The 50897-nt window shown below is 42.9% G+C and overlaps 2 protein-coding genes and 1 non-coding gene across 3 annotated transcripts; all 3 read left to right on the top strand.

The window, feature by feature from the left end:
• The first annotated feature begins 4265 nt into the window (after positions 1-4265).
• Positions 4266-26625, top strand: AMMECR1L (AMMECR1 like). The gene is made up of 8 exons (XM_045777702.2): positions 4266-4554; positions 6108-6217; positions 14714-15158; positions 18441-18551; positions 18862-18976; positions 19614-19704; positions 21250-21346; positions 23038-26625. Exons 3-8 carry the CDS (start codon positions 14752-14754, stop codon positions 23147-23149), a joined length of 933 nt encoding a protein of 310 aa, XP_045633658.1. The 5' UTR covers positions 4266-4554; positions 6108-6217; positions 14714-14751; the 3' UTR covers positions 23150-26625.
• A 5199-nt stretch (positions 26626-31824) lies between these two features.
• POLR2D (RNA polymerase II subunit D) lies at positions 31825-42735 on the top strand. Its single transcript, XM_045777718.2, has 4 exons — positions 31825-31966; positions 35936-36116; positions 40822-40917; positions 42092-42735. The coding sequence occupies exons 1-4, from the start codon at positions 31894-31896 to the stop codon at positions 42168-42170; spliced, it is 429 nt and encodes a 142-aa protein (XP_045633674.1). The 5' UTR covers positions 31825-31893; the 3' UTR covers positions 42171-42735.
• An 824-nt stretch (positions 42736-43559) lies between these two features.
• LOC123779519 (U4 spliceosomal RNA) lies at positions 43560-43704 on the top strand. Its single transcript, XR_006776208.1, has one exon. It is a non-coding gene; the product is annotated as a U4 spliceosomal RNA (small nuclear RNA).
• Positions 43705-50897: the final 7193 nt, after the last annotated feature.

The following is a 50897-nucleotide window of genomic DNA, read 5'->3' on the forward strand; positions in this document are numbered from 1 at the left end:
TAAATCAAAATATCGGTTAAGTTCTGAAGGGGGAGTAGTACCTGGGTGAAGGCACAAGGGAGCCTTCTGGGCTGCTTGAAATTTCTACATCTTAATTTGGCTGGTGGTTACATGGATGTATACTAATGTAAGAGTCAGCCAACCTTTGCCCTTAAGATTTGTGCATTCTAGGGGCGCCTGGGTGGCACAGTCGTTGGGCATCTGCCTTCGGCACAGGGCGTGATCCCGGCGATCTGGGATCGAGCCCCACATCAGGCTCCTCTGCTGGGACCCTGCTTCTTCCTCTCCCACTCCCCCTGCTTGTGTTCCCTCTCTCGCTGGCTGTCTCTCTCTGTCAAATAAATAAATAAAATCTTTAAAAAAAAAAGATTTGTGCATTCTAGGGGCACCCAGGGTGACTCAGTTGGTTAAGCGTCTGCCTTCAGCTCAGGTCATGATCCCAGTGTCCTGGGATCGTGCCACGTTGGACTCCCTGCTCAGCAGGGGGCCTGCTTCTCCCTCTCCTCTCTGCTCATGCTCTCTCTCACTATCTCTGTCTCTCTTTCCCAAATAAATAAAATCTTAAAAAAAAAGATTTCTTCATTCTACATGTGTATGTTATATCTCAGTAAAAAAGTAATACAAAATTCTCAGTACAGACTAGATACTAGGAGTATTTACAGAATAAACAGATGTGTGACTTGAGTTTTCCCACTTGGTTTCATTTATTCCACCAGTAACAGCTAGAAGTTTAGAAACTTCTTGATGTTTAACTGTGTACCCAAGTGACATAAACAAAGTTTTAAAATACATCTTCTCGGAGTAATATGGTTTGACTCTACCACAAACAAAACACTGTTGGTCTTGTCAGTTTGTCAAGAAATATTGTCAGAAATATTTCATACTGTCAGAAACATATATTTCGGAACCACTCAACCCATGTAGACATTGGTATACACAGGTAAAGATTGATTGATTGATTGATTGATATGAGAGAGAGCTCATGCACACAAGCAGGGGAAGGGGCAGAGGGAGAGAATCTTTAAGCAGAATCCCCACTGAACATGGAGCCCGAAACAGACACAGGGCTCGATCCCATGACCCATGAGATCAAGACCTGAGCTGAAATCAAGAGTCGGATGCTCAATCGACTGAGTCACCCCTGTGCCCCAGTAAACATTTATTTTAATCAGATTAGTATTTATCATCCCTTTTAAGTACCGAACTGGACTTATCCTGTGGAGGATACACAAGAGGCAGGCACCATCTCTAAAGATTACAGTCTCTCTGTGCCTGCTTTTTGTGGAGACCAGAGCACAGATTCAGATTCTGCATTTCCTACTAAGACAGGAACCATGTCAGTCTGGAAAGTGGAACTGGGTCACCCATCAATATCTCTTGTGAAAACTTATTTCATGACTACAGGTTGACCAATGCCTTAGTGCATCAGTGCACTGCTCATCCAAGGTGCCAATCCAAAAGAATGTCTGTTGTGCAGGTCAATTTCACATTTATCACAACATCCTAATACTAATAAGGTTCACAGTTATTGAGCATCTTTGACATGCTAATCCTATAATAGCTTCATATGTGTGAACATATTTAAATTTCATAACCCTGAGTTATTATGCTCTAGCTTGCTCTAGGCTCACAGGTATTCTGTGTCAGGGCTGGAATTTGAACACAGCCTGATTTCAGAGTGCGCTCTCTTAAACATTACCATATACAATTTTTAAATTGAGATGTAATCGACATATGACACTGTGTAAGTTTAAGGTGTACAATCTGTTGATTTGATACACTTATATACTGCAACATGATTACTACTATAGAGTTATCTAACACCTCTATCATGTCACATAATTACCATTTCTTTTTGTGGTGGGAACAATTAAGATCTAGTCTCTTACGTTCCCATATATTCTTAACCATTCAAGGCAAGAAATGATGGGAAGCTGTGCATCTGGCAGCAGATGATTTGAGCTATTTTGATAGGAGTAGTGCAGTTGTATCACAGCAGATTGGGATGACAGCTCAGGGTCATGCAGAGGGCTTGAGCTACGGTTCCCTTTCCCAATTATATTACATTCCTGCTGCTTGCTGGCTTCTTCACATATTCGGGTTACAAATAATGAGTGCATGCCTCCTATATACCAGGTTTCTCTATTTTGTGTTGGAAATGAGAAAATAAATAAGACACAGCCTCTTGTTTCTGGCATATATTGCCCTCCGTTTCTTCCTCCTGTTTATAATTTCATTCTGGAAATCTTTGCATCAATTCTAACTGTTGCTTACTGATGGGAGGTGACCTCAAACTGACTTTTTAAAAGTCCTGACTCTGCCTTTTGGCATCAGTTGACAATGGCCACAGCATCTGGATCCTGCTTCTCAGTAAAATGCCTTTTTTGACAGCTCAATTCAAGGTTTGTTTTTGTTTTAATTTGGGAGTGTTTCAAGTCTAACTTAGTTCCATCATTTACTTCCTGACAGTTTGATAACCAGGGAGCAGTAACTCCCTTATCTATGGGCTGTTTAATGACGATATAGTACCGCCCTGGGAGCAATAGACTAAGGCCCTTTCCAGATGCCATATTTTAAGACTTTCAGCTGGAAAAAACTTCACTATGTGAAATTTATTCTGATTATTTTAAGTCAGGATTTTGTCTTCTTATTTAGAAACAACAACAAAAATTGACGTCTGGCTTGCTGCCTCTTGTATTTCTGGCTGTAGGCCATATGATCATCTAATTTGCAGTTTTTCAGGCAGACAGAGGTTAGAAACAGGCAAATGTGGCCTCAACAGCAGATTAGTATGTCAAGACTGTGACAGGAATTGTGAAGACTGCTACGGAGATTGTTTTTTTAAAAAAGTTACCTCCTGTTCTACAAAGCATAGCTGTCTGTTCCTTTTACTGTTGTCCTTCACCACGTTCTCTTGGGGAGCTTAGGTCCAAGAGACACCAATCAGATACTCAGTTTCCTCAGTTTTAGTTGTCTACAGGTAATTATGCTAAAAGTCTGAAGTAGTAGATCTTATTATGCTTGAGTACATTATGCATTCTAGAGCAGAAGGTTTTTGCTGGAAAGCTTCACTGTCAGATATGATTTGCATTTTTTACTAGATACTTTTCTTTGCTCCTTGAGGACAAACATGTTAAGGATTCCTTTGTGCATAAACAGAATAGCAAAACACAAAACAGTCTATCTGTGGGCCTGAGTCTGTGTTCTAAACAAGACCAGCATTGCTTTAAAAGAGGGCATGCCTTTGCTGCAGCGTCTATACAGTTTGTGTTCGGAATGGTGAGGGGTGTGGGAGCAGGGCAGAAACAAACTTAGTGCAACGCCATCTGTAATTAAAAACAAAAATGCCAAGTCCTCAAATCAAATTAAATAGCAAGTATTGGAAATTAAAGTTATTCACACCTAAAATTCTTTTAAAAAGTTTTATACTGGTCTTTTTGAGACCCTTGCCCTCCTAGTGCTGAGGAAGGTGTGTAGTGGGCCTCCTGTCCTGTGGGTAATTGCACTGAAGTTATCTCTAGCTTGGGAATACAGGGGTTCAAGACAGAGATGGACTCCTGATACCAAAGCCTGGGTGCTGGTTGCCCTTCTCGGTACATGAGGAGGCTGGCACCGAGCCTGGAACACCTCCCGGGGGCATGGGCGGGCATGGCCATGACCAGTGGGTCGGCTTGATTTACGCGGCTCTGAGTAGCCCCTTACTGGCTGCTTTCAAAGGCTGCGGCCGGGTCCCATGAGGCAATGCGAGGCTTGGGCGCTTGGGGAGAAGGGCCGTGGGCAACTGAATGTCGGGTGCTAAGGCGGGCGAGGGCCGGGCGGCAGGGCAGGGCACCCCAGCAGGACCACGGCGCGAACAATGCTGCCCGCCCGGGCCCGCAAGAAATCTCCCGGCGCGCTCCGCGTTCGTTCGCAGAGGCCGGGCGGCCCGGCGTGCACTGCGCCGTCCGACAGTGCAGGTGGCTGAGCCGGCGGAACGTGGCGCCCAGATATGAGGCGTGCCGGCCGGCGCCTCCGGATCTACTCCGCGCCTCCCCTTTTATTCCAACTGCCTGGGACTCGGCCACACGAATGGAAAGCAGCCCTCTAAATTCAACCCCGTAGAGTCGGCGCCAGCCAATAAAGTGCGCAGGCTTAGGCCACGTGACAGTAGCGGGGCGGTGCTCTGGCGGCTCCGGGATCTCTATGGTTTTCGCGGCTCGCTAGAGGGCGTGTGGTCCACTGGAGGACTCCCTACATTCTTCCTCCATTACCTCACTGCCTCCGGTGGCTGCTGGGATACTGGAGGACTCGGGTCCCGGCTCGACTCAGTCCTCCAGCTGCCCGGGGAATACCTCTAGCAGTTCTTCCCTGCCGCCACCGCCGCCCCGCCGCTTCCTCCTCCGCCCGCCCGCCGGCCTTCTTCGCCCCGCCCCGTCCGCGCCGCGCGTCCGGCCCGCCTGCGGGCCCGCTTCTCTCGGGAGCCCCCACCCAGGCGCATGGCTCCATGAAGCAGGAGGAGAAGGCAGAGCGCGAGAGGTCCCGTCCACCCCAGCTGCGTCTGGGCCAGGAGAAAAGGTGGGAAACTCGGGCTGCGCCGCGCCCTCCTCCTCCTCCTTCCCCGCCGGGTCCGGCCTCCCTTGGGCTGCTGTCGCCGTGTCCGCCGGGCCTCCTCACCCCAGGGCGAGCGGAGGGGGTCCGGGACGGGGTCTCTGGGGTCAGCGGCAAGGGTCCCGGAGCAGCGTGGGGGAGGGGCTGCCGGGTGGCGGGGGGAAGAAGGCGGGCGGGGCCTGCGGGCCGCGTGTCCCCGCCGAGGGCTGGGGGGTCGGGAGGCATTGCTGGGGGGGGGCGGTAGGCGGACGCCCCTGCCCTGGGCCGCGAGGTGAGGTCAGGCGAGGCCAGGCGAGGCTCCAGCTCCTTTCTGCACTCCCTCCAGGAAACAGTCTCGGGTCTATGTAAAGTTTGGTGGTCTCCGGCGCCGCCTGGCGGCCCCCACCCACTGTCCCGCCGCCCCCTCCCCCGCTTGGCGTCTGGATTCCACCCCCGCGGCTCGGCCCTCGCTGCCCTACCCGTCGCTCTGGCGTCTCCCCAACTCCCCCCAGCGCCCTGTACTCTCCTTCCCCACCCCCTTTTTTCTTACCTTTCACCTTTCTCTGTGCCTGCTTTGCCCCTCCCTGCTCCGGCCTCTCCTTCCCCACTCTATCTCGTCCTTTTCTTGCCTAACTCTTTTCACGCGCACGCTTTTTCTCCTCTTCCTCTTCTCTTTTTTCCCAGCCCCACCCTCACTCTCAGCTTCCTTATCCACCCATAACCCCATTTCCATTACCTCTCCACCTTAAACTCTTTGGGTTTTATGCCTCTCTCTCCTTCCCAGGCTGTGGGTTTTGCCCTTCATTCCTTGTCCTCCTCCCTTCCCTGTCCTGATCTGAACTCCTCACTTTGCCACACTCCCTACCCTTATCCCTCTGGGCCTATCCTCTTTCACTGCCCTCTCCTTGGATAGTGTGGGTGGGGCTTGGAGTCCCCTGTTTACATCTTTGGGAATAGCTTAATTCTCTACTACTGGGGGGTGGGGAGAGTTGTTGAAGAGATTATGAAGAAATTTATGCAAAACTAATAGTAAGGATGGATGACTCTTACCAACAATTATCATCTCTACCTGGGGTGACAAGATGGCCTGTCCTCAGGACCCTGGCATGCTGTCCAGTAATTCTTCAACACCATGTTTACAGAGCATTTGGGAATATGCTTGTATTTTGAAATCAGTGGAGAGCCTTGAAATGGTATATCTTGGCCTGAGAGCAAGTTTTGATCTAAATTAGTGGTGGAGGAAGTTTTAATGTGTGTCTCATGTTCAGGTTCAATAAAACCTTTGATCCTCAGTGTCCTCCCTTCTTGGTGATGACGCCAAGGATGAGGTGATTCAGTGCATGGGACTGCCATTGCTACCTTATATTTAGATTTTGAAATGTTTTGAAGTAGGGAGAGCCTGTTCCTAGCTGTTGTTTTCTTTGTTTGTTTGTTTGTTTTTCTAGAAATTGCTCAATGGAGTTGTAATTTTTCAAAAACCATATCTCACCTCTGGACTGCCTTGATTTTGTTCATTCACTGCACCTGCATTTCTGTCTTAGGTACAGGAAGAAGGAATGGAATTGGAAGAAAGAAAGTTCATTTCAGAGACAAAATAACTCCCCTCCTCTCTTATAGCTGTTCCCCTGGCAATACAAACTATCTGCTTTCAGTGAGTATTACCTTGGACATATTTAGAATGTTTAGAATTTGTTGCTGTTATTGTTTTTAGCCCTGTGCTAGGACACTAGGATATAGGTTTACTTTTTCACTTGTATTTTTCTGCTTCCTTGAGAAGGTTGTAATATTGATGAAGTCCCTTCTACTTGCTTTCTTAAAGTAATTTAGATACATAAAGCCAAGTTTATTTTCCATATTCGGTTAGAGTGACCTAGATAGTGATGTAGTATTACACTTACCCTTTATGTTTTTAGTACAGAGGGTCTGGCTCCCGCCCTTTCCCAAATTACTCATTTTAAAGACAACCAAAGATCAAAACTCTGAGGTTAATGCAGTTCCTGATCAAGGTCAATTATTGGGTCTCTTCCTTATGGTTATAATCTTCAGAGATTTTTGGGACATTTTGCCCTAAATCTGCTATGGTGATACTATTTTCTGGAAGAATTTTTATTACAGCTGTGTCCCCTTGACTTTATTAATTGTGGTATGCTAACACTTGTAAGATAGTGTTTTTCACAATGCTTCACATCTTATTGGAACCTCACAATCCCTCTGTGAAGGAGACGGGACAAATATTTTCATTTTACAAATGAAAGAACTAAGACCCAGAAAGATCTGGCACTTTGCCATAGATCACATAGAAAAGGGAGGGGAATCTAAAAACAAAACTTTTGACTCTTGTGTTTTTCTTAAAGCTAAGTTGAAATGAGAATATATAGTTCTGTGCATTTTCGTAAATCTGTAAATTTCTAAAGCAGTTATATAGGTAGATCTGTATTTTGCGGGGATCACTTCTCAGCCTAAGATCGAGTGTATTTTGCAGGGAAATTTCTCAAACAGCGAGTGTTTGGATATGTGTATGTGTGTATATTCAGGTTTTAAAAACATAAAAGTGATTATTTGAAATGATTACCAGAATGTTTGTGGGTTTTTTATCTATTTCTTGGAATAGTTACATAAGTAGGCCAGAATTACAGTTCAGGTGCCATTTCCCTACTCATAAAACATAATTATTAAATTGAATTTCAGTTCAACTCTCTGTCACGAAGGAAACAACAACCCATTCCCTTCTGTATAAAGCTTGATTTGAACAGGCATCTGGACACTACGTAATAACAAGATAAAAGCAGAGATTCCTTTTTTCTTTGCATCTTTCCTGCCTCCCAGATCTATCTGTTAGAAGGTCATGCTCCCTGATAAGTTGTTTTGAAGCTTATCTTCAAAAGGTGAATCTAGATTTTGTTTTTTCATCTCCAGGTTTTTCTAGATATTTAAATCTGGTTATTGTTTGAAATTTAACTACTTTGACACAGAGATTCCATTAGTACTCAATATATATCAAGATTTCTACAATAATAGCATATTTAGCAAGTTTCATCTCTTTTTAGTGTATGTCTGTAAGCTTAAGAGAGGACTGCAGTAGAATAGAAGTGTGGACAACTCAGACAGCCCAAGATTCATTCTTTATATTTTCTGGCATCTCACAGTGAACAGAACAGTGGGTGATTTATTAGAAGCCATTGTTCTGCAAAGAGGAAAAGCATCAAGGTCATTAGAGTAATAATTTCATGTTAATAATATCTTTCAGACTATAAGGTAGTTCTTAATAGAATTTTATTATGAGGGCATTTATTTCTCTAGAAATTGTAAGAATTTTAAGCTATGTTATTTTTATAATGTACCCTACCATAGTGGTAGTATTAGTAATAGCAGAGACTTTAATAAATAGTAGTTATGTGCCAAAGAATGCTAGATGCTTTTCACATCTTACTTATTGAATGGTCACAAATAATCCTCTGTGGTATTGGGAGCCTAAGTCCACAAAGATGTGACAACCTGCCTGAGTTTGCGTAGCTGGTATATGATAAGCCAGAGTTCGAATTTGAGCCCAGACTATAGTCCCAGAGCTTAAGCTATGTTCTCTGATATGGGAGCTCCTCTGTGAAGATGTCAGTGAACTTGAGGAGTGTGAAAGGGACCCTCAGCAAGGGAGGAAGGCTGTCCTGTCCAGTTAGCCAGATCCATCAGGGTGTCTTCACATCTCCCCTCAATACTGGTCTCTACACCCTTTGTAAACATCAGCAGTTCATGAGATACCATTTGTATTAACTCCTGAAATAATAAATTACTTTCCAGGCAAATAATATTCCAATGGGTAGCTCTGAAAGCCCCCCATCATTCAAAAAAAGAAGAAAAAAAAAACCTTCTCAAGTACAGTTTAGAAGCTGGGTATGGCCTGTCAAAGGAAAGCCTTGAGCCAATCTAAAGTTAAATACCACCAGGGCTAAATCCACGACTGACCAGTGACTAGTGTGTTTTAGCAAAGAAAGCAGCTTACAAGCATAAATCAAACCAAGAAGTTAATTTAAGGGATATTGTATCTAATTTTTAGATTGAATTGGCCACACTGGCTATCCATTTAGCTATGAATTAAACCATTCCTTGGTTTGTGCTGAATAGAGTTGACATTGTCAATAAGAACACATACTTGTAATTCAGTTGCCTTCAGCTTCCAACACACTCCACAGTCAGCACCTTACAGTCGAACCAAAGATCAGAAGATTAGTTTATGCCATAAGCATTCTTTTTATAAAAGTGAAATTACTAGATCTGTAGATCAGATTGTTGGTATGTATACTATATGCAGGGCACTGTGTTAGGTGTTGTGAAAGAAAAGACGAATGCCACCCAGCCTCTAAGACGAAAGGTAAAGCATTCAGCGCTGTCTGGGATTGAGATGGCATGGTACGCCACCCTGCGCAGAGCAGCACAGCACTGCTCAGCTTCCCCACAGAGGGAGGAGGAGTTGCCATCTTTTGGTGTAGACCCTAATGAAGGTCAAGACCCCTTGACTGTTGTGTGTCAGGTAAAGGGTGTGGTGACTTTTTCAACAGTAAACATGCTTTACGATACATGACACATGTTAGGTTAGGAGGTCCTGAAGGAAGAGGTAGAGCTGTGATTCCTGTTACTTCTCCAGCTTTTGTGGAAGTACAGGTATTGTCTCCATCTGGTGGAAATCCAGTTTTAACTTGTTCATTCTCATTGATTGGTCTAAAGTAGATAGGCAGTAGGAAAATGAGAGCCATGCTGCTGGCTTTTAAAGTGGCCCTCAAGAGGTACCTGGGTGGCTCAGTGGGTTAAGTGTCTGACTCTTGATTTTGGCTTAGGTCTTGATCTCGGAGTCCTGGGATGGAGCCCCACATCAGGCTCCGTGCTGAGCATGGAGTCAGCTTGTCCCTCTCCCTCTGTTCCTCTCCCTGCGTGTGTGTGTGCTCGCTTTCTCTCAAATAAATAAAATCATTTAAAAAAACGGCCCCTGGGGCACCTGGGTGGCTCAGTTGGTTAAGCACCTGCCTTCTGCCCAGGTCATGATCCTGGGGTCCTGGGATTGAACCCTGCATTGGGCTCCCTGCTTAGTAGGTAGCCTGCTTTTCCCTCTCCCTGCCGCTCCCCCTGCTTGTGTGCTCTCTCTCTGTCAAATAAATAAAATCTTAAAAAAAAAAAAAATGATCCTTGAGTTTAGCTTTGAAAGAGTTAACCAGCTGAAGGCTTGGAAGGGTCTCAGTGTGATACATGTGTTTATAAAAGTGGTTGATGAGTTCAGCGCTGTCTCTGGAATTGAGGTGACATGGTAAGCCACTGGAGCCTAGAGCAGCAGAGTGCTGCTTAGCTTCCCCACAGAGGAAGGAGGAGTTTTTATACCCGATTCCAATTATTTCAGATGAATGGAGTTCATAGTATCCATTCAGGAACTCCTATATCAAAGTACCATTATTGGTAGTTTTCATGAGGTTTGGGGGAAAGGTGAGAACAAATGCACACACAATTTTAGAAAAGGTGGAGTATGTCATTAGGAGTATTTGTTTTTAGCTGGTTAGTCTGTTGAATTGAAATGCTCTTCTGAGTCTCAGGCTGTACTCTCAGAAGCCCAGCTGTTGGAGAAACCAGTGTCTCTTTGGTCACTGGAGGGCAGTCCTGGGAGCTGAGTCAGGGACTGCTTAGCTGTGGTGAGATGGCCCACTTGGCTGGAGTAGGATTAAAAGAGTCTCAAAGAGAAAGTTGTTTTTGTTATTGTTGTTTTAAGATTTTATTTATTTATTTGTCAGAGAGAGAGAGAAAGCGCGCAAGCAAGGGGAGCAGCAGGCAGAGGGAAAAGCAGGCTCCCTGCTGAGCAAGGGGCCTGATGCTGGACTGGATCCCGGGGTCCTGGGATCATGACCTGAGCCGAAGGCAGACGGTTAGCCGACTGAGCCACCCAGGCATCCCTCAAAGAGAAAAATTTGATCAAATTGGTAGATGGGGTTGATATTCTAAGTAAGTATTTACTCCCAGCACTCTGTTTTCCTTCACATTCTTCACCTGTAAGTCACTTATTATTTGCCTTATGCCAACAGATAAGTAAAATATTGGCCCCCTTAAAAACATGTCTTCATAATAATTCAGTAGGAGGGGAGATTGAGTACGTAGGCTATAGTTGAAATAAGATTGGTCATATGTTAAAAATTATTAAAACTGGTTCTTGGGTCCATTATACTATTTAACTTTATGTTTGAAATTTTTGTAGATTTTAATTTAGGGAACAAATTTTTGAAGAAGTACCTTATAATTTTGATGCAAGAAGTCTCTAACTCCTCCTTTGGTCACTAATTGAGAACATTGATTGAATTGTTTGCATAGTGGCCTCCAGAGAAATGCTTGGGCCTAAGGAGCCACAAGGTTTGGGTTGGTTCTGTTGATTTCAGATTGTAGTTTAGGAGGGTGTGGGGAAACATGGACGGCACTGGAGGAGATAATGCTAAGTGAAATAAGTCAAGCAGAGAAAGACAACTATCATATGATTTCTCTCATCTATGGAACATAAGAACTAGGATGATCGGTAGGGGAAGAAAGGGATAAAGAAAGGGGGGGTAATCAGAAGGGGGAATGAAACATGAGAGACTATGGACTATGAGAAACAAACGAGGACTTCAGAGGGGAGGGGGGTGGGGGAATGGGATAGACCGGTGATGGGTAGTAAGGAGGGCACGTATTGCATGGTGCACTGGGTGTTATACACAACTAATGAATCATCGAGCCTTACATCAGAAACCGGGGATGTACTGTATGGTGACTAACATAATATAATAAAAAATCATTTAAAAAAAAAAAAAAAAGAAAGGGGGGGTAATCAGAAGGGGGAATGAAACATGAGAGACTATGGACTATGAGAAACAAACTGAGGGCCTCAGAGGGGAGGGGGGTGGGGGAATGGGATAGGCTGGTGATGGGTAGTAAGGAGGGCACGTATTGCATGGTGCACTGGGTGTTATATACAACTAATGAATCATCGAGCCTTACATCGGAAACCGGGGATGTACTGTATGGTGACTAACATAATAAAAAATAAAATAAAATAAAATAAAGTTCTCAGCAAAAAAAAAAAAAAAGGAGGGTGTGGGGAATTGTTAAATGTAATCACTTGGTATCTGTTGTGATCATGCCCCACTGCAGATCGGTGCTTGCATGTGGTGCATAGGCAGAATTTTCACCTGCCTTGGCATGGTTTGAAAATCCTTTCTGTTGCTCTGTTGTGGGGTGTTTGACCAGCCAGGTAGCTGATGACACCTGCTGAGGATCACCTGAGTTGCCATCTCATGACATTAACTCTTCCTTCAGGTGTTCTTTGGTATAATGAGAGTGAGGAAACATTTCTTTTTTTAACTGTTGTGTTTCATCCCTTCTCTGTGCTGCTTCGAACTTTGGGGCTTTCTGGAGACCCTGTTAAAACTCCAGCTCTCCAGAGATAGTCCTGCTGCTTCATTCAACAACATGTGTCTTAAGTCCCCTCCCACAGTTATGCACAAGGTAGAAAGTCAAGAGGCCAGTGACATCCACTGCAGACTAAATGACAGTGGCAGGGACACTGATAATTTTCAGGGTCATGGCTTGAGATGTTGGCTTTGGGCATAGGTTGCTTTTTAAGGCCATTTTATTTATTTATTTTTATTCGCTATTTTTTTATTTCTAATTTTTTTAGTAATCTCTATACCCAGCATAGGGCTTGAACTCATGACCCTGAGATCAAGAGTTCCATGCTCTTCCAACTGAGCCAGTCAGTGCCCCTCCTGTTCCATTTTTGTTGGCAAGATTCTGTGAACTAGTAGGTTAGTTTTTAGTATGTCCTTGAATGTAATTTTTTTTTTTTATCATGCCCTTAGGAAATGATTGAATCCAGTGGATATTATTGGCAGGCCTCATTCTTCTCTGTGACTTGGTGGAAGGACCCAGGCTTGAAGTCTGACAGACTGTGATCCAAATCCTAACTCTGCCACTTAGTGGCAGTCTGATTTTGGGCAAGTTATCTTATTAAGCCCAAGGTTTCTCCTCTGTAAAATGATAGTAACATCACCTGCCTTGCCGAGTGGTTTTAAGGATTCAGTGTAATGTTTAAAGCACACCTGTTCAGAGCAAACACTGATCTAAGTGTTAAGTGCCTAGCAGAGTCCTGGCCCTCCGGGATATCCATTCCAATGGGGCAGTTGAACAAGAACCCAAGTGATATGAGCAGCTAAATGCAGTGCCACCTACTACGTATCAGGCACTGTCTCAAACACTTGATGCATATTAAACTAATTTAATTCTCCTAAAACCCCGTGAGGCAAGTGGGAAGTAGTCGTGTTATTCCCATGCTGAGGAAACTGAGACATGAAGAGTTTGATCCCAGAGGAATCAGAATTTGAACAGGCCATTTGGCTCCGGAGGCAGCATTTTTAACCTCCCTCTTTCAACAGTCTAAACAATAAAGACAATGACATCCACACTCAGAAATAAACGTGTCATGGGGGGTTTTATTGTATAAGTACCTAAGGCTTTCTCAAAAAGAAGCCTGTGTCAAGCCAGACATTGAAGTGTACAACTATTATCCCTAAACTACAAGGAACTTTCATCTCAGTAAGAATTGCCCTAAATACAAAAATGTGTATTTTGTTATGGATCAGCATATATCAAGAACATAAGTAGGGGCGCCTGGGTGGCTCGGTTAAACGTCTGCCTTCAGCTCAGGTCATGATCACGGGGTCCTGGGATCCAGCCCTACATTGGGCTCCCTGCTCAGCAGAGAGCCTCCTTCTCCCTCTCCCACTCCCCCCGCGTGTGTGATGCCTCTGTCTCTCTCTCTCTTCCCCCCCTTCTCTGTCAAATCTTAAAAAAAAAAAAAAGAAAAAGAAAACCATAAATAATACTTGTGAAATTTTTGTATCTCATTCAGCCTAAAGTGACAACTTGTGTAGAAATAATGGCTTTGCAAATGGGAATGTAAATATCTAATTTGATTTAAATGTTGTAGAATTTACAACCAAAATACTGTATTATAGAGCAGTGCATAAAAAGGTAAATTATGTTTTTTTTAAAAAAGGCAGTTATGTGTTATATGTCCAAATCACAGGGAGATTTAAGTATGCTTTCCTCAAGTCAGCAGAATTTTACAAACTTTGGTATTATTGACATTGAAATAACTATTTTCCTGATTCTGTTGAATCAGAGAAAGGATCTTGGTTGTTGTTATAACTGTCCATTTTTACCTCAGGGTGTTTAAGAAAAAAAATTCAGTAAAAAAAATTCCTTCCTTCCATTCACATCATCAGATGGGACGTTCTGGTTTCCTGGCCCATCCTCTGCCACATGTCGTTAAGCTGAGTGGCTTTGCATGCCTCTGCCTCGCTGTGACAGGGCAGAAATGGCTACCTCACAAAAGGCCTGTGAAGCTTGGGTCATTTATGTGATAAAGGTTCCTACTAGGTTGTAGCTTTTTTTTGAATTGGGGTTTTGAAATGATAGAGAGATGTGTAGAAATTGGAGTTGCGAGTTCAGAGAACCAAAGAAAATGAGCAAGGCATTGGAGAATGAGAGCTGTGAGGACAGAAAAGTGGGAGCCTTGTGTTGGAAGGTGTGCTCTTTTCAGAATGGCAGCTAACTGCTTTTCATATTCACTCAGGTCTAGGGCTGAAATCACACAGATTTAGGTTAGTGATGAGTAAAATGCTGAAAGGGTGTGGTTAACGAGGAAAAGCATGAAGTTTCCTCTGGGGCTCTTTAAAAATAGGGTGGTCTAATTTGGAGGCCCTGAAAGGTAGAGAATGCAATGACGAAGAGTCTGACAGGTCCAGTGCGTCTTGCAATGTCCTCATGCATCTCCACAATGGCTGCCACCCACCCTTCCTTCTGCCGTAGGGAGTCCTGGGCAAGAGGGGCTGCTTGTGGCCAGCCTCTGTCTGGGATGATCAGAAGGCTTTATGGAAAAGGAAAAACAGCTCTTCTTTAGAAAAAGGTTAGGAGTGCCCAGGCTGGAGCTCAGGGTCTCTTCCAGTCAGGCTGGTCTGCAGCCTTTTGTGACCTGGATAAGAAAGAGAATTTGATGACTCTCCACGTAGACTCTTTCTTTTTGATTTTTATTTTCTCCTTTAACTAACCTTTTGAATTGATGCTTAACTGTTCTGTTTTTGCTCAGGGTTCTGCAGCATTCCAGTCCTCGAGCACTGAATCAGGATGGGAAAAAGACGTTGTGTTCCTCCACTTGAGCCCAAGTTGGCAGCAGGCTGTTGTGGGGTCAAGAAGCCCAAGTTATCTGGAAGTGGAACGCACAGTCACGGGAACCAGTCCACAACTGTCCCCGGCTCTAGTTCAGGACCTCTTCAAAACCACCAGCATGTGGATGGCAGCAGTGGTCGGGAGAATGTGTCGGACTTAACTCTGGGACCTGGAAATTCTCCCATTACACGAATGAATCCCGCATCGGGAGCGCTGAGCCCTCTTCCCCGGCCCAATGGAACTGCTAACACCGCCAAGAATCTGGTGGTGACTGCAGAGATGTGCTGCTACTGCTTTGACGTCCTCTACTGTCACCTCTATGGCTTCCCACAGCCACGACTTCCTAGATTCACCAATGACCCCTAGTGAGTAAATCAGTCAGGTGCAGGGGACAGTAAGAAAGGCATGATGACATCTTTCTTGGGTTATTCTCTTGAGGGAGTCTGACACTTAAAGAATCTTTAGCATCATTCGGGCAGAGAGTAATGGGGATAGGATGATGAGAAATGTCCAGACAATACCTAGAACAATATCTGGATTCAGTAACAGAAGAAGTCTAGGTTGGAGGCGGTCTGGGCTTGTTTTTAAGGTAATGTTGTAGAAATTAGGATTTTCTTCTTGGTTCTTCTTTTGGTAGGTTTATATTGTGGCGGGTAGGTGATTTAAGCTCTTGAGTGGTGAGGCCGCACATCATACCATTGTGGACCCAGGTGTTGAAGTCCAAGTGAATTGGAAGTGTCTGAGGGCCAGGCTGGAGAGTAGGAGCGCATTTAGTGGGAGCCGTGATGCTGTTAATAAGGGTCCCCTCACTTTGTTAATCAGTAATCCCGTGGTAATCCCACGTGGCTGCTCGCACCCCACCAAACACGTCAGAATCTGCTTTACTGCTTTTAGTTCAAGACTCTGATTTGTCCCAAACTCTCTCAAGGTGCCAAGGACTTAAACAAGGAGTACGTATAAAGTGAAGTAATCCATGCAGTGTTTTCTTTTTCCTCAGAATTGGAAGCAGCTCTTGAGCTGGCCTGTGTTTTTCTTTTCTCTTCTTTTTTCTTTCCTTTCCTTTTTTTTTTTCTTTCTTTCTTTCCTTCCTCCCACCCTCCCTCCCTCCCTCCCCCCCTCCTCCCCTCCTCCTTCCCTGCCTGCCTTCCTTCCTTCCCCCTTTCTTCCTTCCTGCTGGCTTTTTTTCCCCTTTCTTTTCTTAATTTAAATTTTATTATTTTTTATTTTTTTAATAATAATTTTTTATTATGTTAGTCACCATACAGTACATCCCTAGTTTTTGATGTAAAGTTCCACGATTCATTAGTTGCGTATAACGCCCAGTGCGCCATGCAATACGTGCCCTCCTTACTACCCATCACCAGCCTATCCCATTCCCCCACCCTTAATTTAAATTTTAGATAGTTAACATACAGTGCAATGTTGGTTTCTGGAGTAGAATTCAGTGATTTCATCACTTACATACAACCCCGGTGCTCATCATAACAAGTGCCCTCCTTTTTTTTTTTTTTTTTTTTTTAATTTATTTACTTATTGTAGAGAGAGCATGCGAGCAGGGGGAGAGGGAGAGGGAGAAGGAGAATCTCAAGCAGACTCCCCACTGAGCACAAAGTCTGACTCAGGGCTCAGTCTCACAACCCTGAGATCATGACCTGAGCCAAAACCAAGAGTCCAGTGCTTAGCCAGCTGAGCCACCCAGGTGCCCCACAAGTGTCCTCCTTAATACCCATCACCCATGGGGCTCCTGGGTGGCTCAGTCTGTTAAGTGTTTGCCTTTGGCTTGGGTCATGATCCCAGAGTCCTGGGATCAAGCCCTGCGTCGGGCTTCCTGCTCAGTAGGGAGCCAGCTTCTCCCTCTCCCTCTGCCACTCTCCCTGTTTATGCTCACTTTTTCTCTCTAATAAAAAAATAAATAAATCTCTATCACCCATTTAACCCATTCTCCCACCCACCTCACTCCATCAACCTTTAGTTCTCTATCGTTAAGAGTCTCTTAAAGCTTGTTCCCTTTCTCCTTTTTTCTTTTCCCCCTTCCACACTTTTTCTTAAATTCCATATATGAGTGAAATCATAATGGTATTTGTCTTTTTCTGACTTATTTCACTTAGCATAATACACTGTAGCTCCACCCACCTTGTTACAAATGGCAAGATTTCACTGTGCATAATATATACCACATCTTCTTTATCCATTCATTAGTCAGTGGACATTGGGCTCTCTCCATAGTTTGGCTATTGTTGATAAATTTTTTTTTTTTTTTCGAGATTTTATTTTTAAGTAATCTCCATATGGAACTTGGGGCTGGAGCTCACAACCCTGAGATCACGTTCCACTGACCCATCCAGACAGGCACCCCTGAACCGGCTTTAAAAGAGCACTGAAGAGATGCTTTTAGGTCATTCATTGAACTAAGATCATTCATTCTTCAACTGTTAATGCCATATTGGAACAATGTGTAGCCTCACTGGTCAGGGAGTGAAGAGGATATGAAAAAAAGTCTTCACTTATGGGAGACTTACCAAGTTGGCAGATCGCACACACAAAACTAAATAATGTGTGTGGGACCCTGTCTGGGCCGAAGTAGAGGGGAAGTTACCCCTGTGTGATTGTGTTAGAGGAGAAACCATGTAGAGAAATGTGCTAACTTTTTAGGGAAGTATTGCCATCGGATACCATGGTGAGAAAATCCCTGGCTGAACAGGTAGAGATTCTAAGGCTTGATCCTAATGGGATCAAGTGTGTCCCCTGTAAGAAAGGGCTGTGGATTTGGAAGAGTGGGTGGTGGCTGCAGTGTTACAGGGAATGGGCTGTCGTATTCAGGGGCTTATATTTCCATTCTGCCGACTGGAATTCTTGAGGGGTTTTGGGACAGTAACTTTGGTGCTGTTCAGGTGTTTACTGGAAGGAAAAGATAGGCGGCAGATTGCTTTATAACACTGATCAAAGTAGACAGCTTTAGAAATTTAAGTTACTTTTTAGAAGTATTTTGCTCAACCTAAGAAGTAAAGGCATAGGAGTATAGAGGAAATACCAGGATGAAGGAACAGCTCTGTAACCTGTTTATAAAAAAATTCTGTTATCACCAGTCTGACGTAGCCTAACGATGCATGGCTTTAGCCTAGAAGTAGAAAGTGGCAACTTCTAATAACAAGCTTTCTTGTGGAGACATGGTTTTTCTTTTCCCGAACATTTATGAGCAGGACGAGGGACAGAGATAATTACAGGAACAATGGGGGGTTGCAGGGAATGGGGAGAGGTACGCAGGCCCAGTGTCGTCATGAAGGATGTAACTGGGGAACGTGGACACTCCTAAAAATAAAGAAAAGGAGAAAGACTTGGAAAATTAGAAGAAGTTGAGTGCTGGGCAGAGGGGAAGGAAAGTAGCACAAACATGTCACAGTGAATTAAAAAGGATCACAGGAAGGGCTGCACAGAGCTCTGTTCTTCACACTGTCTTATTGCCCTCTCCTCTCTCTCTCCATCCAGAGACTGCACAATTCCCAGAAAGGCAGAGTCCTTCAGATAGCCACAATTCAGAAAACAGTCCTTTTGGGGAATATCAGAAATGAATGGGGCAAAAGCAAAGGTTTTGTTCTTATGCATGATTAATTTGGGGCTGGAGAATGTTTTTTGTTTTGCTTTTGTAGTCCGCTCTTTGTGACTTGGAAGACAGGGCGGGACAAGCGGCTTCGTGGCTGCATTGGGACCTTCTCAGCCATGAATCTTCATTCAGGACTCAGGGAATACACGTTAACCAGGTAATGACACCAGACATAAGCTCTGTAGATAAATTGACTAGAATTGAAACAACTGCCTGACTTTATTTCTTCTAAGTGGTAAAGTTTGAGTGTTCTCTTGTTGGTAATCAGGGAGTATGGGGACTTGAATCTGGTGAGTCACTTACCAGTTCAAGTATAGACAGTTAATAGCATCAAGTTATTTTTAGCATATTAGTACTGATGGATAATCAATATCCGCTGCATAGCTCAGGATTCATAAATATTCGGGCACATAATGTTGGCTCCCAGCTCCAGAGCAGCCTCACTTATGTTTTCTGTCCCCCTCCAGTGCACTTAAGGACAGCCGATTTCCCCCCCTGACCCGAGAGGAGCTGCCTAAACTTTTCTGCTCTGTCTCCCTCCTTACTAACTTTGAGGATGCCAGTGATTACCTGGACTGGGAGGTGAGAACAGCCGCATTTGGAACTCTGCATCTCTCGTTGCATTTGGGTTCGGGTTAGTACATGGTAATGTATCTCCTTCATTGAGTGAGGGTATAAGAATGTGAAAGCTGAGTTTGGAAGCAATTGGGGGCCACATAGGTGATAGGAAAGGTGCTGTGATCTTAGAAGTAGGAAGAAATGTGAAGTGTTTCTTCTTTTCCTGTGTCTTCCCAGTCCACTTTTGTTCCATCTAATAGGATGTGATACTGGGGATAAAGAGAGCATTCCAGATCCCTCTTGGTAAGCCCTTGAGTAAAAGCTGTTGTGAGGAGTCATGAGCCTAGATCAAAACCCTGTGGTATGTTTAATGGAGTAGATTAAAGGTGGGATATTTAAGATTTTTGGATGAGCTAGTGACAATTTATTTCTACCATCCTCATACTCGGAGAGGTGGCTACTTGTAGGCTCACTGCTTCCCTCAAGCTGAAGTTACTCTGACTTCTATACCTGAGGCAAAGAGTTGGTCATGAAAAAGCAGCAGGTTCTCCTTTTCTCAGACTTGGATCGAGCTGGTCAGGGGGCAGTGTCAAGTAAATGTGGGTGCCTGAAGTTCCAGTAGAGTAAGTAAATGCTCTTTATTTGGTTATTTCTCCTGTAGGTAGGGGTCCATGGGATTCGAATTGAATTCATCAATGAAAAAGGCGTCAAACGTACAGCCACGTATTTACCTGAGGTTGCTAAGGAACAAGGTGAGTTTGACAAATGGAGTTTCAGTGAAGGATACTATTCACAGTGTCACCATTTAAAGGCAGGAAAGTGACGTGTATTGTCTTTCAGCCCAACTTCAACAAAGACCGAGTGCCTTTCTTCCTCTTAGTGTCTATCAAAGTCTTATAGATGAGAAATAAACTCCAAAAAAAATGCAGGAGCTGGAGAAGAAAAGGGGTAAAGACTTCCCATACTCACCCCTGTGTTTCACTTCCTCTCAGTGAAAAGTTTTATTCCTTGGCCCCCAAAACTAGTGGTAATTGTAGCAAAATTCCAGCAATCACCTGGACCATATTGTGGAGTCCATTGTAAAGGGAAGTTGCCCATATCGGTGGGTTTTGAACTTTTGATCATTAATTATTAAATAGTGTTATAGTTGGAAAAAGGCAAAACATAATCTTCTGGGTTTTTTTGGTTTTTTTTGGTTTTTTTAAGAACTCAGTAGGTAATAAGTTCTTATAATGGGACAATAAAGGTAGGAGGTGGGTTGGGTAGGTTTTCTCTTTAAAAGAATATTTGGAAGGATGCCTTTCAGTGTTGCTTGTATGTTCTGTGATATGTAACCCAGTTTTCTTTTTCTCTCTTCTCTTCATCCCTCCCACCCTCCCTCCCTTCTTTCTTGTCTGTTTTTGAAAATAACATGTAAAACACACAGTATTTATTGGGTGTGAACCTGGAATAAAGAGAAATACCCAGTTCAATGTGTCAATGAACTAATTATGTGGAGAGTGATTGCCTTATTGGGTTCCATCATGGTTGTGTTGAAACTTTCTCAAAAGCAGTGTGGATGTGGCATAAAAAGGAAGCCTTTTAGCCACTTTGAGGCCATAAGTCTAACATTTTTGTACAGGAAGGGATACCATAAATATTTCCTAATAGTGAGATGTGGCGATAACAGATAATCAGATTACTTGTGCCATTTGAAAATTGGTTGGCAAAATTTTAAAATTGGGGGTAATTTAGGGGTTTCTCTTTGGTTTTCAGTTTTTATGTGTTTGGTTTTATCTGTTAAAAATGTGCAGGAGCAACACAGCGATATATGTGAACAACTTTCCTGTCCTTCATGAAGGATTGGCTTCCTTCCTGCTATCAGTTCTCTGTAATAGAGAACAGGACTCCTAGAAATCATCAGTAAAGGAAGGCCACACAAAGGAATACGGGCTGCAGAATTTGAGTTCTCTCCTCTCACAGAACAGCCTTGGTTGCCAGCACTAGGCCAGCAGGCCAGTCTTAGGTTGAGACATGTTTGGTCCCAGATAATTATACTGGGATCACATCTGACAGGAAAGACACAGGAGCAGAGGGCCTGGGGAGAGCCGTTATGGTGTATGCCGGGTTATCATCTCATGTCTTTGATTCTACTTGGATGTCAGTGAGGCAGACGGGGCTCTAGGGATGTGGGGCCAGTGTCCAGGGCTCCCTTTGACCCTAGCAGACCTGGCTGCTTCTCTTTTCTTGCCGTGTGGGAACATACCCTATTCTTGTGTCATTGTGCACTGATCTCAGTGTGCCTCTCTTCTCCTCAGACTGGGATCAGATCCAGACTATAGACTCCTTGCTCAGGAAAGGTGGCTTTAAGGCTCCAATTACCAGTGAATTCAGAAAAACGATCAAACTTACCAGGTAACCCACTGTCTCATTTTCCTTGTCATTTTAATTTAGCTCGGGTTGGATGGAGGATACTTTTGATGGAAAGGGCTAGAAAAAATTTTCTCTGCTAATGTCCCTAAACTAAAGAGGTATGGGTCAGGTTTAAGCTGGGAGGAAGCAGTGGCAGCAAAGGCAAAGACTTCCCAGCGTCCTGGGCATCTCTGCAGCTGAGTCGATGGCAGAGCCGGAGCAGAGTTTAGGCCACGATCAGGTGGTGGATGTCTTCACCAGACCCACTGCTTGGGAGGCTTAAGGGAGCAGACTGAGGTCAGGAATGAAGGCTGTCAGCGCAGAGGTCCAGGGTCGCTTGAAGTCACATGCAGTCAGGTGGCAGGGGATACAGGTGTCATGTTAATAGAATAGTGAGACAGTGCTTTTCACAGAGTTACAAGGAAACTCCCCTCTCGTTGGGGGAGTCTGCCTTGTGTAGTAGAATGCACACGGACTTGGAGTCTGAATCCCAGCTCCACCACTGCCTAACTATGGGACCTGGCCCAGTTACTTACTCTGCCTCTCTGAGGGGGAGGGGGACTTTTCCTGTATGTAAGAAGTGAATGATAATGCCTTGGGGTTGTTTTAGAGTGTGGTAAGGTAACGTATGAAGATTTCTAGCCCAGGGCCAGGCAATAATTATAGGTGGTCAGTAGATGTCAGTTCTCTTGCCATCCCTACTGAAATCGGAAACACTGAGAGGTTTAGCTTCTGTGGGCTTCTGTGGGCCTCTGTTGGCCCTCTCATCTGTAAAATACTGAATAATCATATACTAACCTCACAGGTCTATTTGGAAGATAACCCAGTGTTTTTGAAATGCTTTGGATTCCAAAAAAAAGAAAAAAAAACTTCAAATACAAAGCATTATTATTATTATTATTATTATAATTTATTTGAACAGCCATTTCCCTGTCAAAATTCAGGAATAATCACCTTGCAGTGGAGGAGTGATTACAGTGGGAAAGAGATGGCTCTGGGTAAGGATTGTCACACCCAGCTCCTGTGGTCTGTAGTAGGCTCCATAGGTTTGTAACACCCCATGCTTCGCATCCTGACTCATGGCTCTTTCCAGAGCAAAACCAAAGTGCTATGAATTCTGTTCTGATGACCCTGTGATATGATATGGCATATTCATCTGGGAATTGAGACCCGTCCTATATAGCCTCAGGATCCTTTAACCTGCTTCATCAGAATTTGACCCAGAATTAGGTATCTGTGCCCCTTTTAGTTATAAATAACTTGTTTGTTGCTTTTCTGCAAATTGAGGTTGCATTTCTGTCAAATTTATCACATTTTATGCAGTAGATATGCAGTTTGCACTGGGCATTGGTATAGCCATCTTCCAGTCTGCCACCCGTGTGATTTGACCTTGACATTCTTCATCCAGACCCCAGTAGCAGATTGCTTAAGAGCAGCCTGATAGTGTTTAAAGGTGGGATGTGCAGAAAATACATTCTCAGGGGTGAATTGTGATTGTGCTTTTTCATCTTGTTCATTTGTAATAACAACATTGTTTTCTCGTGCTGTCTTTCATTTTCTGTAAGTAAGATTGCTCTTGGTCTTCCATTTTATTCTTTCAAAATGTGGAATAAGCTTTTGGTTTTCTCTGCTGAGTGACTTTACAGAACGAAGAGTTTGAGGTTCCTAATACCCTTTCCTGTTTCCTTATACAGGTACCGAAGTGAGAAGGTGACAATCAGTTATGCAGAGTATATTGCTTCTCGACAGCACTGTTTCCAGAATGGCACTCTTCATGCCCCGCCCCTCTACAATCATTACTCCTGACACACGGCTGCATGACCAGTCCCACCCCCCTGTGGCCACCAATGGCTATGACATCATTGGAGCAGATGCCTCCTCTTCCTGGTCCAGTTACTTCTATTACTGCACCATTTTATGATGCTAGCTTCCGTTGCCAAGTCTGCCTCCAGCTGACTGAGGGGGGGGTGGGGTTATACTGAATGAAACAGAACTTGAGGGGCCCAAGCCTTATCTCAGCCTTTCCTCAATATGGGGTTCCGTTGGATTGGGGCTCCTCCATGACTAGTGAGAATTACCGTGTGGGTTCAGAAGACCCTTGGCATGCAGGTGTCGCTGCTGATTTGCTGCCTCTGTGTTGGCCACACAGTGGAAGCCGGAATTGATGGTCCATGAAGGCTTACCCCACACACACCCCTACAGCCTCCCCAGATCAAGTAGGTGTATTCCCCTGGCAGTCTGGGCAACGGAGACCAACAAGAAACATTTTTAGGTTGTTTTAAATTCCTTTTTTAAACTTCCAGTTTATTGCGTACCAAGAGTTGATCACAACCTCCATGCTTCATAAGGACGCCATGTTAGGGGTGAACGTGGGCACCATGAGTCCTCTGAGGCTCCTGGACAGACACCCACATCAAGATCGGAAGCCCTTTGGATGGCGTTGCAGATCTCATTGCTCAATTAGCCTCGAAGGTTTTAATTCTCATCCCACTCTCAGTTGGATTTTCTGGCACTCTTCCTGCATTGAGTCTCCTGGTATTGAACAGAGCTCTGTGGTGTAGCCTGCTGAGGACTGGACTGGGATGCCCATGGGAGGTCCCGAAATCATCGCTGCACGAAGTGAAAAAGGAGAGACCTCTTCCTTACCACCTGGCTACCTCACTCCTCTACTGGTAGCAGTGCCTATAGCTGGATCTAGGTTCTCAGAAGGCATAAGTGTTCCAGCAAGCACTTGGGTTGGGCTTTAGAAGGACACATTGTCATGGGAGAAAATCCAGGGTCTCCAAGCTGTTTTTCTTTTCAGGCAGACATCCCGAGGGACCTTTAAGCAGAGGAGTTCCTTTGTCTAGCTTGCCTGGAGAAGTGGGAAGACTGTTGCTGTTTCAGTCCTTTCCAGGACTTTAGAACAAAGCTGTGTAATTAAACAAGATGAATCTTTATCTTCACCCCACCGTGGCAAAGTTCCAAATAGCTCATTTTATTCTAGGTCATTCAGACTTTGATGTGGCATATTTCCCTTCCCCATTGTTGCTGATTCCAAATAGCTGTCAGCAAGTTTCTCCTCCCTCTTGCCTATTCTTCCCTCATTTGGTGGCAGAGTTCATAGAAGCTGGGGACTTGGAAGATGCTCTGGAAACATTGTCACAGAGGCACTGCTGAAAGGATTCACAGGAAGAGGTGGCCAGTTGGAAGGACGGACCCGGAGGGTGATACACTGGTTTCCAACAACATGGTTAGAGAACTCTTGAAGTGGATTTGGTGTCAATCCGGTGAACACCATTGTTTTAATTTATTTTTTAAATTTTATGTGGTGATGGTGTGGCTTTCCAAAATGGGCAAATATCCAAATCAAAAGAAATTTTGAGTTTTCTTCTGCCAGGAATGGGGAAGGGGGAGCAGGGACATAATCCAAGAAACGACACACATGCCATTCTAGGCATTGCTGTCTCATTTCTTGGAAGAAATGGATGAGGGTGAGCAGATTTGCTTGGCACCGTCCTCTGCTGTTCATGAGGATACGGAATGTGCAAGGGAAGTGGGCTGATCTCAGGATGCCCAGGTCAGGCCCCACCACCCTATCTTAACTCTTGTGCTGCGTTCTCGCATCCTGCCACTTTTCCCTTGTAAGGTTGATGAAAAAAAAGCTTTTGAAGATGAAGGGATTGTTTCATGATTTCCTGCTGCTGAGAATAATAAATGTCTTGTTAACAAACAAATGTGACGATAGTTACTCTTAGGTGCCATGGATTGATGTCGGGGTGGTCAGCTCCGGACTAAACCACCCGCCTCCAATTTGTACAACAGTATTGATACATAGGGCTACACTCACTACTGTTCAAGTGTTCTGTGTTAAAAGTTGAGTTTAATTTCTAAAGATTAAAAAAAGCAAAAAAATTGGTGCTAAACTTTCACCCCTGAGCACGCTCAGTGAGACTGGTCATGCAAGCATTTACTACAGTGCCATGCTCTTCAAGCCTATTTCGTCTTGTAGAAATGTTGCCCTATTTGTCTTCCCCGATGTATAGTATGTTTTTTATTTTATTTTATTGAGGGTGGGGTAGGATACCTGCCATTTATGAAAATGAACAGAAAATTTAAAAACCCACGAAATGGGGAAAAAAAATCAGTGCACAAGAATTGGGCTGATTAAGCCCAGCACCACACTGAAGTGGGCTCAGTGGGTTTTGGAGTGAAGAAGCCTTACTCCCTGCACATTCCCTCATGCTCCCATACAAGTCCAGCAGTGGAGATGCTCAAGTCCCTCTGGCCTTGTCAGGGGGAGTCAGGAGTCGACCAAGGAAAAACTATTCGGCCCCATAAGGAATGCCACTGTCAGTGTCTGTCCTGAATGGGGCCTAGTCAGGAAGCAGTCTGGAAGTGTACAGTCATGGTCACCTCACGAAGATGTGTGGCAGGTGGCTCTCAGGAAAAATATTAAGTCTGGATCATCCACGTGGCAGCTTTGCATAGGGAGATGACGGCTCCGAACTGGAACTGAACTGCCTTCCACATGCTTGACCAAAGCCGTGATGAGGGTGGCCAGTACATGTGGTGTGAGTGGCAGGTCTAAAAAGAAGGGACTGTTTTCTGCTTGGTGTTGACTTTGTCCTTGGGCTGCTCAAGCTGAACAGTAGGTGACTGCTGTTAAGGAACCAGCCCATGTTGGCTGGTTCAGTTCGGAGTGCGTTTCATCCCTAGCTGTGAGTGCCTTTTGGTCTGGAAAGTTGGCTTGTCTCATAATACCCACAGCTAGGACATTCTCTCTGTAATTATGAATCGTCCTTGTTTTACGTTAACTAAAAGAGAATGTCTTTGATCACTAGAATTTGTCGGTGTTGGATTGTTTCCACTGTGAGGTTCTTAAACTTTTTCGCTTCATAATATTAAAGCAATTCATGTTAGAGACCCTTTCAACATGAAAGGTTTGTAGTTGAGACATTACGTATATTTTATTGTTTATAATAAAAATCATCTATACAGAAGTCCTGGGTGTTAATTTTAATATTTGCACAAGACCTGTTTTCCATGATACGTTAACACCTACACTTTCACTAACTGTTGATGCTATTTTCTATTGAGATTCTGGAGCCTAGGGAGTTATGTGTTTGTTTTGTTTATTTTCATTCTTACTTCCCTGAAGCAAGAGACTTTGTATGGCCTTCAGTGCAAAGACTTCAGACCAATTCTTTGTATTACACTTGGTTGCCTCTTGGCTATATAACTTCTGAGTGCAAATCATTGAACTCTTTAACGAAGTATTGTAGAGAATAAATCATAATGGGTAAAAATTGTCTTTGTCCTGCCTTTTTTTTTTTTTTTGAATAATGGTAACAACTTTTTTTTTTTTAGTTTATTTCCATAATCTTTCCACCCAACAAGGGGCTTGAACTCACAACCCCAAGACCCGAGAGTCTGACACTCCTCCAGCTGAGCCAGCCAGGCGCCCCTCACAATCATTTTTTTTTTAAGCTCTTATCTATTTGGGAGAGCGTGCACGCGCACAAGTGGGGGGGGGCAGGGAAGCAGGCTAGATCCCAGGACCTGGGGATCGTGACCTGAACCGTAGGCAGGTGCTTAATCGACTGAGCCACCCGGGCACCCCAATCCTTTTACTTTTGAAGACAGCCATCCAGATGGTGTTTTTAGTCAGCCTGTGTGTTTTGCATGGTGTTCATGATCCTCAACATATTTTTTTATTTGCACTTCTATGTTTTTGTGTGGTTCATAGCAATGCTACCGGCTTTTTAGAGCCGAATTTCGAGGTTCATATACTCTTTAAAATTTGGGTCTCTCTGTAAAGAAGGTTCATAGTTTTCATTAGATTTCCCTTAGAAACTGAATTTATCCAAAGAGCTAAAAGCAACTGGGCAGGGGGAAATGCTCAAATTTAAGATCTCATCTGGGGACTAATTAATCCAAGCAAAGACCCTGGGACATATTGGTGTGGTCTAATCTTAAAGGGAAACATTTTGGAGGGCCCTGAAAGGATGAGAAGTGTTTGAAGAAAAGGGCCCAGAATAATTTTTCAAACGTATAAATACACATGTGCTACGATTGTCAGCCTTAAGTTTAAATCTTTATTTGAAAGGATGTTAATTTTTTAAGATTTGATTTATTTGAGAGAGTGCGAGAGAGCACACAAGCAGGGGCAGAGGGAGAGGGAGAAGCAGACTCCTCTGCTGAGCAGGGAGCCCGACACGGGGCTCAATCCCAGGACCCTAGGATCACAACCCGAGCCCAAGGCAGATGCTTAACCTACTGAACCACCCAGGTGCCCCCCCCCTTTTTTAAAGATACCCAGTTCTGAGGCCCTTACACTTGGCAGAACTCCTAAGCCTATGGCTACAGTTATGCATGCTGTCGGGGTTAGATAATTTGGAAATCTACTACAAGCAACTGTTTAAACACAAATTGGTGATAACGCTGGGGTGTCTGAGAAGGATTCTCCGTGTATTTTGTTTTTCCTTTTAAGATTTATTTAAGAGGGAGCAGGGGGAAGGGGCAGAGGGAGAGAGGGTCACCCTGAGATATCACCTGAGCTGAAACCAAGAGTGAGACGCTTAACAGATGGAACCACCCAGGCAGCCCAGATTCTCTGTTTCTTAAAGAGAAATTTTGGTTCTAGAAATTAGTGTTCCATATCATAATACTGCCTGCAGTTAAACATCATGAAATTCCATATCATTGGGTTTTTTGTTTTTTTGTTGTTGTTGTTGTTGGCTGTGCGTGTGTGTGTGTGCTGGTGGTGGTGGTAAAATGTGTATGACCTAAACTTTGCCATTGTATTTAGCTTTTTAAAGATTTTATTTGAGAAAGAGCATGCACAGAGGGAGAGGGAGAAGCAGATTCTTCCCCTGAGCAGGAAGCCTAACGCAGGGCTCGACCCAGGACCCCAGGATCATGACTTGAGCAGAAGGCAGACACCTGACTGAGCCACCCAGGCGCCCCTAAAATGTGCCAATTTAATCATGTGAACTAAGCCACCTGGTCAGAGATCAGTGGGTCCAATTCTGGGGGTGGGGGAGGTGCTCTAAAGCTGCTTCCAGATCAGTCTAGGATTTGACCTTGGCTTGAATACCTGGCTTTGAGATAACTATTCAGTGAGCTGCTTGAAGGACTTGACTCTGAACCAATACCGTACAAAGAATCATAGCAGTGTCCTGAGGAACATACTGCAAGTGCTGTTCCTTCTGAGTCTGTTTTCCTCATTCTAAAATGAAACTCCGACAAGGATTCCAGGATCTCTTCCTGCTCCTTACTCTCTGATTCCGTGAGGTTCTGTATGCTAGAGCAAATGGAAAAAGGAAAAACAAGTGACCCCTCCAGTTTCAAGACTGTAACTTTTGCTGGGGGAACTGAACAGGAAAGAGGTCTCAAAGTCACCGTGAGCCACTCAAGATCCTGCTGCCAATCTGACCTCCCACCGACTATCCCCAGTATGGCCATTCTTTCTTTGATCGCACCCTGGTTCCTGACGAAAGAAGAAACCCAGGATGCTGATCCTGGAATCTTTAGGCTGGCAGGCTGCTAGGCCTGAGCTCAAATCTCGGTCCTGCTCTTTATGAGCCAGACAGCTAGTTACTTCTCTGAGCCAAATGTTCTGCTTTGTGACAGGACTGTGAACCTCCAAGGTAGCCTGCTGGAAAGGCTTTGCCCAGATGCCAGCACACTGTTGCAATGGCTGGATGGCTGTGACTCTCTGAACTGTTGTCCAGTGCCAGATGTAGGTGGGGACAACTGGGCAAGTATCAAACCCTCTCAGAACCCTAAGCTACTCTGCACATGTGAAAGGAGGAAGCTTAACTATGCTCTTCAAGTCAGGACAGGCTTTCTGAAAGAGGTGGGTGCTGCAGGAAGCCCAGCTTGACCTCAAGAAGAGAGGGCTTTTCAGGTAGAATCTAACAGTGCCAGCACAGGGCTCACTGCCCTGTCACACTGCCACAGGCCAGACAGGCTTTAGAATCCAAGAGTGGGACTTCCAGGGCAGCCCCCTGGTTTTTGTACCTGGAAGTCAAGGGCTCTTTGCAGAATCACACAACCTCCTCCCACCCCCATACACCGCATTCCGTTTCTAGAGATTGTATTAATAGCAAAAAGGAGAGGGTTACATGTTTATTCCTTTGACTTCCTTGGTAGCACTTACCAGCAGACTTCCTTCCAGCAGCGGGTGCCAAGATTTTTTTTTTTTTTTTAATTTATGAGAGAATAGCTTAAATTGGGAGATTCTGTACATTAACTTTGAATGTACATTAACTTTGAAAATGGGAAACACCATACTATATTAGGGGCAGAACACTTGGGTCCAGGAAAGACATTAGTGATTCAGTCCACAAGAGATTCTTTGAGTACACCAAAAGGTAACAAAAGGTGTAAATTATTATTTGGATTGAAAAAATGATAAAGGGGCACCTGGATGGCTCAAGTCTGTTAAGCGCCTGCCTTTGGCTCGGATCCTGCTCAGCGGGAAATCTGCTTCTCCCTCTCCTTCTGCCTCTCTCCCACCTTAACTCATGTTCTGTCTCCTGCTCTGCTCTCTCTCTCAAACAAATAAAAATCTTTTTAAAAATTAAAAAAAAGAAAAAATGATATAGCAACATTAATATTTATTACAGCAAACATTTGTGTAAGTTCTGTATAATTACTGTTTTTCTTCATTTCCCAAGAATAATATAATGAAAATTACATTTAAGGAAACTGAAATATGAAATTACCTTAAAGAGTAAATATTCCTCATATGTACCTGATAATTTCATTCATGTTACTCCTCCCCCATCTCTGACTAAATGTTAAAGAGCAGTTTCAGTGCCAACCCCTGCTCCTCAGAACTCTTGTAACTCACCTACCCCCAACCAGAAGTGACTTTTTTTTGCTATGGATCCTTCCATAGCATTTTCCTTGACTTCTCTCTTTTCTCTTACCACTTTCCACTTTCTTTTATTATGAAAAATAAGTCCAGATCTTGCATCAACTACTTTTGGTGATCTCCTTGTAGGGACAGATTTATGACTGAGTCATCTTTTTAACTCCAGAGCTTTCCACTAAATGTTTATAATGGTTTCCTGAATGAAAATGTTATGGACAAACCACCTTGTGAAACATCATCCTGTGTATTATTTTTCTCCTTTCTTCTTCACCTGTTGATGTCTCTCCTACTGCAAGTGTGTAGAAGATACCAAGTGTTGGGTATCCAGCTAGTCCTTGGGCCTGCACATGGTAAGGTCCAGTAGGCATTAGGTGCTCTGTAAGGGCCTGTTGGATGGAGAGATGGAAAAAAAAGAGGTCTACGCTGAGTTCCAGGCCCATTTCTCACACCCAGTTGCTGCTCACGTCCCCAGACTCCTTATCAGGACTGCCATCCTATGCTATGCCTCTAATGAACTGTGTAGGAAACTGCTTTGAAACAGTCCTTAAGTTCTGCCTATGCTATATAACCTACTATTATTTTTCCCAATACATTTCTTCTGGAAATACAGAAACAGCAAATTAATTTTGTAAAAATTATATTTATAAATCAAAAGAATACAGGTATATATTCTTGTCTGGTAATATCTTCATTCATTTTTTCGTAAAAATAGTTTAAATGATACCTAACATCGTTCACCACAGAGACAAGTAATGGACTGATTATTTCCTTTGTTGTACAATCTTCTATTTTCTCTTAAGTTGAAAACAGCATCACTTTTCATTTGCTTACTTTTCTATGTATCATCCAAATATTACAACAAATGTATTAAAGGCCTCTCAGTATCACTTCCCACGTGCTCAGAAGTATCAGAATAATCCATTACAGGGGCGCTTGAGTGGCACAGCGGTTAAGCATCTGCCTTCGGCTCAGGGCGTGATCCTGGCGTTCTGGGATTAAGCCCCACATCAGGCTCCTCTGCTATGAGCCTGCTTCTTCCTCTCCCACTCCCCCTGCCTGTGTTCCCTCTCTCGCTGGCTGTCTCTATCTCTGTCAAATAAATAAATAAAATCTTTAAAAAAAAAAAAAAGAAAAAAAAAGAATAATCCATTACAAATCAATTTTTTAAAGACTTTCAAGTAACCTCTACACTCAATAAGGGGCTCAACCGACTAAGCGAGCCAGCCACCCCAATCAAATTTTGTAAATATTTAAGCGTTAAAAGAAGTTCCACCGTTTGTTTTCGGAGTCACTAACCCAGCTTTCCATCCCCGGGAGTTCATCGGCTCAGTCACTTAGCGCGTTTCTGCATTTCCTCTAACCCTTCCCGGGCCCTGGCAAGCTGGCCTTACGACACTTCACAGGTGAGGAAGCTGAGGCTCAGAAAGGCCAAATAAACCAGTCCCAGCACGCGCGGCAAAGGAATCTTCGCTGCCCCACGAAGCTCCACGCCCCCGCCGCCCCGGTCGGCCGGCAGCCTGGAGGTCCACGCCGCTCCCGCCAGCCTCCCTTCCGGGCCTATCTACCCCGCCCTTTTCGACCACGCCCCTTCCAGGGCCGAGGCCCGCGCTTCGGCGCTTCCGGCGTGGGAGTGCTTCCGGCGTGTGCGTGCGTTTCCCAGCGCGGTGAGCCCCGGCCTGCTGTGGCGATGGCGGCTGGCGGTAGCGACCCGCGGGCCGGCGACGTAGAGGAGGACGCCTCACAGCTTATCTTCCCCAAAGGTGGGGCTGGGGCTGCGCGACTGCTGCGCTGTGCTGCGTGTTCGCCGCAGGCCTGGCGTTGCACACGCCTCGCCCAAGGCCTGGCCGTGGTGGGCAGCCGGGCTGGTAGCCGACGCGGAGCGGGGCGGGGAGGATGGGGATGCGGCCATGGGAGGGGCCCGGGCGGGCACCGCCAGGGTTCCTCGAGAGGGGCCAGTTAGATTCCACGCCTGCTACCCTGGAAACTTCGGCGCCCAGCGCCACACTGCCCCTGAGTAGCCTCTTAGTACTCGTTTATTTTATCTGATAAACCGCGAAGTGCTGCAGAGATGTGGCTAGGATGAACAAAGCCGACACTAGTTACAGTGGTAAGGACAGATTTTAATAAGTAATACACCATTGTACGGGCGCCTGGCTGGCTCAATCCGTAGAGCATGCTAGTCTTTTTTTTTTTTTTTTTTTTTTAACATTTTACTTATTTATTTGAGAGAGAGCATGGGGAGGGGGGAAGAGGTGGGAGGCAGAGGGAGAGAGACTAGGAGACTCCCTGCTCAGCGGGGAAGCCCGCACCGGGATCAATCCAAGGACTCTGGGATCATGACGTGCTCCAAAGGCAGACGCTTAACGACTGAGCCACCGCGGCAACACGAGCCTGTTAGTGTTAATCTCAGGGTCCTGAGCCTGGGCACGGAGCCTGCTTTAAAAAAAAAAAAAAAAAAAAAAGTAATAACACGATTGCTATAGGGAAAAGAGGCTAGCGTGGACTGAACTCAGTTGCGACTTGTACAAAGGTGACTGGGCGTTTCAAAGGGAGAATGAAGGAGTGGAAGGGTTAGCCGAGTCTCCATAGGATCAAGGAAGTGAAAAATTACAAAAAGCGGGATGGGGGATTGAGTGGTCCGTTTGAAACCCATTTTGGTTTGTTAGCTGGTGCTTATGGGATTTAGGCTTCTACTCCCACAGCTCTTTCTCTGAACTGAGAAACAGGGGCCCTATCTTCAGGTGTTGCTGTGACAAACAGTACATTATTTTTAAAAGCAGCTGTCCGTTTTTCACTGGTAGGTGCTTTATTTTATTTTATTTTTTTTTTAAGATTTTACTTATTTGACAGAGAGAGACACAGCGAGAGAGGGAACACACGCAGAGGGAGAAGCAGGGAACCGGATGCTGGGCTCGATCCCAGCATCCTGGGATCATGACCTGAGCTGAAGGACTGAGCCACCCAGGCGCCCCCTGGCAGGTGCTTTAAAGGGTATAGGGTCAACCTAGGAACGTGGCCTTGAGCTGTTAGAAATTATTTTAGAATTTTGTTCATGTCTTTTTGGGCCAAAGTTGAGGCCCAAAACCAGGGCTCAGAGGAGCCTGGCTAGCGTTTGGTCAGAGTCTTTGTCAGATGGCTACAAGTACAGCACATTTCGCTATCAGCGAACTTCCTTTGTGCAGTGAGTTCTACTTTATTTGTAATTTAGAAACTGAAAATAAGCAGGAAGCTTAAGATTTTTTAAATACCATATTTTGCAGGTACTGGAAAATGCAAAGTAAATGGGGAAACCTTAACAATACCCACCTGTTTTTAAATTATTGTATACACAGTTTAAAAAAAAGTCAACTCCACACCCTTTCACCCAGAGGCAGTACTGTAAACAATTTAGTGTTTATCCTTCCAAACTAATTTTATGTTTATTTATAAATACATACATACACCTTTTTCTTTGTAAAAATTAGATTATGCAAAAGGAATGCTATAGCCTTTTAAAATTTTGACGATAAATTGTGTAGTCCTTTTTCTTTCTTTTTTTCTTTTTTTTTTCTTTTTTCTTTTTAGCTCTAGGCCCAGTGTGGGGCTTGCACTCACCATCCCGAGATCAAGTGTCAAATATTCTACCAACTGAGCGAGCCAGACCCCTCGTCCTGTTCTTTTATTTTTTTATTTTTATTATTTTTTAAGATTTTATTTATTTGTCAGAGAGAGAGAACGTGTGTGCATTCACAAACTGGGAGGGTGGCAGGCAGAAGAGGCAGAGCAGGCTGTGGGAGAAGCAGGCTCCCTGCTGAGCAAGGATCCTGATGTGGGGCTCCATCCCAAGACCCTGGGATCATGACCCGAGCCGAAGGCAGATGCTTACTTAACCAACTGAGCCACTCAGGTGTCCCAGGTTTTTCTCTTTAAACCTTGTTGTTTTTGTTTTTAAGATTTTATTTACTTATGTGAGAGAGAGTGAGGGAGCACAAGCAGGGGGAGCAGCAGAGGGAGAGGGAAAAGCAGGCTCTCCACTGAGCAAGAAACCCAAAGCAGACTTGATCCCAGGACCCTGGGATCATGACCTGAGCCAAAGGCAGATGCTTAACCAACTGAGCCACCCAGGCGCCCCTCTAAACCTCGTTTTTAAAGTTTGCTCACTGATATTCTTACTGGTCAAGAGGATTATTTTAAATGAGTATCAAGAAAAATAAGATAGTATCAAGGTTGAGTCCAAATGTCCATCAACTGATGAATGGATAAAGAAGATGTGGAATGGAATATTGTTCAGCCATAAAAAAGAATGAAATCTTGCCATTTGCAGCAATGTGGATGGAGATAGAGTATCATGCTAAGCAAAATAAGTCAGAGAAAGACAAATACCGTATGATTTCACTCATACGTGGAATTTAAGAAACAAAACAGATGAACATAGAGGGGCAAATCAGAAAATAGACTTAACTAGAGAGAAAAAACTGAGGGTTGCTGGAGGTGAGGTGGGTGGGTTAAATGGGCAGTGGGTATTAAGGAGGGCACTTGTTGGGTGTCATGTAAGTGATGAATCACTAACTTACACAACTGAAAATAATATGATACTGTATGTTAACTCCCTGGAATTTTTTTTTTAAGAGAAAGTATTTTTTTGTTTTGTTTTTTAGATTTTATTTTTATTTATTTATTTGACAGCACAAGCAGGGGGAGCGGCAGGCAGAGGGAGAGGGAGAAGCAGGCTCACCGAGCAGGGAGCCCAATGCGGGGCTCGATCCCAGGACCCTGGGATCATGACCTGAGTCGAAGGCAGATGCTTAACAGACTGAGCCACCCAGGCGCCCCATAACTCACTGGAATTTAAATAAAAACTTAAAGGTAGAAAAAATAAATGAGCGTCAAGATTTGTGTGATGGTAAATATTTGGAGTAGGTTTAGTTGGGAAACTACATAAGATGAAATCTAGCGCCGCCTGGGTGGCTCAGTAGGTTGAGCGTCTGCCTTTGGCTCAGGTCACAATCAGAATCCTGGGATCGAGTACCTTCTGAGATCGAGTGCCGTATCGGGCTCCCAGCTCAGTGGGGAACCTGCCTCTGCTCCTCCCTCTGCTTGTGCTCGTGTTGTCTCTCTCTCTCTCTGACAAATAAATAAATAAATAAATAAATAAATAAATAAATAAATAAATAAAATCTTCTTTAAAAATTATGAAATCTAGAGGGTAGGGACTTCTGGCCACAGGTCCAATGCCTAGTATATAATAGGCAGTGATCTGAGCAAATGAGTAAATAACAGATCTGTACAGGTACAAAAATAGAATCTGGGATGCGTTATTAATGTGTGTTGCCACATTTTGGCCCTCCTTAACATGTAATAATTCTTAAAATTGAGAGTATAATATTAGTATTATGGAACTAGATTATCAGCTCAAAGAAGCTAAAGAGGAGTAATTGTTGGCTGTGCTCTATTTTGAAATCAGTAATTGGCCTCATTAGGATAATGATGTGTCATTGTTTAATAGCACATCCAGGTCAGGTTCTTTGATGTTAGAAACTGTCTAGCCAGATTGAGCTAAATTTTAGTATATTATGAACTCTCCTGTGCCTTGTGGCAGATCAGTCTGGACGAAGTTAAAGCCGTGTATATGAAGCCTCTGGATTTATGAAGGGACAAAAAGCTGCTGTTAGTCTCAAGGCAAAATGAACATTTAGAAGCTGTCTTTTGAAGGAATATTTTCAGCTGACATTTGTGCTTCTCACAAATAGAGTTTGAAACAGCTGAGACGCTACTAAATTCAGAAGTTCATATGCTTCTGGAGCATCGAAAGCAACAGAATGAGAGTGCAGAGGATGAACAGGAACTTTCTGAGGTCTTCATGAAAACTTTAAATTACACAGCCCGTTTCAGTCGTTTCAAAAACAGAGAGACCATTGCCAGTGTCCGTAGGTGAGTGCTAAAAGAAAGTTTTTATTAATCCAAACTGTTGGACATCTGCGTGTAAAATGCTTTTGCCTCCACCACTGCCATCCCGTGGGCATCATTTGTACCATTGATGTAAGAAAAATAACGTCTTTGTCAAATCGCTTGTAAGACCAAAATTCTCTTTGGCCACCTTCCCATATACCTGAAATCCCAATGACCATCCTGCACAATAACCGCTGTTAGTTTATTCTTAGTCTTCCAGATCTTTTCCATGCATTCACATACATACATATACACCTATCAAAAACGCATAGCAGTGTTTGTGGGTTTTTTTTTTTTTTTAATGAAATGGGCTTATTTATTATTCACCTGAAATGTCTTCAAGATCTTTATATGTTGATAAATATAAATCAGGAGAATTCTTTCTGAATCCTTGCTCTGCCTCTCAGAAGGCAGCATTTAGCATTTTTTCCTAAGGTATTGCTTCTCAAATTGGGTCGGATGTAACCTGGAAAACAGTGATGTGCTAAGGCGTATAAGAGGCCATGGGAAAAACACATCTTCAAATATCAGTTTTATTTGATGGTAGGTGATTTAGAACATTTCTACATCAAAGCAAACAGATACCAGCATATTGTGGAATTCTTGAATTAAATTACAAGATTTAAAACCTTGCAGATGCAGAAAGTCATTTGAGCCTGTGCCCCCAGGTCGCCTAAGGATACTTGTTTGCTCTGCTCCAGTGAAAATGCTTGAGAAGTACTCCCTTAGGAAAAGCAGGTGTACAAAAGAGATGTATATACACAGATACTTTCAGAAAGCTATTTATAATAGCCAAGGTGGGGGGGAACCCAAAACATTCAACAGTAATTAAATAAATCTTGGTAAATCATTTGGTGAGCTAATATATTGTCATTCAAATTTTGGTAGAAAATGAAAGTGATGAGATTGTATATGAAGTATATATATAATCTTCTTTCTAAAAAGCAAGTATGTGTATCTTCTAAAAAGTGTGGATGTACACATGGAGAAAAGATTGGAAGGAAATGTGCAGTGCTTCCAAGCAGAACTGCAAGCTGCTGGGCCTAGGAGATGGCCTGGACACATTCATGAATAAAAGGTCTCAGTATTATAAACATGTTGGTTCTCCCCAAATTAATGTATACATTTAGGGCCATTCTGCAGCCTCGGGGGAATGAGGGGGAGCTAATAAAATGATCTTAAATTGGCAGAATTGTCAGGAAAAATTTTAAGAAAAAGGAAAGGGGAGGGAGTGCCTGGGTGGCTCAGTTGGTTAAGCGTCTGCTTACAATGCCGGGGTTGTGAGATCAAGCCTGTGTGATGCTTTACGCTCAGCATGGAGTCTGCTTAAGATTCTCTCCCCCCCCCCCCGCCCCCCAACACATGCATGCTTTCTCTCTCTCTCAAAAATAAATAAATCTTCAAAAAAAATTGAGAAGATTCAAATACAAATCAATTTTATGTGAGTCCAATATATGGTAAAGATGGCACTATTATTTAGAGAGGAAATATCTTTAACAGAGTTTACTTATTTTTTTTAGAGAGCTAGAGCACACGTGGTGTTGGGGAGGGAGGGAGAGAGAATCTTAAGCAGGCTCCCCACCTAGCACAGAGCCCAATGTGGGCTCATCTCATGACCCTGAGATCATGACCTGAGCCAAAATCAAGAGTTGGACGCTTAACCAGTTGAGCCACCCAGGCACCCCAGTGAGGAAATATTTTAAAACAAAGTTCGAACGCTACACCTTATACCAAACTTAATTCCTAAGGAATTAAGGATTTGAGTATAAACCATGGTGAATAAAAGTGCTGCTTGATAATATAAGTAAAGGAATGTATTGTTTTGGCTGTGGCTAGTAGGACTTTAAATGTGGGGAACTTGACTGACCAGTTGAATGTAAGCTTTGTGATGGCAGGAAGTTGGTTGTATTCATCACTGTGTTAACCGCATTGTAGGCATTAAATAGTGAATAAATGAATTTGCATAAATATCTTTAAACTTCCCTACATAAATTAAATGCCATGTGTAAAATGTAAGTATAAATAAATGGGGAAAGGATTGTTATCCTTAAGTTTTTTATATCCTTAATATTAAAAGCTCCAACAAAGAATAAAGAGATAACACCAGTTTTTAAAAATGGACAGTCTCCAATTAGACGTTCAATTTGAGAACTTCAAATGGCTTGCTAATTCTTGTGAAATAATGCTCATCTTCAAGGAAATCAAGGAAATGGTAAAAGAGCTAAGTAGATTTGAAAAGATTAAACAGAATGGGAAACCTACATGGAATGAGTAGGGGAAATGGGGAAACAGGATTTATTGCTGGTGGAGGTGTGTGCTCGTGAAGCAGTTTTAGGGCACTGTCTCTTGAGACTCCTATCCTTTGCTTTGACTGGATAATTCGACTTCAGGAATTTATCTTTAAAACACACAGTAGTTAAATACACAAAGAAGTATACATGATGTTCAAAAAGCACTATTTAAAATGGTGAATTGTAGGGGCACCTGGGTGGCTCAATTGGTTAAGCGTCCAACTCTTGATTTTGGCTCAGATCATGATCTCAGGGTCGTGAGATGAGCTCACATTGGGCTCTGTGCTAGGTGGGGAGCCTGCTTAAGATTCTCCATCGTTTGAGTATCCCGACTCTTGATTTTGGCTTAGGTCATGGGCATGAGCCCCACGTTGGGCTCTGTGCTCAGCAGGGAATCAGCTTGAAATTCTCTTCCTCTTTCTCTGCCCCTCCCCACTCTCACTGTCTCTATCTCTCAAATAAATTTTAAAAAGATAAATGGTGAATAATTAGAAACAGTTGAAATGTTCAACAGCAGGAAATTTGATATATTAATTATGGCACAGCCTTTCAGTGGAATGCTATGTTCAAGGTGGAGTTATGTGTACTGGGAACCACAGGAGATTATAGTTCCATGAACACACACTTCTGCCGTTTTGTAATTGCAAGAATTGGTATCACCAGACCTCTCATTGGCAGTATTATTCACTCAAGTGTTCTTCACCTCCAATCTCTGGTCCCAGGAATACCCCTTGGCAAGATTATTGTTAAGAACAGATAAGTGCTCATTTGATTCAAGGAGGGACACTTTGGTTAGACAGGAATTAATATTATGCTTTTATTAAGGTTAATGAATTTTTGGTGGCAGCTAGTGGGGAATGAGATCTGTTCAGGTTACGTATTGCTGAGTAATAAATAATCCTGAAACTTGGTGGCATAAAGCAAAAAAAAAAAAAAAAATGGAGTTATGTGTGTACTAATGTGGAAAACAGCTACTGTGTTGTTGAAAAAAGGCCAATCACAGAATAACATTTGTTACGATTCCTTTTCTTTTTTTAAAGTTATACTGTCCTCCCCATTTTTTTTTTTTTTTTTTTTTTTGGATATAAAGAGGAAGGGAAGGGGATCTCCATGAAAATGTTAATGTTATTTTTGGGTAGGATTTCAGGTTATTTTCACCTTTTGGGGATTTCTTTGCATTGTTTATAAATGAACATATGTTCATTTTATAACAAACCCCTCCACACGGATACATAGACTACTTTATCAGCTAGTGTATGTGTCTGTATATGTATATACATATGCACATATACGTGTGTGTGTGTATATATATAGTAAACCTCTTCCCATGTAACTAAGTTTATAATATTTTCTTTAGTAAATGAATATAGCTTTACTAAGTGACATTACTAAGTGGCAGAAAGTCATGAAACAGAATGTGTGAGTTTATATTCTAAAACAGAAAAGTGTTTGGAATGGTACACTAAGGTAATTACATTGATTTTGTGTAGGTAGTGATATGGGTAGCTTTTGTTTTTCTGTCCTGTATTTTTGAAATTCTGTATAACTAATATGCTTGTAATAGAATGATAAACATTGTAAATGTTTTGTTTCTGAACAGATAATTAAGGTCTTCTCTGAAACCAAATTTACCATGGATGAGCTCTATTTTTTTTTTTTAAGATTTTATTTATTTATTTGAGAGAGAGAACAGAGGGAGAGGAAGAAGTAGACTCCCTGCTGAGCAGAGAGCCCGACTTGATCCCAGGACCCTGGGATCATGACCTAAGCCAAAGGCACATGCTTAACCAACTGAGCCACCCAGGCAGCAAATGTGTAAGAAGCCAAGATAGGATGTGACAGCGTTTTATACAGTTTGAACTAGAAGTGCATTTAAAATAAGATGCAGTTTACACACATTTGTACAAAGTAAGGTTTGCCTGTATTTATTTTTTAGATACTTTTTTTTTTTTTAAGATAAGTTTAAAAGAGAATTTCTTCCAAGTTAAGATACACAAACATCATATGTTTGACATAACATTAATGACGAAAGAAGCAAGGTAGAGTGATAAGAGCAGAGAACAGCAAAATAAATTCTTGGCGAAAAGATTATATAATCCGTGAGGTATATATATAAGTAGTTTTTCAAAAGTTATAATAGCAAGGGGTTCTCAGGCCTGATGTGCTCTGCTCGCTTTTGTTGTCTGCCTGATTTCATTGTAACTTCCTGTTCTCCAGGAATAGGAACAGGATGTGCTTTGAAAGTGGGATTTTGTAGCCAAGCTAACCATATAGAAAGATTGCAAGTGCTTTACTTTTTCTTACTTGCTAACTACCTTTGATTTTCTTTTTCCTACTTATCATTCTTTGATTTTTGTTTTGTTTTGTTTTGTTTTCATTTTCTTCCCCACGGTCAGCTTGTTGCTCCAGAAGAAGCTTCATAAGTTTGAGTTGGCCTGTTTGGCCAACCTTTGCCCAGAGACTGCTGAGGAGTCAAAGGCACTGATCCCAAGGTTAGTACAGTCACTGTGCTAAGTTCTGTATATTAAATTCCTACAAGTAGAATTACTATTTCTAAAAGATGTATGCATTTAAAATCGGGACAGTTAGCACCAACATTGAATGGGGTGGCTTTTTTAACAGTGTATGAAAATGATGGTTTTATAGCACACCAACTGTTAGCAAAAATGTGGAACAGCTGAATCTCTCACACTGGTGGTAGGAGTGCAAATTAGTGTAGTCACTTTGGAGAGCAATTTGGCTACATCTAGTAGAGTTAAAGATGATTATACCCTGTGACCCAAAAATCCGTTCCTGGATACATGCCTAAAAGCAACTCATGCAGTTCCATAGAAGGCATGTATTCTAATGTTCATTACTGCAGTGTTAGTGAGAACAGAAATTTGACAGTCTGTCAGTAAACAAGAGGATGGGTAAATATATAAATCATTTATGTAGCAGTGAAAAATTAATGAACTGGAACAACATGGAATAATAACAAATACCGAAGTCAGTTTAGAGTGAAAAAATTGCAGAAGGATACATGTGGTATGATGCCATTTCCTATAAAGTTTAAAAACAGTGCTGCGTATGGCTTAAAGATACATTTACATATGTATATAGTAAGTATAAAAATATGTACAGGAGGGGCACCTGGGTGGCTCAGCTGGTTAGGCGTCCGCCTTCAGCTTGGGTCATGATCCCAGAGACCTGGGATGGAGCCCCATGTCAGGCTCCCTGCTCAGCGGGGAGCCTGCTTCTCCTTCTCCCTCTGGCTGCTGCTCCCCCTGCTTGTGCGCGTGCTCTCTCTCTCTGTCAAATAAATTTTAAAAAATTTTTTTAAATGTGTAGGAATGATAAATACAAATTTAGGATAATGCTTAATTCTGGGGAAGGTATTGTGACGAGGGAACATACACAGAGCCATTAATTTGTTCCTGTTGTGTTTATTAAAGAAATTTAAATCAAGTAGTGGTAACTGTTAAGGTTAACTTATTTTCTATACTTTCTTAAATCTCTGAAACCCTTCATATGTTTTTAAAAGGAACGGCAGAAACAGAGCTGAAGGGTAGAGGTGTATGTTCGTTCAGAGAAGTGGGCAAGTGGTGCTCAAAGATTAGCATGTGTTAAAAAAGAGTATATTGTGGGTCGCTGAGACACTCATTTCTTTTGGTTTTCTTCCTGTAGCCTGGAGGGGCGGTTTGAAGATGAGGAGCTACAGCAGATTCTTGATGATATCCAGACCAAGCGCAGCTTTCAATATTAATCTCCAAATACCGCTCTGCTGCCGAGGGAACTACATCCCACTGCCCTGGTGTGTGGAGCTGACTTACACAGAAATTCCACTGCAGAAGACACTTGGGCTTCCTTTGGATAGAACAGTCCAGCTTGGTCTTGGTTTAGGTTGCTATTTCAGACTCGACTGTTGGAACATGATAACCTGACCTTGCCTCTGGCAAGGGTGAGGTGGGGTGATGCACATATAAGCTACACTATTGACTACCTCATACCACGGTTATTTAAAAAAAATTTTTTTTGTTTTAAGATTCTATTTTTTTAAGTAATCTCTTCCCCTATTGTGGGACTTGAACTCACTACTCCAAGATCAAGAGTGGCATGCTCCAGGGCGCCTGGGTGGCACAGCGGTTAAGCGTCTGCCTTTGGCTCAGGGCGTGATCCCGGCGTTATGGGATCGAGTCCCACATCAGGCTCCTCCGCTATGAGCCTGCTTCTTCCTCTCCCACTCCCCCTGCTTGTGTTCCCTCTCTCGCTGGCTGTCTCTATCTCTGTCGAATAAAATAAATAAAATCTTTAAAAAAAAAAAAAAAAAAGAGTGGCATGCTCCACTGACTGAGCCAGCCAAGCACCCCTTTTTTAAGATTTTATTTTTTTAGCCCCTGTGTTATTTTTGATTCCTAAGATTTCGTGTTTAATTTCAACGTGTTTGTAGTTTTTGCATTACTTTTTGCATGTACTTTTGCATAAGGTGACAGTTTTCTCTAAATGCAAAAGGAAGAATTAAGGGGCACTTGGCTGACTCACTTGGTAGAGCACGTGACTCTTGATCTCAGGGTGGTGAGTTCAAGCCCACATTGGGCATGGAGCCTACAAGCAAAGACAAGCAAAAAATCCCAAACAGGACCCCCAAATACAAATGCAAAAGGAAGACTTAAACCAGCCCTGTACCATCATCTGAAATCCTTACAGAAAGGATGATGGTGCTAATGACTGTGAGACAGCATTGGCATCATCGTGCTTACCCCAGAAGTCAAGGAAGAAGCTCACATGGAAAGCAGTTACACCAAGGATAGCTGCCAAGCATGGAGGGCCCGTACATAGCCTTGAGGTACATCAGTATTTGACCTTTTTTCCTTCGACTGTTGAAGAATGTAGATTTGGAGGAGTGGTCCTAAAGCACTATTTTCTCCTAAATTAAGATTTTTTTTCCTTCAGAGGCCAGACTTGAAGGTCTGATCACTTTGAAGACTCCTTGGATGGGGCATCCAGTCCAAACCTCTGTCTTGCTACTTAGCGGCAGGTGATGTCTGATGGGGGTGATTTGGAAAGAGGGAGCCTGCCCCTTCCTGAGCCACTACAGTGAAGTCACTCGATGTAAAACAAGTTGGGGGAAACTCTTTTAATAGCTAAACATTCTAGCTTTGTGCAGTGGCAGTATCGTAGTCAATGAGGTTTATCCAAGGCGCGATTGTTGCTAATTGAAAGAAAAAAATAGCTAAACATTTTAGCTTTGATTTTTCTGAAAGGAAAAATATGCCTATTTTCTTCACAATTTGGAGATTTTTCTTTGGAGCACTTGTTGGCTGCAAATGAATGCATGATTCAAATAAAAGGTTGGAGAAATAACAAAGTTACCTTTTTTTTTTTTTTTTTTTTGTAAGTATGTTCCACACCCAATGTGGGTCTGGAATTCAAGATGGAGAGATCAAGTGATATGCTTAACCAAGTGAGCCTACTAGAGGCCCCAACAAAGTTACTTTTAAAAATTAAGATAGTTTGGGGCAACAAGCTGGCTCAGTCGATAGAGCATACGACTCTTGATCTTGGGGTCATGAATTAGAGACCCACCTTGGATGTGGAGTTTACTTGAAAGTAAAAATAAATAGGGGCGGGGCACCTCGGCGGGTCTGTCGGTTAAGCATCTGCCTTCGGCTCAGGTCATGATGCCAGGGTTCTAGGATCCAGCCCTGTGTTGGTATTCCTGCTCAGTGGGGTGTCTGCTTCTCCTCCCTCTGCCCCTCCCCCCAGCTTGTGCGCTCTCTCGCTCGCTCTCAGGCACGCTCTCTCCTCTCGAATAAATAAATGAAATCTTTGGGAAAAAAATAAAAAGATGTTTGATATCTGCTGGCTAAGACAAAAATAAACTTTTAAAAAATTCTTTTAACTTCTGAAATGACATGGTTTCTAAGTCACCAACATTCTTGGTCAGTATTTGAAGGAAATAATCTTTTCTCATCCTTGGGCAGCTTCACTTCTTTGAAACTCATCACTGTTCTGAGTTATAAAATGTGGGTAATAATTGTATCTATTCCGTAGATATTTTGAGATTACTAAAAAGAGCCTATTAGTGTCTGATATATATTGTGCCCCAGTAAATGTTAGTTCTCGTTAGTATCTCAGATGGGCAAGTACACATAGGTAGTCCACTTTATTGAAATTAGAGTAAAAGTTTGGTAGCATACTACTGCTACTGGTATCAGGCTATGAAAACAAACCAAGTTACTTCTTCGGTATGCAGAATTTTTAAAGAGGCAGTAACACGTGCAGGTTGGCACCAAGTGGTGGGATAGAACAGACTTGGAAGGCCGACTTCAGGTACAATCCAGGCCTGTGCGCTATATGGCAAGAGAGCGGGGCAGTGCTGCCATCTTCACTGGTGTACCCCCACCACGTGCCAGCAATCTGTGAGCTACCTGCGAGTATTCAAGTATGTAGTGTGCCTGGCAGATAGTTAGGCACTGAAAAATGGTAGTAAGATGATTAGAAGTAGATTAAAACAACATGCTAGGGAATTATTTGTAAAAGCAATGTCATGCTGTATTCCAGATTCAAAGTCAGGTCAACATTCTGTTTGACATTGTTCACTGGGGCATCTTACTGTTCAGAATAGTTGGCAGGAGACCCTGCAAAATCTTTAATCATCTGTGAAACATTGTGAAGCTCACTGTACTATGTTTGCAAAAGCAGAAACAAAACATACTAAACATTGAAACAAATGTCATGTCAAACCCTCACCAGAAAGTGAAATTAACCAGAAGAAACTTTCCTGGAAATTGTCATTTTGATTTTATTAAAATTTATTAAACTTCAGGCTTGAAAAACATTACTGAATGAAGCCTGAGCAGCATAAGCCATTCTTTTTTTTTTTTTTTTAAGATTTTATTTATTTATTCGACAGAGATAGAGACAGCCAGCAAGAGAGGGAACACAAGCAGGGGGAGTGGGAGAGGAAGAAGCAGGCTCATAGCAGAGGAGCCTGGTGTGGGGCTCGATCCCATAATGCCGGGATCACGCCCTGAGCCGAAGGCAGGTGCTTAACCACTGTGCCACCCAGGCGCCCCAGCATAAGCCATTCTTAATCAAACATTAATGTTTTAAGCTTATTTGTAAAACCACTGACGCCTATATAAAGACTTGCATGTGAGTAATCATTGCAGTATTATTCATAATAGCCAAAAACTGGAAACAGTGAGTACCCACCAACTGGTGAATGACTAAACAAAATGTATATTCCAAATTGAATACCTATTCAGCAATAAAAAGGGACACAGTTAAGAAAAAATTACTGAAGCCCACAGGATTTACCAGTTGTGTGACATTTTTTTCGACTTACAAAAAATTTAAACTAGGAAGGCTCAAAAGACCAGTACATTGATCACCTATTTGCTCATTACCTACATTTAACAGATTACATTTCTAATAGTTGCTTCATCTCTATTTTTGCTAGGAAGCAGTTGGAAGCCGCTTGACATTTGGTTGAAATACTTGAGCATGCATTTTTTAAAAAATACTTAACCTGTAAGTAGCATTATTGCACTTGGGAACATTGACCAGAATTTCCTGATACTTAATACTCAGTTCATATTCAAATTGTTCTGAGGAGAGTTGTGAGCCAATGTCAGACCCAAAGCAATTATCATTAAGGATCTAAACTGACACTTGCAAAAAATATACATGTGGTCACTGCCATCAAGTTGCTTTAAGGAACCCTGACAGGACAAAAACATTTATGCAGCCCTGGATGAAAATTGAAACTAGGTAGATCTTGGGTGCCAAGTAGCACTTGATAGTAACGTGCCTGCAGTCTTCCGTGATCGTCAGCCAGAGGGCAGTTTGGGACTAGAGGTAGAGCCAGGTGAATAGTGAAAGCAGGTCAGTATGCCCCCGAACCTAAGTAACATTCAGGCTTGGGTTATGTGTGACTCCTTGAGTGAGTACTTAGTAGTAAATGTTGAGTAAATACACAGCCCGTTTTGAGAAAGGCGAGTGTGGAGCTGCAGGGTAATAAAATCAGAGAAGAAGGTTCCATGAGTTGGGATTGAGGTGGTGGGCAAACACCCCCAGAATACACCTGGGAATTTTGAAGAACAATTAAGTCAAAGCTTTCCAACAACCTTCTGCAAGACAAATATTCTATGCACTGTCGAACATGGTAGCTACTAGCCATATGCAGCTATCGAGCACTTCAGGCTAGTGTGACTGAGGAACTGAATTTTACATTTTTCTCAATTTAAATTTAAAAATATAAATAGTCATTAGTGGCTAGTGGTTACTGGATTGGACAGGACAGCTCTCAGCTACCAACACAAATGTCCTGCAGGTCACTGAAATAAGAATTTCAGGTAGATATAAACTGTTGACAAAAGCAGCAGTAATGACATGACAATCAAAATTTGGTCCCCAAATTTCTGGAGTTTAAAGATGTATATCGTTTCCTACACATCACCGAGTTTTCCTGTGTAATACAAGTTTCATTTTTAAAAATCTGCCTCAGGGCACCTGGGTGGCTCAGTTGGTGATGCCTCTGACTTTGGATCAGGTCAAGATCTCAGGGTGCTGAGATCAGGCCCCACACTCAGCAGGGAGCCTGCTTCTCCCTCTCCCTCTGTCCTCCCCCCACTCCTCCGACTCGTGTTCTCTCTGTCTCTCTCAAATAAAATCTTTAGAAATAAAAATCTGCCTCTACTACTAATGCTTGTAGACAAAATGATGAAAGTGTTTTAAGAAGGTGAAGAACCTCTTACCCAATTCCTTTTGCCTTTTCAGTAGGCTGATAACTTGTATGCTGAATTTAAAAATCAAGATGTATCCCTTTTTTAAGGTTTCCAGTATTCATATTTTGTAATTCTAATATATCTCTCCCAGGTATGGGTTACTTCCAGCTTCACAACTGATAGCTCTTCACATTGTACCTCTATCTCTGAAGCCACATCAACACCAGCTTGTGGCCACGCGTGTGCTAAAGTCGTTGTCCTTGTTAATGGAGAGCTTGTAAGATGAACTTAACAGTTCTCCATATGCAAAGGCAACTGGAAGTGATGAGCTTTTAGAAAACAGTACTTTCTAAACTTAGAAGAAATAAAAAATGGAAAGACTTGATGTAAGAATTTAAAACTAAAATTACGGGGCACCTAGGTGGTGCAGTTGGTGAAGTATCTGAATCTTGGTTTCCGCTCAGGTCTTGATCTCAGGGTTGAGATTGGGCTCTGCTTTGGCCTCCGTGTTGGTCTCCACGCTCAGTGCGGAGTCAGCTAAGATTCTCTCTTTTTGGGCGCCTGGGTGGCTCAGTCATTACACGTCTGCCTTCGGCTCGGGTCATGATCCTGGGGTCCTGGGATCGAGCCCCATGTCGGGCTCCCTGCTCAACGGGAAACCTGCTTCTCCCTCTCCCACTCCCCCTGCTTGTGTTCCCTCTCTCTCTCTCTGTCGAATAAAATCTTAAAAAAAAAAAAAAGATTCTCTCTTTTCCCCCTCTGCCCTTCCAGTTCATACTCTTTCTCTCTCCAAAATGATAAATAAAATCACGCACTTAAGGCAATCAACAGACTGATAAAATTTATAGCAGAGAAGATGGACAGTGAAGATGTATATTTTATAAAAAGCTTTTATTATTTTTTAAGTATTTATTTTTAGTAATCTCTGTACCCAATGTGGGGCTTGAACCATGACCCCAAGAGTCGCGTGTTCTTCTGACTGAGCCAGCCAGGCGCCCCTGTAAAGGTCTTTTTAAAATAAAGTTTAAAATATTAGGACTCCGATTTTTAAAAAAGGTAAAGTATAGAGACATAAATTATATTCAGTTGCCAAATTAGTGGGGAAATGTTCAACCTAGTTTCAAAGGTATTTAAAATGTGGGGTGCCTGGGTGGCTCAGTCGGTTAAGCATCCAACTTTTGATTCTGGCTCAGGTGGTGATTTCCAGGTCAGCCGCAGTGTGGAGTCTGAGATTCTCTCTCCTCTGCCCCTGCCTCGACTTGTGCATGCTCGCTCTCTCAAATCTTTTTTAAAATGTACTTAAAATGTGTTATTTTTGGGGCGCCTAGCTGGCTCAGTTTGTAGAACATGCGACTCGACCTCAGGGTTGAGTTTGAGCCCCACATTGGGGGTAGGGATTACTTAAAAATAAAATCTAAAAAATATGATATTTTTGCTTATAAAAAATGTACAGAAGAATGCCCCACATTGCCATTTAATGACCAACTTTATGGTGTCTGGTGCTGTGTTGTAATGAGGGTATGGAGTCAAGACAGGATGCACTCTCAGAGTCTGCGGCCTCAAGGAGACTACAACATATATCCTGCTTACCATACTTTTCCATGTAAACTCTTTTTTTTTAAACGACTTATTTATTATTTTAGAGAGAGAAAGAGAGTGCACATGGTGGGGAGGGGCAGAGGAGAGAGAATCTCAAGCAGACTCTGCAGAGTGGGAGCCGGACACCGTCCTTGATCCCATGACCTTGAGATGGTGAACTGAGTCGAAATCAAGAGTCGGACGCTGAATTGACTGAGCTACCCAGGCGCCCCCCATATAAACTCTTCTTTTTCCAGCCTTTCATTGGAGTGAGTGTTATACCCCTGACTTTATCTTCCTTGGAGAGTTATACCTCCTATATATTTTTTGGGTAGGTACTCTTAATTGAACACTCTTAATTGTTTCACTGAAGTCTCAGCCCTCCTAAGTAACACAAGGACGATGGAAACGCTTTAGTTCCAATCGCATTATCAGCTCCCGAGTTCCACCCTCTTCTGATTCACGCTATTTTTGTTTGGGACTTCAGTCTGACTCTGTTTTTACCCTGGACACACACACATACATACGTATTAGTTGTTACTTTACAGTCAAAGCATAGATTTACCTATATTTTTTTCTACCAACTTACTTGCTTATCGTTGCTCTCTGCATATCTCCTTCCTCCTGGGTTTTCTTTGCCACAAAGATCCTCTTTTGAATTAGAGTGTGAGGGTAAATATTCTCAGCCTGCCTTTAGCCAAATGTGTCTTTTACTGTCATTTTTTTTGTTCGTTTGTTTAAAGATTTATTATTTATTTTTATTTATTTGACAGAGAGAGAAACTGAAAGAGAGGGAACACAAGCAAGGGGAGTGGGAGAGGAAGAAGCAGACTTCACGGCAAGCGGGGAGCCTGATGTGGGGCTCCATCCAAAGACCTTGGGATCATGACCTGAGCTGAAGGCAGACGCTCAACGACTGAGCCACCCAGGCGCCCCTTTGACTGTCATTTTAAAAAGTAGTTGTAGAAGTCCATATTCTGTGTAGACATTAACTTTCCAGGGTACTTTGAAGATCATTATCAGTCCTGTTTTATGACCTCTATTGCTGCTGATAGGAAATCTGAGAATCCTAGTGGTGTTGGTAGGTAATGTTTCTGTTTCCATGATTCTGTTTGTTGTGTTCTACAATTTCACTACATGGTGTCTGGGTATGGATTCATCTTTATTTATCCTCTTTTTTTTTTTTTTTTTTGATGTGGTTATAGCATTTTATTTATCCTCTGGGGGAGTTACCGTGCTTCTGTGAGTGGATTCTTCTTTGTGAATGGTATCTTTTATGATTTGGGACGAGTTCTTAGTTATTGTCATTTTAACTGTAGTTTCTTTTCCATCCCCCCCTTCTCTCCTTCTTGACTTTTATTAGATCTATATTTGATTTTCTTATTCTCTATATCTCGGCCTTTCTTTTTTATTTCTCATCTCTTTATCTCATGATGCTGCATTTTGAATTTCTACACATCTATCTTTTCAATCACTAATTCTCTCCAGCTAAGCCTAATGTGCTCTTTGTCTCCATTGAGGTTTTTTAAACAGCTTTATTGAAATATAATTTATGTACCATAAAGTTCACTCATTTAATGTGTACAAATTAACAATCTTTAGTATATTTACATTGTTGTGCAACCATCAAAACAACCTAAGTCTAGAACATTCCATCACTCCAGCGGTCCCTGGGTGGCTTAGTCAGTGAAGCATCTGCCTTCAGGTCAGGTCATGATATCAGGGTCCTGGGATCGAGCCCTGTGTCTGGCTCTGTGCTCAGTGGGCAGCCTGCTTCTTTCTTCCCTCTGCCTCTCCCCTCTGCTTGTTCTCTCTCTCAAGTAAATAAAATCTTAAAAAGAAAACAAACAAAAACAAACAAAAAACATTCCCTCACTCCAAAAAGAAGCTTTGTATCCATTAACAGTCACTTCCCATCCCTTTCCACCATTTCCACATTCCCCAGCCCTATCCATTAAGTTGCTTATTTCAATAACTATAGTTTTCTAGGGGCATCTGGCTGGCTCAGTTGGAAGAGTGTGCAGCTCTTGATCTCAGGGTGGTGAGTTTGAGCCCCACGATGGGTGTAGAGATTATTTAAATAAATAAAACTTAAGGAAAAAAACTATAGTTTTCTATTTCATGATTTTTAATTTGGTGTCTTCCAAATCAGCCTGTTCTTTTTTCATAGTGTTTTATTCTTC

Source organism: Ursus americanus, chromosome 1 (genome assembly GCF_024610735.1).
Source record: "Ursus americanus isolate L20-20 chromosome 1, mUrsAme1.1.p, whole genome shotgun sequence".
NCBI classification, from domain to species: Eukaryota; Metazoa; Chordata; class Mammalia; order Carnivora; family Ursidae; genus Ursus; species Ursus americanus.

What these genes read in the sequence shown, in the direction of transcription:
- AMMECR1L (XM_045777702.2), top strand. Translation starts at nt 14,752, where the DNA reads ATGGGAAAAAGACGTTGTGTTCCTCCACTTGAGCCCAAGTTGGCAGCA. An exon ending in GTGATTACCTGGACTGGGAG is followed by an intron (nt 18,977 to 19,613) that starts GTGAGAACAGCC and finishes TTTCTCCTGTAG; the next exon opens with GTAGGGGTCCATGGGATTCG. An exon ending in AAAACGATCAAACTTACCAG is followed by an intron (nt 21,347 to 23,037) that starts GTAACCCACTGT and finishes TTCCTTATACAG; the next exon opens with GTACCGAAGTGAGAAGGTGA.
- POLR2D (XM_045777718.2), top strand. Translation starts at nt 31,894, where the DNA reads ATGGCGGCTGGCGGTAGCGACCCGCGGGCCGGCGACGTAGAGGAGGAC. An exon ending in ACAGCTTATCTTCCCCAAAG is followed by an intron (nt 31,967 to 35,935) that starts GTGGGGCTGGGG and finishes TCTCACAAATAG; the next exon opens with AGTTTGAAACAGCTGAGACG. An exon ending in TCAAAGGCACTGATCCCAAG is followed by an intron (nt 40,918 to 42,091) that starts GTTAGTACAGTC and finishes TTCTTCCTGTAG; the next exon opens with CCTGGAGGGGCGGTTTGAAG.